The sequence below is a fragment of the Ochlerotatus camptorhynchus genome, unplaced genomic scaffold, assembly GCF_037179485.1.
Source record: "Ochlerotatus camptorhynchus isolate MF236.1 unplaced genomic scaffold, CSIRO-AGI_Acam_v1.1 ptg000114l, whole genome shotgun sequence".
Taxonomy (NCBI): domain Eukaryota; kingdom Metazoa; phylum Arthropoda; class Insecta; order Diptera; family Culicidae; genus Ochlerotatus; species Ochlerotatus camptorhynchus.
The window spans coordinates 1,805,432-1,877,520 of NW_027040604.1; the positions used below are offsets into that span (position 1 = coordinate 1,805,432).

General features: G+C 40.2%; 1 protein-coding gene across 1 annotated transcript; it reads left to right on the top strand.

Moving 5' to 3' along the window:
• Window positions 1–21,125: 21,125 nt before the first annotated feature.
• On the top strand, window positions 21,126–44,008 carry LOC135699668 (uncharacterized). Its single transcript, XM_065219961.1, has 4 exons — window positions 21,126–22,247; window positions 42,782–43,222; window positions 43,278–43,646; window positions 43,711–44,008. The coding sequence occupies exons 1-4, from the start codon at window positions 22,196–22,198 to the stop codon at window positions 43,791–43,793; spliced, it is 945 nt and encodes a 314-aa protein (XP_065076033.1). The 5' UTR covers window positions 21,126–22,195; the 3' UTR covers window positions 43,794–44,008.
• The last annotated feature ends 28,081 nt before the right edge of the window (window positions 44,009–72,089 follow it).

Consider the following 72,089-nt stretch of genomic DNA (forward strand, 5'->3'; position numbering starts at 1 on the left):
CCATGTGACAACTGATACCATTAAATTTATATTTTGTGTATTCTGAATAATTAAGCGATGTGAAATGTGATAAATTGTGATACTATTATGAAATTGAGTTTAAACTTCTAGCTCCAACAACAGTTTAGGCATTAGTTGTTCCTTTATTAGCCGTAGGTGAGCTCCAGTTTTTGGCCCAAGTGATTATTTGAACGAAGCATTCTTCAGTTTGCTAATAGATGCAATGCAATCACACAACATCAACATGTTTCAATTAGAATCAGTCCACTAAGGTAGACCACCTGAAACCCATATGGAAGGTACAATATTCATATCCCAGGAGGTTGAGACATCAATGAAATTTGTTTTTATATGAAATATACGGGAATATCCATATCACACGACTTTCGTCATGCTTCATCCTAAAGGGTGATACGGTCAAAATTTGGTCAAGGGAAAACGCGTGTAAATCGGTGAAATCGTTTATTTAAAAAATCAAATTAAATTTCTTTTTCAAGTTCAATTAGTATAAAATTCAGGAAAAATATTCAGTTAGGCTTCCGCTTTTCCAAATCCGAATTGCCAGGCCTTACGCTTGACCCCTGCCATCAGATTTTGTACAGCCACCTTGTCCACCTTCTTCACCGCAGAAAGCCAGTTTGCCTTGAACTGCTGCTCGCCCTTAGCAGTTTTTTTGGTCTTCTTTAGGTTCCGCTTGACAATAGCCCAGTATTTCTCAATTGGGCGGAGCTCTGGCGTGTTGGGAGGGTTCTTGTCCTTGGGAACCACCTGCACGTTGTTGGCGGCGTACCACTCCATGGCCTTTTTACCGTAATGGCAAGATGCCAAATCCGGCCAAAACAGTACGGAACAACCGTGTTTCTTCAGGAAAGGCAGCAGACGTTTATTCAAACACTCTATCACGTAAATTTCTTGGTTGACATTCCCGGAAGCTATGAAAATGCTGCTTTTCAAGCCACAGGTACAGATGGCTTGCCAAACCAGATATTTCTTTGCGAACTTTGACAGTTTCATGTGCTTGAAAACATCTGCTACCTTTCTCCTTCCTTTTGCCGTATAAAACTCCTGTCCCGGAAGCTGCTTGTAGTCGGCTTTGACGTAGGTTTCGTCGTCCATTACCACGCAGTCAAACTTCGTCAGCATCGTCGTGTACAGCCTCCGGGATCGCACTTTGGCCGTCGTATTTTGTTTATCATCGCGATTTGGAGTCACTACCTTCTTGTAAGTCGATAGTCCGGCTCGTTTTTTGGCTCGATGCACGGTTGTAGACGATACACCCAGCTTATTTGCGGCATCTCGGAGAGAGAGGTTAGGGTTTCGCTTGAAACTACCGGCAACTCTCTTTGTTGTCTCAGCGGCTTCCGGTTTTCGATTTCCCCCCGATCCAGACTTCCTGGCTGTCGACAAACGTTCCCCAAACACTTTAATTACATTTGTAACGGTTGATTTGGCAACTTTTAGCGATTTTGCCAACTTTGCGTGCGAGTAGCTCGGATTTTCGCGATGCGCGAGCAAAATTTTGATACGCTGCTCTTCTTGCTTGGACGGCATTTTGACAACTGAAGAGTGAATTCCAAAATCAAAATAGGAGCAACATTCTACACACACACACACCTTCAAAATGAGGGGTGTTCAGGTTTTTTAAATGCAAAATTGAAAGAAATACGTCAAGTTGAAATTGACCAAATTTTGACCGTATCACCCTTTATATCATATAGTCCAAATCTCCCTATTTTCCCTTAGAGCGGTACGTTATTAATTTGTGGTCCGTAAGTAGTACATTAGTAAAAGATGCAAAGTCCATGGTTGGGTTGAATATTTTGAATTTTCAGGAATCGTCAGAAATTTTCAGGAATGAGTTCGAATGGCAGAATTAAGCAGAAAATCAATATCAATTAATGATCGTTAATTTACTAAAGATCACTCCACACATTTAAATAAGTTTAAAATTATCTACGACACAGAAACTGTCGTTGTTTGTCCCGAGTGTCCTAATGGGAAAATGCGAAACCAAGAACATCATTTTGAAATGGAAAACTTGTATGAAACACACATCCAAGGCGAATTTATTTCTTGCGAGTGGAAATTATGAAAGATTTTGAACGTTAATAACTCAGCTGCCCCTGGACTAATTTCAATATTTTTATCACCAATCAATCAGAAATATTCCTACGCATCTATATTTTATATATATATTATAGATATTTTTTTTCAAAATGTCACTATTGCAAACTGCACGAATGAAACTGTTGCTTTGATAATTAAAATTATCACCAATTGCCTGCGAAAAGCGATTTCCCTAACACAGATTTCAAAGTTGAAATCCATACGGTCTCACCAAACGGTGTTTAATCAATCACCGCGTGGTGAGTAGTGGTTTTTTCCAGTACACAACGAAAGGTTCCCCGCAAGCAGCTAGCTATCAAGGCTGCCCTCAACCGCTGATGGGATTTGTAGTAGGCAAAGATGATTGTAAAAACTAAGTAGGCGTTCGACAATAAATATTCCACTTGGATCGTACCTCTTGAGCAAGACAGTTGTGGTTCCATTAGCACTGTTACATTGGCGACGAGGAAAATCGGAGCGCAAGGAAAAACAACGGAGACGAAACGGAACCGTATCGAGGATATCGGGAATGTCGATGGTAAATATTAAATAAGTTATATAATCAGCCCAGCCAATGTTGGAAACGGTTCGGCCTAAACGAAGGGAAAATTTTCAGACCGTTTGGGTATTAAATCAAAAGCAAACGAAGGGAACAATGTTCTAGTCTGCTGTGCTTACAGCAAAACCCAGGATGACGCAGGGAATCTTTATTTCAGTCCGTGCACCTGGTCACTAAGCGAAGAGAACTAGCAGTTCTAGCCAGTTCTAGGGCATGAAATCCCAGCCCATTTTCAATGGCGTAGGGGGTGCAGAAATGGCCCTAGTCCGTCAGAAGCAGTGGGCAAAACAATCAGGTTCAATGAGTCATTTTCGTCCGCCTCATCATTCACTGCCTCGTGAGAGTCTGAATGATTGGGAAGTCACGAGTCACTGACAGCCGAGCACTCAGTCAGTAGCTCAGTTAGCACGTTTATTCTTCCGTGATGGTGCCCAATCCTTGTTTTGAATTACTGAGCGTACATTTTCTATAGAAAAATGCCTCAATTACATGCTGTGTGAGCGAAGGCAAGTGGTGTGCGTTGCCTGCTCGTGAGTGACTGAATGTTTTTGTAGGCACTTTCATTGTCTCGTCCTTTACCGTTTGGTACAAACGGCCTGGACAGAGCGATGAATTGAATAGTGCAGTGCTGTCACACTCAGCACAAGCAGTCAATAATTTTACGCTCTGGTCAGAACTTCATTTTGACCAAATGTAGGAGATAAGTTCTCAGTCCATTTGGTAGCGGAAAAATTAGAAATATCAAAGGTGTTTGGAAATTTTCACCAGTTACCATGGTAACACGTTTTCAAGGCAATAAGCCGCGGGATGGACCAACTTATGGTCTTAGCTTGTTAAGAAGACAAATCCAAAAGAAAAAAAAGAAGGCAACTTGGTGTGATTATTTGAAATCAGCTACGAACAAAGCAGGTTCGAAGGCGCCTTAAGGAGAAAAATGTCCTTCTGAATGAACTATAGACTATAGAAAATGCAAACCAGATAGATTTTCTTGGTTATCATCTACCATCTGAAGGGGTAAAGGCATCGAATGAAAAGCTACAAGCTATCAATACCGTTGCCTCCGAATCGACGCATTAGATAAGCCTCGAAGTACTCGCGGATGTAATCCCACTGACAGATCGTTTCGCGGAACTGTCCTTCCGGTTTCTTATCCGTTGTGAAGTAATGAACCCATTGGTAATAGAAAACTTTGAGAAGCTGCTCGACAGAAATCCTCAAAGAAAATTCATGAGTTTCTATTACGAGTACATGACGCTCACTCGTGTTTGCCTCCAAGACTTTTATAGTTCCTCTGTAAATTTTGATCTGACAATGTTGCAAGAAATTCCTGGAATACCAGATCACCATCGGTCGATGGTTGTCCCCTTATTTTTTGCAAACAAGTACCACCATCTCAGTAACAATAAGAGTTGGGTCAACTTCCACTGGATTTGGAGGTTTTCATAGCGCCTCATATCAACTTCAAAAACCCTGTTCCGTATACGTTGCGGAAATAGCAGCCATATTCTACGCAGTAGAGCAAATTTCCTCACTACCATCTGATCACTATTTTATTTTTACTGATAACCTTAGCTCGTTGGCGGCTATTCGATCAATGAGGCCGATGAAGCACTCCTCGTATTTCCTAACCAAAATCCGAGCTAAATTGAGTACTTTATCTAACTGCTCCTATACTATCACCTTAGTTTGGGTCCCATCTCATTGTTCAATTCCGGGTAATGAGAAAGCGGACTCGCTAGCTAAGGTGGGCGCTATGGAAGGCGATAGTTTTGATCGACAAATCGCCTTTGCAGAATTTTTCTCAATTACCCGTCAGCAAGTCCTCACCAACTGGCAACAAAAATTGAATGAGGGTGATCTGGGTAGATGGTTACATTCTATTCTCCCACAGGTATCGAACAAGCCGTGGTTTAAAGGATTGGACATGAGCCGTGACTTTATACGTGTCATGTCAAGGCTCATGTCCAATCACTACTCGTTAGACTCGCATTTCTTCCGAATCGGGCTCGCAGGCAGCAATTTGTGCGCTTGTGGTAGTGGCTATTGCGACCACGTGCTTTGGCACCCTCCATTGTGTTGCTAGATCCGAGTTATCCGCATCCCTCAGGGCCCGAGAAAAACAACCCATGCGGCCCGTTAGAGACATCTTGGCGAGCCGAGATCTCGACTATTGCAATTTAATTTATGTGTTTTTAAAAGGGAAAGATCTGAGGATTTAGTAGTTAGTGTCATCTTGTGTTCCTCCAAGTTGTTAGCTGCCCATCGGGGTACCCCCATGTTTGTCTTTTTCATCAGTTGGTCGCTTAGTTCGAGATCAAGAGCGCATTGCTCTCCAAACCTTGTGTTCTCAATCCCTACCCTGCCATCCATTTGTTACAATTTGTTACCCCTAACCTCGAGATAGCCGCGAGTAATCGGCCCCGCTTTACTAACGTTAGTTTTAAGAAATTTTGTATCAAAGCACTGAATATCAGCTCCGCAAAGCTACGGCAAATGAGCCTGGAAAAATAAAAGCATTATAGAAAAAAAACACTTCAATATTCGTGTTTTCGTCGAAATTGACGCTCTCTCCAGAGGAAGTAGATGACAACAGTGTTGCAGAACCGACCGATTTTCAAGATTTGACGACCTCTCAGGACCAAGAAGAAGAGGTAATTAATTTTAATAGTTTTAAGTGTTCAGGGAATACAACATCGCAATGTACAAATGAAAGCAAGGAGCTACTCGTCTATTGCCAAAATTTTAACAGAATGAAAAGTGCTTTCAAAGTGAACGAAATTTATAAACAAGTATCAGCATGCAATTTTCATGCAATTTTAGCAACGGAAACCAGCTAGGATGCTGGAGTAAAGAACGAAGAAGTTTTCGGTGATCGATTCAATGTTTTTAGGGATGATCGTGATAAAATGTTATCCAACAAAAAAAGTGGTGGTGGTGTCATAGTAGCAGTTAGTGTTGACTATGAATCTGAACAAATATCATCTTGTAAGTGTAAGGAGTTTGATCACGTTTGGGTCAAATGTTTCATTGGAGATCAAGTTCATATTTTTGCGACAGTATATTTTCCTCCAGAATATGCAAAGCAAGATTCATACGAAAAAAAAATTAAACTAGCTGAAAATATTATTTCGAAATGTGAGGCGGAAGCAAATGTTCACATATACGGAGATTTTAACCAACGCTCAGTGAATTTTATTGTTGATGACGACAACGAATCTTTGTTGATACCGATTATAGGAGAAAATGAAACACTTCGTACTCTGTTCGACAAAAGTGCAGAAATTGGACTCAACCAAATAAATCACATAAAAAATCAAAATAACTGCTACTTAGATTTGTTATTCACTAATATGACTGATGATTTCTGGGTATCAGAGTCACCCACCCCTCTTTGGAAAAACGAAGTGTTCCACACTGCTATTGAATACTCCATATTCATACATGAAAAAACGGTAACGTTGGATAACAATTTATCTGAAACATACTTCGACTTTCATAAAGCAAACTAAATATGTACTTCTCAAAGAAAAATTAGCCTGTATTGACTGGCAAACTACAATACGTAATCTTGACATAGAACAGGCAGTGGACACATTTTATAAAATTATTTATAAAATTCTGCAACAGACGGTACCCTTGAAGCAGAGGAAACCCACAAAGTCCAAGACACCAGTTTGGTACAATAAAAAGGTTATCAATCTTAAAAATAGGAAACAGAAAGCACATAAGATTTATAAAAGAAATCATAGTGAAGAAAATCTTACATTTTATCTAGAAGTCTGCGATCAACTGAATGAAGAAATGAAAAATGCATATGAAGAACATAATACCAAGGTAGAAAATAATATTAAAACAGATCCAAAATCATTTTTTAACATCTGGTGAGATCAGTAATTTATTTGCGGGCTTTTTTCAGAACATTTACACAACTCATGACGAGAATGATCGCGATTATGAATATTTTTCATACCTTCCGGAGCCAATGACGGATATTACAGTTAACAATTTATCCCTCAAAGAAATCTTGCATGCTCTTGAGTCCTTGGATACGTCAAAAGGCGCTGGTCCAGATGGTTTACCACCTATTCTTCTAAAAACACTTTCAAATGAATTAGTAAAGCCTTTATTTTGGTTGTTTAATTCATCGTTAAACGCCAGTATGCTGCCTCCAATTTGGAAGGAATCTTTTTTAATCCCTATTTTTAAAAACGGGAAAAAATCGGATATCACAAACTATCGCAGGATTGCTATATTATCTACTATTCCTAAACTTTTCGAGTCCATCATTAATGCCAACATATTTTCCCAAGTTAAATCTCTCATTACTAGTAAACAACATGGATTTGTTAAAGGTCGATCTACAGCCACTAATTTGATACATTTTGTAACATATGCTTTAAATGTAATGGATAAGGGAAATTACGTAGAAACATTATATACTGATTTTAGTAAAGCATTCGATAGAGTGGATATAACACTGTTGATTTTCAAGTTGTCCAAGTTAGGTTTTAATACCAGGCTACTGCAATGGATCGAGTCATACTTGTCAAGGAGAACGCAAAGAGTAAGATTTGAAGGAAAATTGTCGTCTGTCGTTCATGTAACATCTGGTGTACCACAAGGTTCGCATCTTGGTCCACTACTATTCATCTTATTTGTCAATGATATAGAATACATTTTGAAGCTGCTTCATGTTTCAATATATGCAGACGACATGAAACTTTTCATGGAAATATCTAAAGCATCTGATATGCAACTATTTCAGCAAGAAGTTGACATTTTTTACACTTGGTGTAAGAAGAATTTGTTAGAGATTAACGTTAGTAAATGTAATTCTATATCGTTTACAAGAAAGCATGCCATAGTAAATGACACAATTTCCCTTGGTGAGAAAACAGTTGAAAGGTGTAATCAAGTAAGGGACTTAGGCATTATTCTCGACTCTAAGTTGTCATTTGTTGATTACTACAATAACATTATATATAAAGCAAGTAACATGCTAGGGTTTATCAAAAGATTTAGTCTGCACTTCAATGATCCTTACACTATTAAAACATTGTATGTGGCCTATGTGAGACCTCTTCTTGAATACTGTAGCGTAGTGTGGGCTCCGTATCAGGATACATATATAAACCGCATTGAGTCTGTTCAAAAACAGTTTTTGTTGATTGCCCTTCGAAAATTAGGTTGGACGAGATTACCACTTCCATCTTATGAATCGCGATGTTTGTTAATAAGTTTAGATGGACTGAAAAAACGAAGAGACTTTGCCATGGTAACATTTATAAACGATGTTATTGCTCAAAGAGTTAATGTTCCAGAAATTTTAGAAAATATAAATTTTTATGCTCCCACTCGCTCTCTGAGGATTAGGAATTTGTTTTACATTAACAATCAAAGAACAAACTATGCTAAAAATGGGCCTTTGAATAGAATTATGACCTGCTATAACGCATATTCCCAATAAATTGATGTAACAATGAATAAAATAACACTAAAAAAAGCATTATTTTCAAGGTTAGCCAGGCAATAATATTTAAGACATAGTTAATAAACATTCATTGTAATTGGTCTACGATTGATTGACGACATAAATAAATCAATAAATAAATACCATAAACGTACGCTTGCATCTCACGCTTAACTCCACTAATTCAGATTTGACCTCCTTGGGATGCTTCCATAGTACCTGCTTCATAATAGCCCAGTATTTTTCTATGGGCGTTAGTTCCGGTGCGTTGGGGGGGGGGGGGAGGGGGTTCATGTCCTGGGGTACGAAACTGACCCCGTTGGCTTCGTACCACTTCAGGACAACATTTGAATAGTGGCACGAAGCTAGACCCGGCCCTCGGCCCTTAGATCCTAGGGCCAAGCAACACCTTCAACAAAGGAAGCAGACGCTTCTGTAGACACTCCTTGAGGTAGATCTCCCATTTACAGTCCCGATAGTCACGAACGGCGCACTCCGTTTGCCACACGAGCAGATCGCTTGCCAAATCATTATTATTATTATTTAACTTTATTAAGGAGGCTTTCAGCCTTGGGCTGGCTATATTGCCAAATCATGTATTTCTTGGCAAACTTTAAAAGTGTCTGCTTCCTTACTTCCTCCGGAACATCAAACTTGTGCTGGGCGGTGAAGAACAGTAGCCCTGGAAGCTGCCGGCAGTCCGCCTTGACGTACACACTTAGTTTTTTCTACCGAGCTCGGCTGTGCAAATCTCGGCAAAAGATTTTTTACTGAAATCTCAGCAAACATTTCATTTGTTTGCTGAGATTCAGCTAAACATTATCCAAGACTCAGCAATCAAATGTCACTTTTGCTGAGCTCTCAGTGAAACTTATTTTGCCGAGATTTGCACAGCCGAGCTCGGTAGAAAAAACTAAGTGTGTAAGTCTCATCATCCATGATCAATCTGGGTGTACAGTTTCCGGACCCGTGACTTTCCCACCGTATTTTTTTTTCGTTCGTCACGATTTGGAGCCTCCTGCACCTTGAACGTAGACTTGGACAGATTTAAATTTAAAGGCCACATCCCTGACCGAAGCATTGGGGTTCCGCTTAAACGCTTTCACGACACGCTTGTGATCCTGATCACTAGTAGAACATCCATTCTGATCGCATTTCTCCTTCCGTTCAATGCTCAGAGTTTCGTAGTAACGTGTAATCACACGACTCACCGTTGACTGCACGATTCCGAGTTGTTTTCCGATGTCTCGATGAGAGAGTCGAGGATTTTCCAGGTGCTTGCGCAAAATCAATTCGCGACGTTGTTGTTCGGGTGACGCCATTTTTCCAACTTTTGAAAAATTGACAGCGATAAAAATACAGTGTAAACAATACACTCTAAACTACTACTACCCATATTTTCTAGAGAAAATACCCAATGGGTAATTTTCTACCGCGTTTTTACCGTGATGCAATTTGATGTGGGACACCCTTTGGGTCCAACATCAATACAAAAGATTTCTCGGAATCTTCAGTATTTTTAAAAATATAAAATTTAAGCTAAAAAATTTTTGATTTTGCCAACGTGTAACACCCGGAATTCAAAGACCCTTTAACAATGTCCAAAGCCATTTTAAAAAATGTCTTAGTCCACAATCATAAAAAGTAAGAGGTTGTATCCAAGACACGGCCGTAGATTTGACGTAGGATTACGAAAGGAAGTTTTGATGTCACAACTAAAGTATAGTAAATATTAAACTGATTTCTTAACCGGTTATCAGCAAAAATGGTCGATAGATTTAAATTCAGAAGCAGTATGGGAGTTCTGTTATTAAGATGCTCTGTCGGTGTCCATGTAGCCAACCCTGGATGTGTCTTGGATACAACCTCATACTTAAAGTCTTTAGTTAACCTGTTGTGATGGGTTGAAATCTTGGAATCCAGTTTAGAACAAAGCTGTGGAATTCAGAGATGAACTAACCTAGGGCTAAAAATCTCTTAAATAAAGTTTAAAAAAAAGCTCTGGAATTCTTTCTAAGCCTCTCTTATTAAGATAATTCGGGAAGAATTTTATTACATCAAAAAGGCAATCGATGATACTTTGACTATATGTTTTTAGTATTACTTCTACGTGAAGTCAACGATTTACATAGTTGAAGATGCTAATTTCAAATAACAGACTGTAGTGGTAATTTTTATACGATAGATGGAGTAGATGAAAGCAAAGAGTTTATAGTTCCGTTAGAGTACGGCAGTGTGAAGATTGCATATAGATATTAGAATAGAGAGCTAGGACAACTTTTAAGGAAGGTACAAATCGGTTTTTTCATCTCTCTTTACCAAACTCCCCCTTTGGAGAGGGATGGTGAGGGGTGTCCCCCCCCCCCGCCACCACTGGCAAAAAGAGATGAAAACCGACCCGCTCAAGTACCAACTGTGTGTTTGAAACAGTTCTACCGATTTTTTACCGCACTTCAGTTGTTATTTGAAGGAAGGCATCCAGTCGTAGGTTTGGAAATTGCAACTATTGTTTACCCCTACCACGATATGTGCTCCTGTCATCGTCGACTTGACGATCTCGAGGGGACACGGGGGGTAGGTGCTGCTACTGTACCTTTCGACCATTGACAGTAATTGATGGTATGCTCCCATCCAGAGTTATGTACTTTGACTATATGTTTTTAGTATTACTTCTACGTGAAGTCAACGATTTACGATTTGCTATTCTAATATCTATATACAATCTTCACACTGCCGTACTCTAACGGAACTATCAACTCTATGCTTTCATCTACTCCATCTATCGTATAAAAATTACCACTACAGTCTGTTATTTGAAATTAGCATCTTCAACTAATCGATGATAATTTTAATTATAATAGCAAAAGTGCAATTTTCAATAGTGACCTATTCAAAATTGATAGTCAAAATTTTAACAGATTTGTAGCAAAATTTCCTATCGATTGGCGTACTAATAATTGAAAACCAGCATCTCTGGAACAAAATCAGACCACTTTCAAGCCGCGAGCGACTTTGCTTTTTGAAATTGCACCTCCCCAATGTTGCCTTAAAAATACATGGTATTCTAAATTTATACTTATGGAAACTGACATCCGATTGATGACCTTGACAAGTCAAATAACCAATCTACATTGATCGATTCTCTTCATCGACTCTCCCTTTCGTTGATAACTTGGCTGCAATCATATTTCGGGCTAAATTTTCTGCATAGTCTATTAAGCGTATTAGACGATAATAACAGCGGAACATGTTTTAGGAGCCGAGCTATTAACGAAAGAGAATCGATCAATGTAGATTGGTACATTTGAAAGGTAACGCCAGAAGTGTCCAGGAAATACTGTTTAACAAAATTATGGTGATCGTTTTGTCGTGATGATTGAGTAATACTGAGCTATTAGGTGTTCGACACAGATGATGCTGTCGAGCTGTATGTTGTTTGGAAGGGTGACGCGCTTGGTATAGATGGCCCACATCGGCTAACGACAAGCAACTGAAATCCAATTAGTGGACTGCAGAACGCGCTAGTGGGCATTAGAGTGATGCAAAATTTGAAATTTTCGCTCCACAATACTTAAACGATTCCAAATCGGACCCTGACTAACATCTCAAAATTTGAACCCATTTGGTGAGAAACTGAGATGGCACAAACCATTTGAAGTTTGTATGGGAATTACTATGATAAAACCAAGATTTTTGTTCATGTCTATCTAATAATTGACCTTATCGGTCTGCTTCAAAAGCTTTCAACTGTACTTGTAGGAAATTTTCCCAGCTACAACTTTGCTTTGATTAAATGCAAGAATCGAAAGTTATCAATGGTTCAATGCGCTGATGTCTTATGATCATGCTCAATCAACTGCTCAGCAGGCAACATTGGTGTTTCTGGGGCGTTGAATAGGACACAAAAATCATGGCTACTATGTCACACTGCAAAATACAGTGTGGCCTACAGAGCAGCTGCTTGATCATGTCATAAGTTTACCAATCTCTTAAATGATTAATAACTTTTTCCTGTCTCGTTTTACATAGAAACAAGCAAAACGAGCAAAGTTGCAGCTGAGAAAATTTTCTTTAAGAATGGCTATCGAACTGTTTCGCAGCTCAATATGGAAAAATACTAAAAGGCAATGAACAAAAAGTTAAGATTTTTCATAGTAATTTACATGTAAACTTCACACCAAATGAGTTGTAACTTTGGGAGGCTAATCAGGACCCGATTTGAAACCATTTAAGCACTGTGGAGCCAAAAAGTCAAACTTTGTATCAGTCTTGTGGGCATCCTTTCGTCGTGTACTGGAGAACAATCTACAACGCCACGCGCCGAAAGCACTGCTGCTGATGATGATGACCACTGGACGCCACCACTCACCACACGCGGTGATTGAATAAACCCCGTTCGGTGAGACCGGAGTGTATTCGATTCTTAAATCTGTGTTAGGAAAAGCGCTTTTCGCAGTCAATCGGTGAGAGTTTTCATTATTATAGCAACAGTTGCACATTCTTGCAATTTTCAATAGTGACCTGTTGAAAATCGATAATGTGTTCATTTAAGCAGATTTGTAGATGACATTCCAATCGATTGGCTTGTTTAGAATTAAAATCCATCCTTTATTGACAGAGTTATAAGTGGTCAATTCCTGACCACTTTTTGTAACGCAGTCGATTTTGGTTTTTTTTTTTTAATTGCACCCTCAATATGTTGCCGAAAGACGTAATCCTACGTCAAAATTACCAAGGTATAAAACCTTAAATATTATCATAACATGTTGAAAATTTGATTGAGTGTGGATTCTTCAAAAGGATTGGTAAACTTATGATCTATTCATTATTTTTTTTAGGATAATATCTCGCAAATCCGTTGATGTTCAAAAATATTAAAATACTTCATAGAATATGCATGTCCAGAATTAAAACAAACATTAAATATTAGAAAATTCTGGCTCTTTCACTGCTTATTGTGTTCATTGAATGAGGAAGCTTGGTAGTCATTTTTCTAATGAAATAAGAGAGAAAAAAACTATGTGGAAACTCTCGAATGATGCTAAGAAGACTCTTGAGAAAATGCAAAAGAAATCTTATGAAGGTTTTCACGAAGCGGTCCCGATGGTCTAGAAGTAAGCGTCATTGCTTCTCATCCCAAAAGGCTTGGGTTCAATCTCAGTCACCGCCGGTGGGATTTTCTGAGGCATAAAATCTCTGATCACGTTTTCCTTCGGAAGGAAACTAAAGCCGTTGGTCCCCGGCCCATGAAATGATGGGTCGATAAGTTGGGTCCAGGTGTGGAAGCTGCTTCGGTGAGCATTGGTACCGAAAGGGTTTCCCTAATAATAAGGAAAATCAGTTCAAAAAAATAATACTGTTAGATTTGTGGCTACTGAACATCTCCAAGTTTAGTTCATTGAGCTTCTCTAAATTTCTCTTCTTCTTTTTTTTCTCTCTCTAGTTGGGTGCTGCTCGAGTGATTTTTTTAGGATATCAAGACTTTGACTCTACAACTAGAAGTCAAGCAAATAGAGACCTGAAGTTTTTGAAGTGTGAATCTAAACCATGAAGTCTGAGCAGTGATACTCAAATTGGATGGATTAGCTGTGATTTTTGTCTAGGCTGGTTCCACATTTCCTTTGTGGTTCGTCTTCATTAGGGCTGTACTGCAATGGCTACTTCTGATCGGTTGCTGATTTGATTAAAACCAGGCCCAGGAGATGATTTCTAGTTTGTCAGTGAGTTCATTAAGACAGAAGAAGTCCTGCGAGAGTTGCATCTCATTGTATCTAGTTCTACCTCTCTGTTATTTCCCGCTGAGAAGCTGTTCCCAAGACAAGTAGAACCTCCATAAGGCGTCCCATCATTCGTCCCATCATTAGTTCCATCATCATTTGAAACGCGATAAAAATTCCTGGCAGCGTAAACTTCGCCGACATCGAACTTCTGAAACGAAACGCAACTTTCATCGCGCTTGCAACGCCTATCGTAAGCTTAATTCAACCCTATACAAGTCATATGTCTTGCGTGTCCAGACCAATTTACGTAGAAATCCCAAGAGCTTCTGGAAGTTTGTGAACTCCAAGCGAAAATCGTCGAATAGGGGGAGGTAGCTCATCGATTCTTCCGGTTCGCCTCCTAGCATCGTGCTATAAGGTACCAGGCGATAACCAGGGTAGTTGATCGATAGCTTGATGACGTCATTTCGTTGGCGTCTACTATGGGAAATTCTCATAGCAGGCGTTGACGATGGGACGTTGTCGAGTTGTTGAATAGCAACTATCGTGGTAACTCACCGATTACCTGTCGATCTGCCAAATTTGGAAAGACGTCTGCATTGAATTGTCTCATATAATAATATTCCGCCCACTATATCACACCAAATTGCGAGTAGTTGAGTGGAATGGAGATAAGTTAAGCATTGGGTACAGGACCAAGTCTCCCCTGGGTGGTGCCAGAAGATGAGCGCAATAGAATCATCAAGTTGCCATAAGGCACGGAATGAGACTATTGCATGGCTGGGTAGTCAAAGTCTTCCATTCGTTAGTCATTTCAGGTGGATTAGAACAGGTTTAGGTTTAGGGCGGGCGTTGGCCAGATTTGGTTTCCTAAATAGGACCTAGATTATTTAATACACTAGTAACCTCAACTTCTGTCACAATGTTTCATTGTGACTAATCAACACTCAATGGGTAAAATATCAAATTTGCGGTAAATTTGAAAAAAAAGGGAACTTGGAGTGTAGAGTGCACTGTCCACTGGACGATTCTGAAGCCTGACCAAGTGAGTGGGTTACGGGTTTATTTGATTGTACGTCATTTCCAAGTTATATATAGATACATTCATACCATTGGCATTTTGTATTTGAGATAAGACAGAGACAGGATGCGGAGGGCCCGCTTAGGGGGAGCGTAACCCATGTTATGGCTTCCATTTATTAAATAGTTCAGATAGGCTGGAAATGATAGGTTCATGGTGAGAAAATGTACCATATGGTGCCCGTTCACTGATCAAAATTAGATTCAAATCGTCAGGCCCTGCCCTGGAATAAGGGAATTGACGATGATTTGTCAAGTTTCATTTTGCATTTGCATATAATTGTAAGTTTAGGTTTGCTTTTGTAATTGTAAGATAGATAGTTTGCCTCAATTGAAACATTGAGTTAAACATGACGAATCATTCCTCTAAAATAGTAGTAGTTACAGTGCCGCATTATCTAACTTTTGTTTTGTTTGTTTACATATAACTAATACTAATACCTCCTTGTTTTCTCTCTAATTTGTCTACTATGTCCCACCATTACCGTACATGGTACACGCTCATATACACTCCCAAAATAGTATGCCGCAAGTAAGTATATCACAGAGGCAACTAAAGATCCAGAAACAAAAACCGAAAACGCTGAACGGCAGATTGGTTTACAGTGGTCGACCAGGGTGTGTGCTGATAAATTAAAAAATTACAATTACATCATTATTCCATACATCAGCTTGAATTACGTTGATCGATATTACATTTTTTTTTTTTTTGCTGTGCACCACACCACCGGAGCCAGCAAAGTTCAACAATCCATCGTTGCTTATGCCTTTGTTGTCGTTTGGAACCAGTTTTGCGAGGTAGGTGACGATTGTGCGTATTTCTCGCGTACATTTTGAAAAGGGCCTAGCCTGAACAATACGTAAAGAGCAAATTGAAACATTGTACGTCGCGTGAAAGTGGAACTTAATGAAGGCCTAAGTACTTTTTCGTAGTTTTTAGTTTTTGGATTTGAAAGATCGTCGGTTACAGTGGCCTGCTTACTGAGCAGAAAAACGCGGTCCCAGGTCCTTACATATCAAAGAGATTTATGGTAAAATCGCTTGTGTATCGTGTATTTTGCGAAACTCGTTGTTGTCGTTGGTTCCGGGTTTGAATGGATACAAAAATTTGAGCAACGGTATTATGTGATATGAGGGGCTCGGTGGCCTTAGAGCAACCGTTTTTGCTTACTGAGCAGAACATCATGAGTCTAATCTCAGGCCCATCCACATTCAAGATTCGTCAATCGTTTTATTTGTTAATATGACTACATGGTAATAACAGCAACTAGGTGATTAAAAAGGTGCTCGTCTGCCTAGTGGCAAACGTTTTTGCTTACTGAGCAGAAGACCGTGGGTTTAGTCCCAAGCTCCTTCGCGTTATATGATCGTTAGGACATTAATTCAGCTTATCGTTTACCAAAACGAACCCTGCTGCAAACCCAACCCTCTTATCGATTTGCGTACATTTGTGGTTAGCAATATGTATGTCGTTAAAACTGTTAGGAAGTTGAAGAAATCTGTTTCACCGGGTCCTGATGGTGTACCTGCAATCATTTTTTGCCGCTGTGTTGCTGTTTTAGCTGATCCCCTAGCTCGCATCTTTACCGCTTCGTTGCACCAAGGAGTTTTCCCCGAAATATGGAGACATTCCTTTATGTTCCCTGTCCATAAGAAGGGCGACAAACGTGACGTGACAAATTATCGTGGCATAACAAGTCTATCTGCAGCTTCAAAATTATTCGAGATCATTGTGAACGATGCTATCTTCTTTCATGTCAAGAGCTACATTTCAGCAACGCAACACGGATTTATGCCAGGACGCTCAGTTACATCAAATTTGCTGGAGTTCACCTCAACATGTATAAATCACTTGGAAAATAGGGCTCAAGTAGATACCGTTTATACCGATCTGAAAGCGGCATTCGATTGCATCGATCATGGTATTCTTCTTCGGAAAATGTCTCGCCTGGGAATTTCGGATGGTTTGGTTGATTGGCTGAAATCATATCTTTCCAACAGAACACTTCGTGTCAAGCTGGGTTCGTGCACTTCATCACCATTTGCTGCAACCTCCGGTGTTCCCCAGGGCAGCAATTTAGGACCATTGCTGTTCACAATCTTCTTCAACGATGTGACGCTCCTCTTGCCGAGTGGTTGTGTGCTCATATACGCCGATGATCTCAAACTATACATTGTTGTCAAGAACGTCAAGGGTTGCCGTCAGCTCCAAGCAATGTTAGACCAATATGTTGATTGGTGCCGCTTAAACAAGCTTTCCGTCAGTATATCAAAATGTGTGGTCATGACATTTAATTGCACAAGAACGCCAATCGTATTCGATTACTCAATTGATGGATTTGTACTAGAAAGAGTAGAACAAGTAAGCGACCTAGGTGTAATGCTGGACCCTAAACTTACGTTTGACTTACACCGTTCAATGGTAATCACTAAGGCTAATCGTCAGCTTGGTTTTATATCAAGAATCTCAAGAGATTTTTCGGATCCGTACTGTTTAAAAGCACTGTACTGTTCACTCGTTCGTCCGATTATCGAGACTGCATCTGTTGTTCGGACTCCCTACCAACTTTCCTGGAACATCAGAATAGAACGTATCCAAAAAAACATTCATTCGTCGAGCATTAAGACAACTTCCTTGGAGAGATCCACTAAACTTACCTCCGTATGCTGAGAGATGTCGCTTGCTAAGCATGGACACGTTACAGCGACGGCGACAAATTCAACAGGCAACATTCGTCGCGAAGTTATGAAGTGGTGAAATTGACTCTACCCACTTACTCTCTTGCTTGAACTTTCGTGCGCCAAGCAGATTTCTATGCTCAAGGTTCCTATTGCGTCAAAACTCACACCGCTCTTCTTTTGGACAACATGACCTGTTACGAGTATGATTCGCACGTTTTCTACAGTTCAAGAGTTGTTCGAGTTTGGGGAACCTGCTGCTCAATTCCAGAGACGTATTATTAACTCCAGATACATTTAGTATTTGTTATGGCTTCTGGTTCATTAAGACTTATTGTCAGATGGATGTATTAAATAAAAATAAAATAAAATAAAATAAAATAAAATTCGTTTCAGCGTGGAGTCGCAGCGCTGAACCTGACAATTGGCCTTAAATTTGAGTCATAACAGACGTGAAATATAGCTCAATCAAACGTACTTTTCGTCGAGCAACGAAGTTTTCAGTTTCGGAGTACGTAATATTACATGACATGTTTGTTTACGTCTCATCTTTTATGTCAAAGATGGATTCCGTCATGTGTAAAATTAGTTATTTCTAAGTGTGTATCAAAAATCGACTACATACATCCGATCATCAAATCGAGGGAAGACATTCCTCTCAACTACCATAAACCGGACTAGTTCATGTTGATCTTCGTCAAGCTTCGTCAAGCTTCGTCTACAATTTGGACTTCTACATCAACACATGTCAAGCTGCCTTCAGGTTGGTGAGTTCGTTCTTTTTTGTAAATTTTTATCTTTTCAACCAGTAACGTTGGGAGATCACCTTTTGGTGTTGGTAACTAGTATAAGATCAATCACCGAACCCTAGTCGTGACAACTTCAATCTGGGGAATCAAGATTTTCCAGTAATCAAAGGATCACATTTTAGTTCTTGTTACTTTTTATGACTTGATAATAGTGACAAGACTCGGGTAGTGACCACCGCCGTTATGCATTTCTATATTGTATATTTCAATTCAAAAATATTTTTTTTTTTTTTTGAAATGATGAAAAAACCGATTTGTACCTTCCTTAAAAGTTGTCCTAGTTCGCTATTCTAATATCTATATACAATCTTCACACTGCCGTACTCTAACGGAACTATCAACTCTATGCTTTCATCTACTCCATCTATCGTATTAAAATTACCACTACAGTCTGTTATTTGAAATTAGCATCTTCAACTATCAAAAATATTGTTAATGTTCATAGAGTTTAAATAATCCTTTTCCCTTTTGTCCTTCGCCTATTCTTTTGCCCTCTTCTGTTTGCAGAAAACGAGTAATGGCGCTATAGCCATATGCCTTAAACGGCTAGGACAAGAGTTAGTGCTCTTGGCCCAACCTTCAGGAGAAAATGGAGCATCACTTAACATTTCTAGCTTGGATGCTTCCAACGACCAACCAATCATATAATTACCAAAATCGGAACATACGGTACGAGATGTTCAAGTTTCTTCCATTTATTGAATTCTGAAGCATCGTGTTTAAATCTTTGATTTAAACAAGCCCGATGTTTTCTGAATCATCTTGCCCCTTAAATGCTGCACAGTAAGCCTGGCCGTTTTGATATGTGTGACGCATCTTCAATGTGAAACAAACTTCAAATAGACAAGAAAAATGATGGAGATATATCCATCATTTTCCAGGATGCTTTCAAGAACTGGCTGTGTAAGTGTTAGATTAGATTAGATTGAGCTTCTCTAAATTTCGCTAAATTTCACTGTAGGTAATTGAGCTGACAGTAAACTATTTGTGTAGGAAATTTCTCTTGAAACATAAAAAAAAACTTTTTTTTAAATGCTGGCGTCGTGGATAAAACTGATGCATTTATTTAAAAAATTCCAACAGACCAGTGACCAGAACATAGCAGACTCGGGTAAAACCAGGTAAAGCTTGTAAATTTCGATAACTAATTCATTCTCTCTACAGATAATAAAATAAGTCTCTGGATCTTGAACAAATTTAAAGACCCTTAGACAAGACTCAATTTTCAGAATACAGTCACTTTTAAGGAATTTAAAAAATCTATGAAAATTCCAATGGACTTCTGAAGCGATTTTAAAAAGTTCTAAAAAAAAACACCATAATATTTCAGACAAAAATTTCCATGGAGTTATGGAAAGAACTCAAAGAAAGTATTGATTAGTATTCGAAGTCAGTTGAACGAAAGAGTCGCTGCTTTCTTTCAATTTGCGATTTTGATATAAAGTTCGTAGAAACCTTGCAAGTGAAAAACTTAATTTAAGTTTTTTTCTATTTGCCCCAGAACTGCTCCATAGGGACCACCTTAATTTCACTGAAAGCTATAGATTGACTAAAAAATATGTAAAAACTTTCACGAGAGCATCATTCTCCTAAAACTACCGATTTAGACACAAACATTTTTGCCTTCGTACATACGGCTTTGAGACAATTGAGGGAGTTAGAAGGAAAGAGGTCTAAGTGACTTTGATCGATTCACTTCATCGACATTCTCTTTTGATAGCCACAGCTTTATAAACAGAGCGCCGGAGACGAACCAGCGTTCGGCTGAAAGTCTCCTTAATAAAGATAACAAACTAACTTATAAACAGATTTTGCGCTATTTCTACCACATAGTTTGATAAACGAGGTTCTCATCTAGCATCCAGAATGGCACACGAATCAAGGAATGTGTTTGCAGCTGAATTATTAACGAAAGAGAAAGTCGATGAAGAGAATCTATCAAAGTCACTTACACCCATTTCCTTCTAACCCACTCAATTGTGCAATGGTTCTATTGTTCGTAATGGAATTCATAGGATCAACGATTCTGGACACAGGTAAGTCAAGATCAATTTGAGAACAAGGTGTGATTTATGCGGGTTGTGTAAGTACCGGTTATAGTTTAACCCTGTTGCAAATCTGTAAGCGAATGAAGCATTTGAATTTGAACAAGGGAGATTATGGAATGGAGTTGTCCATATACCGTGTGGACAGTTTAAGGGAAGATACGAGATAGGTTGACACACGTCCAATTCATTAACAGTTTTCACTATACAAATGACTCAAAGACAGTTCACGCGAAATGTGGACATCTCCCTATAACAATTTGAAACATCTGGAAATCAGCGCCAGTAAAGCGAACGGCACTCACCAAAAATTCACCACACCCTTTCACTGCTCGAGTGGTGAGTTTTCTCCGTTCGTTCTCACTAGCATCTCCCATGCATTATCACTTCTCACATCGCATTCTCACTGCATGGCATCCCTCTCTCAACAACAACACGCTCAATCGCATTTTCCAGGGGAGAGTGCTTCAAGCTCAAGCACTTTTGAGCACTTTTCCGAGCCAGCTGAGTTTCCCGAACTCTCCATATCGACGGGTTGGAATGCATTTTTAACGAACTTCAGTCCCATTCGTATTCCGTTCGCCATCGGACGTGTCTTTTGGTTCCTTCCGGTCGGTCGCGGCGTCCGTCCGCTGTTCTCAACGACAACAACAACAATCTCGCTGTTCCTATTAATACATATGTCCTAGCTTCGATAGATTCCGTCAATGTCTTCGGAAGGAAAATAATCATGTTGATCTTTCCCATTTCGCACGGAGACAGTCAAGAGGACATTTAATTAAAGCTAATTAAGGACCATCTTTGAATATACGGTCCAGGCTACTAAATAGGCTGGCAGTGCTCAATGGCAAAGGATGCGAACCGCGCCAGTCCAGTCGTTCTGTGTTTGGCTTCGTGATTTGTGATAGGATAGTGGGTGGTCATTATTCTCAAAGGGACGTTGGCGGGTTTGTTTGTGCTGGTGATTAGAGTTGGCTGGCTGTGCAGATGCTGATGAAAACATATCTCCTCGATTATATTTACGCTGAAGAATTCATCACCCCCTACCCCATGAAGACCGGGTCCATCGCAGGCTTGTTCGGATTATGGAGTGGGTCGTCGTCGTCGTTGGTAGTCTCGAGAGGAAGAAGTGAATAAAGAAGAGTGGTGCTCTCGGAGAACACAGAAAGAAGTGTATTAAGCAGCTTTCAACGACAAGGCTCCTTGAAACAAGTCTCCTGCGTTCGGTCTGTTTGTGTGTGAATAAGGCGAACTTTCCCTTGCATCAAAGCGGCAGAGACGGAGCGTGGGAGGAGGACAAACCAGGGGAAATCCGACCCCAACAAGGCCGGAAAGTTTGTGCTCGAAGTTTGCATGTATCCGAGTGGTTCGAGTTAGGGACGACGTACCTGCTTCGGAGTGACTTTGGGAAAAGTGAGGGCGGGTTAGGAATACGATTTATTTCAATACCCCCTCACCTCGCTCAGCACCATTGTGGTGCCGTGGATGAAGAAAAAAGTTGATCAGTCCAAGGCAGCCAAGTGGGCGAAATGTGGCTTCCGGAAATTAAAGAACGACATCGACAGCAGCCTGCTTGAAATGACTAGCGAGCCAAATTGAAAGCACACTCTTGAGCTGGACTCTGAAGGCGGCGGGAAGAAGGTGGATAAAGGAGCGGTGGTGATTGTGCTCTATTTTGTGAAAGGATTTGCTGACAGTTTTGGAGGAGGACCGTGCAGGGAAGAAGAATGCTGGTGAAAATTGTCGTGGGAGTTCTCAGCCGGCTACTGATCCTGACAGGTGGGTGCCAAAGTGCTTCGTAATGGTAGATGGGGGAGCGAGTTCAGGAGGGAACGGAGATTATTTGTTTGGTGAGCTGACAAGCTCTCATGCCTAATCTATTGTTGTTCAGAGGGAGCCGGATGAAAGGGTGGATGAGTACTAATTTTATTTTTATCATGGACTTTTTCTGATGATGATTATGAAGAATGGCTGAGAGGTTTTCGTCCGAACTAATCAATAATATTTGTTGGAAGGGAGGTTTCCGAATAACTGAAACCGTTATTTGTAGATGGCGCAAAATTGATATGCTACTACCTCGCCTGTCTATGAACCACGTGAATAGGATGACCTAGCAGGCAAAGATATTGACGAATTTATTGAATTAGTCAATTCAATAAATTTGTCAATATCTTTGCCTGCTAAGTCATCCTATTTATGTGGTCCATAGACAGGCGAGCTATTAGCAAATCAATTTTGCGCCATCTACAAATATGGTATCAGTCGATTGTTTGGTATGGTGCATTTAAGACCTTTAAGGAAGTATTTTCGAAGAGTTGAAATCCATGGACCATGTTAAATGATTGAACAAGATATTTATGGTGAAATTAAGATGAAATTTCATTACATCCGTAATGGTTTTAACCAAATTGTCATAGGGGCTTTAAATTCGTTTTGATGATCTGCTTTCTCTTTTTTACGGATAACACATATTGGGTTATTTGTATCAAATCAAAGTTCTACACAACTGGAGCTACTGTGCTGCCGCTCATCGCAAGTCGGTCCCATTTGCGTTTTGGTTAAAACCGAGATTTTCAATGGAAGTGATAGCTATACAGCCATAGTTTAATAATAATGGATAAACTCAACAACTTTGTTCTGGAAAAGCTTTGAAAACAGCCAAACGGGTTGTACCATTGCTGAAGAAGCAATGGTACGAAGTTAACTTAAAACGCGTTTTTCTCAAGTTGCTGATTTGTGCTATGGGACGGACTTCCCAAGCAATATTGCTAGTTTTATCGAGTAGCAAAGCATTCTACAAGTCTAAATTATTGTCTACAGAACCCTCATAAAACCATAAATGTTACTTGGGTTGCCATGAGCGGCAGTGTGTGCTTGTATCTAAAATTTAATTACCTCTGTCTGGCAGTGGAAATATGGATAAAATTTATCTGCAATCATTTCTTATGAATGCTAGAAATTTGCACCCAGTAGTTAGAAGGTAACCGTTCTATCGTAGTTCCAATAACCCATTTCAAGAAAGCGGACATTTTGAAGCTTTTTTCATACACGATAAGCCCCGTTTCAATACATTATCGATGCTTACATACAGCATTGATGATGTACTGAAACTTTCAACCAATATATTTGATTGACTTATGATTAGTAACCCTTAAAATTATCGCTTTAATTTAGATGGATAAAACCTATAGAGGACCGAAACGGCAAATGTTAGTTGGGACAAACAACATCTGATGCAACGGGAAGGGAGGTATTTGATAGCTATCACTTACGGCACTTGTCAATTCCACTTCAGTACTTTCAATTAAAACTTTTAAAACCAGAAGTTGTAAATTTTTATCATTTTCACAAGAACGAAAACGACGCAGCAAAACTAAAACAGGTAATTTTTCCAGAGCGGCTTACTTCGATCTCCCTCAACTGTAGCTGCTGGATGTTAAATTAACAGCTACAATTTTGACATGAACATTTTAACTATCCAATAGAAATAAATGAATATTTGATCATTATTAAATTTTACATGTAGTATTGCTTTTTATAATTACTGAGCTTAAAATAATATCAAATTCAGTAACTTAGCTTAAAAAAATCAAAAATATCAGTTTTGATGGCAATCTTATCAATTAAGCTTTTTTAGGGGTATTGAGGTAATGGGTTGTTTAATTTTGAAAAATATTTCGGTTCTTATGTATCATCTCAAAGGGTTTCGTTTTCTGAGCACAACGACATTTTTTTCAATCCCTTTCACTTCCATCTCGACTTTGAAATCAAGATTTAAATCAAAATAACCACTTCATTGTTTGATACAACACTAACAAATTGACAGCTCGCTCAACAAATTTCAATCGATTGTACCTGTGTCTCCTCGAGATCGTCAAGTTGACGATGACAGGAGCACACATCCACATATCGTAGGTACACGAGCAAATAGGTGATCATCTCTTTTTGCCAGTGATGGCATCATTCCTCTCCAACTGGGGAGTTTGGTAAAAAGCGATGATCAACCAGATTCGTACCTTCCTCAGAGTTGTCCTTGCTAGCTTTCTTCTCTCTTTCTACATTTTTCAAACTGCTGTACTCTAACGGAACTATCTACTTTATACTCTCATCTCCTCCATCTATCGTATAAAATTACCACTTTACGTCTGTTATTTGAAACTTAGAATCTTTAACTAAGTACACAATGTTTTCCTGAAAAATGAAGGACAACTTTTTGAAAAGGTTTACATTTATAGTTTTTTTTATCTAATAAATTTATAATGACAAGGTCTAGTATGTTTTATTTTCTAAAAAAAAGTAATCCAGTTCCCTACAGCTTAGAAAAATATCGAATAAGTTATTTTGAAAAATTAAACGTAAGTTTGGGCGGAGTAGAATTCTAGCACAAACATAATTATTTGCCCCTAGCGAATAATTATGCGAAGAAATTCTTAGACATAAAATCTAATTACTAACTAGACAAACTTTTTTTTTTTATTATTATAGTCACTTTAACACTCTTGGGTCATTCGTGACTTGTCCGGGGGTGAGATTTGAACTCGTGACTTTGGCGTGAGAGGTATGGATGCTAACCACTACGCCGGGGTCGCCCCAACTAGACAAACTAAACTGATCTAGAAAAAATGAACTAAGCCTCCGGCGAAGCAACTGGCGAGTCTTGTCAAAGTCAAACAGTGCGAAGACCCTATTGAAGAGTCTCTGTAAACCACCGATTGCACCGAACATGCCATAATTAGTTCGCTGTATAAGCAGGCGCAGCATTGAATTATTCCGTAGGGCTCGGGGTTGAACATTGCTGTCCACAGGGCAATCGGTGCGTCCTTGCAAAATATCCGCAATTAGAAATACTCTTACTGTATCTCTTCGAACCGACAGAGACTCCAGATTAATCAGTTGCAAACGACTTTCGTAGCTAAGCAATCGGAACGGATCCGTCCACGACGGTTTACGTAGCGCATATCTCGGGAACTGTCGCTGAATAGGCTCAACGCTTTCGACACCGTTTTTGTAGTGAGGAATCCAGACAACCGAGCAGTATTATAATATGTACCGAGACAAGGAGCATTACAACGATTTAAGGCAGTAGATATCCGTGAAGTCTTTGGCAATCCTGAAGATAAACTCCAGAATTACGACAGATTTAGAGATGTAGGAAGTAAGGTACAACAAGTTAGAGGCAGTGGAGCGACCAGCCATGAAATCATGCTGGTCTATGCTAATATACGGCTTACAGTGTGCGGCTCCGGTTCCATAACAACGAGTTCAAACAATTTAGCAACAGCGCTATGCAAAGTGATGCCACGGTAGTTGCCAACGTTCTATTTGTTAACCTTCTTGTGTACTGGAAACATATGCGCTAGCTTCAACAGTATAAGAAAACGCCGACGTCCACGGACCGTTGAAAAACGTGCAGCAGACAACAGGCTGTCAAAGTGCGTTTTGAGGAATGCCGATGGAATTATGTCAGGACCCGACGAAAACATCTCGGGATTGGTGTCAATTCTGCTCATGGTTTGGCCAGAGAGTGAAGACACTAGCAAATTTTTCAGTTAACAGCTCATAGATATCTTGCGTGGATGAGGCCACGTTACCATCATGCATCATAGGCGACGGAAGACCAGCTTCATGCCGTTATTCGTAGACAAACTTCAAAAACTGCTTGGGACGTGACTTAAGCTTTCTGTGCAATTCACGTCGATACTGAATAAAGCATTGTTTCGCAACTCGTTTGTATTCGTGATTGATCCTGACATAGTGATGTTGAAGGGATAGTGTGCCGTGCTTGATGAATTTCTTAAACTGCCTAATCCTTTAGAACCGTAGAATCAGGACCGATTGAATTTTACCTCAAAGCCGTGTGTAAATCAGCCCGTGATCGCACCGTGCCATCCTGCACTGATACCACTGTCCGTGGCAACCGTACCAAGCTCGATCTAGTTGCTGCAAAAGAGGCTGGAGAATAGCCCACCCCATCTGGTCCCCGTGGTTTTAGACCAGGGACCTGGGGCATTGTAGTATTATAGTGACCCTCAGCCCACATCTAGACTCAGGGCCAGGACGACTTGAATGAACGCAGGCAGCAATAGGCGCGACTGAGCTAGAGGAGCTAGGGACTCCAAAATTGCTTTCTACGGTGCGTCCTGGTGCAGCATTATTCTTGGAGATCGTGGAAACATCTACGGTGTGTTTCGGATGAGCAGATGGACCATTCGAGAATAACTAAGACGTATCGTTTAGACTCGAGGGATTCGGGAGCACCTGGAAACTAATCACACGAATAATTGAGATACTTGCCTGAGCAAGCGTGGTGGAAGGTTCCCTTTTCACCGCCGAAACGACTATGATGACCGAAGGCGACATTACGCAGGACTCAATTGGGGTTATTGGGAGCTTTCATCAGGCTTTCTACGGCGTGTCTCGGATGCTGCGAGTATGTTAGGCTAAGATTTCGTCGTTCATTTAATTTATAGGTCTAAAGATAGTCTATTTCCAGATCAGAAGCTGGAGGAAAGTAAATTCGAGAAAAAACACAACTAATAGTTCCATTTTATAATTTAAAAAAAGTTATTCGGAATCCCTCGGTGGACTATTTTCAAACAGGTGTCAAATGAAAGGTAAAAAGATATAATTTCAAATGGTGAACGATTCAACGATGCTAATATTTTTGATATAAATCTTCGCCATTGACACACCGCGAAGCCACCGTAATGAGCAGTAATTGTTTTGTCTTTGAAATTAAATTTAACTTTATATGGGATCAAGGCTATAGACAGATTCTGCCCATTTCCACGATATGATGTAATGTGACAAATATAATATATAATTTGGAGCATGATGAGTTTTGACTCGAGACTATTTCCGGTCAATCGAATATTGTGATCTCAACGAATATTGTATTAGTGGTTTATCGCATGATCAGTTTTGGAACAAGTCAGAATCTGACCACTTCTCTAAGGATACCAAAACATATCCACTGTGGCCAATGTAGTTTTGGGCACTCGATATGACTGCCATTGAACTTTGAACGATGTTGGTCCTAGTCAGAAACTGATTACTTCCTTGGGGGCACTCGGAACATGACTGGGCATGACCAATTTTGGCACTTAATATGATCTTGTTTTTAAATTCTCATGAGTTTTGATATGTCGCATGATATGTTTGGTACGTTTCAGGACACTTCAAATCCATAAGACCACACGGCTGTTGTTGTGGTTGTTGTTTTGAGTGTCATTGATCATATTTCGTCAAGTTTTAATATGTCGCTTGATATGGTTATGAGAGATATCAAATATGACCATAGGGACCATGACCTGATGGATGGTAGATATGATTTGCCATGACCTGATGGTAGATAGAATGACCATGATCTAATGGATTTGGAGAAGAAATATTGAAATAGTTAGACCTGATGGATGGTAGATAAGAACTGCCATGACTTTGATTAACCCCAACCAAGCTAAAGTTTCGCCAAAATTCCAACAGTCGAGTAGTTCTGCAATTAATATAGATGAAATCCAGTAAAACAATTGCTGAGACACAGCAAACAAATAACATTTTACAGAGAAATCAGCAAAAGAAAATGCCGAGGTAATCGGCTGTTGGAGATTTAACCGAGGTAGATTAAGTGTGAACATCTTGTAGAACGAATGGCGTCCAAAATCGCCAGCTACTTCTTCCGGGTCCCGTCCAGCTGCAGCAGCTTCCAGTTGATCCTTGATCTTCGACATCGATACCAGCGAGTGGAGCACGTTCAGAATAGACAGGATATTCCAGACCTTGCTATTGTTGTTCAACAGCATGTCCATTTCCTCTTTGGACATTCATTTATTTATTGATCGTACTTTTATTTATTTATTGTTTCAACGATTCATCTGACATATGGTTGTCTTAATGAATTGTATAATTGTATAATAAAAAGTTTGATTAAAACAAAACAGGGTACATTCTAATTAAAGCCAAACAATGCATAGACGTCATTAAACACATTACCAACGGCACGGATACGTTCATTCATCCCATATTGCCGATTACAAGCTGCGAGATGTACAAAATTACGCTTTCTAATCACCTTCTCAGGTGCGTAAAAGAAAAGCTGCCGAAGTAATTCGGGGGATTCAATCACGCTGGTAATGATCTTAGCAGCAAACACAGCTTGAGCGTTCCGTCTTCTTTGTTCCATGGTGTCAATTCCAAGCAGAAGGCAGCGATCCACGTAAGACGGCAAGTTAGTCGTGTCACGCCAAGTCAGATGACGAAGCGCGTAGCGAACAAACTTGCTCTGTACACTCTGAAATCTGGATATCCAGCATGCTTGGTATGGGCACCAGACGACAGCACTATACTCTAAGATTGATCGTACTAACGAACAATACAGCGCCCGCAGGCAAAGCTGATCGCGAAAGTCTTCAGATATTTTGAACATAAAGCCAAGCTGCCTGTTAGCTTTAGTCAGGATGTCATTGTAGTGCAGTTGGAAGGTCAATTCACAGTCCAGTGCTACTCCCAAATCTTCGATCTGGCTAATCCTCTCTATTTTTTTCCTTTGGTGCTGACCACCAATGCTACCGATGCCAAGGAGGCAGCTCCGACACCTGGACCCTACACCTATTGACCCATCAACTCATGAACCGGCGACCAACGGCTTTACTACCCTACCTACCTACTGATCAGAGATGTCATGGCCTCAGAACATACCGGCGGTGCCAACTGGGATTGAACCCATGCCACTACACCACCGGCGCGGTGAAATGATATCACATTGCACTTGTTGATGCTGAGCGTCAAGAAATAACGGGAGCACCAACTCTGCATACGATCCACAAACAGCTGCAACTTCTCACAATCAGCGATGCAATTGCTAACCACATACATTTTGACATCGTCAGCGTAGAATAGCCGACATTCAGGTGGCAGTAGACACGAAGGCTCCTCGGGGAACGCCAGATACGTTCGTGAACACTTCAGAACAAGAAGCTCAAATCTTAACGCAAAGGAACCGTTCGCGTAAGGTAAGATTTGAACCACGAGATGAAGGATCCAGACACTCCGAGTTTCTCAAGCTTGCTCAAAAGAATGTTGAGGTTTACTCGATGAAATGCAGCCTTGAGGACAGTGTAAACAGCCTTGACTTGTCCGCCAGAGTGCAGAACGACACGAATTCGGTCAAATTGGTTGTAACTGACCGTTTTGGGTAGAATCCATGCTGAGCCATGGAGATGTAATTTTTACAAGAGCTGAAGAGCGCTTCATTGATGATGATCTCTAATACTTTGGAGCAGTAACATAGTGAAAATATCCACGCCTCAGAAAATTTCCTCTCCTGTAGTGACAGATTAAATAACTTCACCAAGGGAGTGAGCAACGACTACGAACACAGCTTCAGAACGGACGCAGGAATGCCGTCTGGCCCGGCAGCAAACGAGAGTTTCAACCTTTGAAGAGCTAGATTGACGGTATGTTCACTGATGTGAAACGGGCGGAGCTCAATGCTGTTGGAGAATCCATTATAGCAATCGTGACTTGATTTGGTGAGGCCGAAGATTCATTGAACGAACTCATGAAATGTTGAACAAAAAGGCGGCATTTCTCCGGTTCAGATTTAGCGGTTTGCTTACCGAGATGAACTGACAATGGCAAACCGATTTCGTTCTTTTAAGAGGTTACAAACGACCAGAAACGCTTTGGATTTCTGCGAATAGATGATTGCGTACGGAAGACATATCGTCGATACAAGAATCTGTTGTATTTCCTATAGTCGTTACTTGTGCGGTTGAACTCCTGCTTCGTAATGTACGAACGATTTTGGCAGTATCTTGGTAGCGATTTAGCCCCTCAGTGCCCGTTAGACCACGGTGGCTTTGGTGCGGGTGGGCTATAGGTACAAATTCTGCCATTATATCCCAAATCATTTGAAAGAAATATTCAACGGCATCGTCAACACATCCAGCTAATTCTAATGGTCGCCAGAAATAGCAGCACTAATCGCAACATAGTCGGCTCGTCGAAAATCCAGTGTACGATTATTTTCGGAACAATCCTCAAAAACGATTGGCGCTGTGAGGTTCATCGCCTCTCCGAGTCATATGATAGCAAAAGAGTACCGGCTGAAACATGGACACAGCTGGGTGGCGTAGCCTGGGCAATGTTGCCAGTCCGGAAATAGCAAAGTGAAGAGGTGCGACGCGAACACTGGCGCGGTAACCGTAGTACGGTGATAGAGGAAATGCAGGCGGAATTCATGGATGCCCACACTACCACGGACCACATTTTCGCGATTCGGCAGGTTCTGCAGAAATGCCGCAAATACAACGAGCCCACACATCATTTGTTCATCGATTTCAAATCCGCATACGACACAATCGATCGGAAGGTGTTGCGTACCATCTACGGTGGAGTGCAGATGGATGACGGAACGTGGAGGAGGCAAATGAACCACGAATTGCACCAGCTGCTGGGAGAACCATCCATCGTCCACATTGCAAAAATTGGGCGACTACGGTGGGCTGGGCACGTCGTAAGAATGCCGCACGACGACCCAGTGAAAATGGTTCTAGAAAGCGACCCAACAGGAACAAGAAGAAGAGGCGCGCAGCGGGCAAGGTGGATCGACCAAGTAGAAGGCGACCTGCGGACCCTTCACAGACTACGAGGCTGGCAAAGTGTGGCCATGGACCGAACAGAGTGGAGACGAATTCTTCGGATAGCAGAGGACAACAAGGCCTTAGCCTGATTGGTAAGTTTGCACCGATAGAGTTCACATGGGCCTGAATACTAATGACATCGTTGCGGCGATCAGGAGGTAAATAGATCACGCCTACACTAATAACTCGACTTGGCGTAGTAATTCTAACCCACAGCTGTTCTAGAGTATCGGAAGCAGGTGGGAAAAATTCGGAAAATATCACCCAAAAAAAAAAACAGACACGCAGCAAAAAAATCTTTACGTGCTGTTCGGAATATTCAAAACCATTTCTACGGTGGCCATATGGTTCTGTGGTTGTCGTTTTGAGTATCATTGCTCATATTTCTTCGAGTATATATGATTTGATACGTCACATGATATGGTTATGGTAGATAATAAATATGACCATCAGATGATAGAAGCACTCACCGGAATGATGTTAAAACAAATTAAATTTAATCGGCCATGGCATCCCTGGAATACGGTTTTTTGAAAATGAAAAGCTAGTCCCGGGCTTTTCCGGGATAATTAATTTAAAAAAAAATGTTTCTTTTTCCCAAAAAGACAATATTTTTCTCTACTACTTTGTGTCAGATGTCATTTCGATCGGAAATTCCGTATCCGTGCTACATTTTTTATTAATATCATGGACGCCATTTTTAAAATTTTACAAGATTTAAAATTGTCGATTTATTAGCAAAAATGTAAATCATTGCCCATAACAAAACAATCACACAAAATTTCACATAAATCGGAGATGGTAGATTCAAAAATTCATTTTTCGCTATTTTGCATGGAACTGCTCATGAGACTCACGGTCCTCCGGATCTCGATTCGAAAGTCGTCTATCTTTGTAAGAAAAACACATCGCTAGATGACCTGCCATAGACTCTTGTACTTCAACTCGTTATCGTGACTTGATACCGGAGCTGAAGTGAGGGTTAAATATTATACATACATTTAATTTAGTCTTATTTTGCATATTCACCAACCGTTACTCGCATATTATAACTGAACTTGTCCCCATTCAATCACATTCACTCTCTGTTGAATATGCATGCGCAGTACCGAAATCCCAGCACAGCGTCCCCGAGGGTCACATAAACAATCCCGTTTCAACAACTACCGGTAATGCGGACTTCGAAAACTAAAATGCATCTCCATTAAAATGCAACTCCTCCGCCTATCATCCTCCGACCCGAATGCGGAGGATTGGCCGTGCGCATCCCAAGCGGGTGACAAAATCCAACAAATTGCTGCAGATTGCACTTTATCAATCCTCGTGCTGCTGTTGGCACCCAGAAATCCACCCGCGAGACGGAACGGAAATGGACAAAGGATTCAAATTTAATTAAATAAAATTGTTTAGCAATTGAAATTCCGAACTAACGCTGCTGTGCTATTGAGCTCCGGATGCTGGGAATGTTTTTTTATGCATTTCAATCGGTTTTCGAAATCGATTTCAAAATGGCATTCGATTTCCAATTCCGGGAATTATCGGATCGGACTAGCCGCAGGGCCACCCTAAAGCTGCTCACAGTTTTTGGATTGGCAAAATGGAGGGTCACTCGGTCAGTGTGGCACTTGATGCCCAGCCACTCATTCGGCAAGTTGAACTGAATTAAACGAACTTAGAGCATAGTAGGAGTGAATGCCATTCGGTCCGGCAAGCTATCGTCCGGAGTTCCATTCATTCACCGCTGGATGGGACGTCCCACCGTTCCCGTTGGCAGTTGTTGATGCTTGATGGTGTTAAACTCGCACGGAGGCAGCCGAAAGTTGTCGAGTGCAGTTCCGGGTGACAATCTGAATTAATTTTTCAGTTGAATGGTGAAAAGTCCGCCGGCCAAGTGTGGGATTTAAAAACTGAAAACATGACAATTGCATACATTCGGCTTTCCGGCTTAAAGGATTCCACGGAAGTTGATCGTCGGGTGGTAGTATTACCAATTCAGTGAAAAAATGCATAGCATTGCAACTGACAACCGCAGCTTGCTTTTAAAGCTGCTGATGTCAAATAATCTGACGCCGGATGCTAATTTTCTCTGCACTGACGATATTCCGTTGGCTGGAAGTGACGATGAAGTTGAGGCTGGTGTTGGATAGTGTCGTTGCCATGGTGGAATTTATTGCAGTAGAAGCAGATGAACTGGCAATTCCGGTGAAATCACATGTAAAAAACTGTAGCAGAAAGTTTCAAGGTGCACACTGATGGTTATCTGAAAGATTTATAATACCCGTAAAATTGATTGCCATTTTTGTCAGTTCCTTTTAGATCATTTTTCGAAACGACAGGATTTAGTTTGCCAGCCAGATATAGCTGGTATTGATGTTGCACTTACAGCTATTAGTCAGCTGCCTCCTGTCAAAAATATTTCGTGGGTTGAACAATTAGCTGATCAGAAACCTCTCGTAAAATGTTTCATTGGATTCGTTTTTGGATCCAGTATGTAACTGAGAAAGAGAGAATCGCTAATATAAAACTCATTAATCATCTCACGCTGAAGGTCGCGAGTTCACATCGAATCCTGAGACAAGTATGACCTAGTGAAAGACCTAAAAAGTTTTTAAGTTCATAATTTTAAAGAAAAACATAAATATAAAAACTATTTGTAGCAACTGGATTAGCTCCATACTGTTGTAAAAATTTCAGTAGGTTACACCATGGCTCTTAATAAATGAATTAAAAACGAAAATCTTCATACATAGCTTCGTGTTTTTTGACGTAGGATTACGTTTTTCGGCAACATATAGGGGGTACGATTTAAAAAGGACGAGGCTCGGTAGCTCAGTGGTTACCGTTTCTGCTTACTGAGCAGAAGGTCAGGAGTTCAATACCACTTTGCCTTATTCTATACCCACTAGATTTTAATGAAAACAAATTCTTCTTTAACACCGATCGCATCACTTACCACAGTGTGGGTCCTGATCTAAAAATAGAAATTGGATGAGTGCTCGCGTGTGTGTGTGTGTGTGTGTGTGTGTGTGTGTGTGTGTGTGTGTGTGTGTGTGTGTGTGTGTGTGTGTGTTTGTGTATTATAATCGCTCTACTAAAAAACGATCCCTGCGTATGCGTGCAACCTTTCCCCACATCCAACATCCCAGTGATTTCTCGTGGAAGCGCAGAGGATTTCTCGGTTTCCTTCACAGCGAGTACCACGTCAACACATTCCTTTCCATTCCCTAGTTGACCTGCATTCGGACACGGCCGGCGCTGGTATTGCTAAATATTAGATCTCCAATTCTTACACATTGAGGATGAATGTTAGTCCCAAATATCATCTGTTGGTTCTCTGTGTAATTGCAGCTTATCTGGTAATAACAGAGCAGCAACCGTGGGCGGTCAATCTGATTTTTTTTTATAGGGGGTACGATTTAAAAAAAAACCAAAATCGACCGCGTTACGAAAAGTGGTCAGGTTTTAAACACTTATAACTCTGTCAACAGCGGATGGTTTTTAATTCTCAATAAGCCAATCGATTGGATTTGTTTTTACAAAGCTGCTAAAATGAATACTTTATCAATTTTCAATAGGTCATATTGAAAACTACACAAATGTCCAACTGTAGCAATAGTGGTTAAAATTATCACCAATTGCCTGTAAAAAGTGGTTTCCCTAACACATTCGTCAAATATTGATACAAGAGCACGTTATCCTACGTCAAATCGACGGTCGTGTCTTGGATACAACGTCTTACTTTTTTCGAAACCGATGGCCATCGATCAATCCTCCGGAAGATTCGGAACCTCCACAAAAGTGGTCAATGTATAAAACTGATCCTGATCCAAGAACTGTGATATCCAAAAGAATTTGAGGTCATGACTTAAACAATGACCCGAATGACCTTGGGACTGTCCTCCGGAAGATCCATAAAAGTAGTCCATCCATGAAGCTGACCCTAGAGCTCCGCAGTTTTTTTTTTTTTTAATATTAGGAACTGTGATATAAGAATGATTATAGGGTCATGACATAAACATGGCCCAGATGGCTATGGGCATCAGTCAATCAACGATCTTGTTTATATGAAATTCCTCGAAGTTTTTGTAAACAAAGTGTTGGCTGAAGCTTAGCCAAAAACCTTGAATTGAACCAGCTTACTTTAACTGCGTATGTGTGTCCATGCACATTTAGCAATACAGTTGAATTCGTGCAACCTGGTGGTGTGGAGATCTAGCTCTTATGTGTTGAGCAATCTAAGCATATCATTCTTATATTCCAGTTTCATGTGTTTTCGAAAAAAAAAAATGCAGAGCTCTAGGATCACTTTCATAGATGGACCACTTTTACGGATGTTTCAGATTTTTCGGAGGATATCCTCATGACCATCCAGGACCATGCTTATGTCACGACCGCAATTTCTTTCTTATATCACAGTTCCACGTGTTTTCGCAAGAACTGTGGAGCTCTAGGATCAGTTTCATGGATGGACCACTTTTAGGGATGTTCCGGATCATCCGGAGGACGGTCCCATGGCCATGTTTATGTTTACGACCCCAAATTCTATCTTATATCACAGTTCCAAATTTTAAAAATCGTGTAGCTCTAGGATCAGTTTCATAGATTGACCACTTTTACGAATGTTCTGGATCTTCCGGAGGACCGTTCCGTTGTCTCCAGGATCCATATGAAGGAAACCATGACTGTATTCTGGCTAATTAAGAACATTTGTTAATCAAAATTATAGATCTTGCAAAGCCCATAAACACACCTTTAAAAAAAACGTGTAACGACTTTTATCGCTTTTTAAAAAAGTAGACGACCCTATTTTCAATCTTTTTTAAGATCAAAATAATCTAGGAATTATGGAGGTACCGACCGTAATTTTTAAAATTCATCAAGCAATGGCTAAGTTATGCTATTGAAAACTTGCCGTTACACGCTTTTCGGAGGCATCGTATTCGGAGTGTTAATATCGAAAGAGAGTTTTCGCTCGTCTTGAAGTATATAGCTAGAAAAATAAATTAATTTAATTAAAAATGTGAATGATCAATGAACAAATCAAGCATTATTGGTTGTGCTACCACCAACTTATGACCATAAAAGAATCTATTTGAAATACCAATTTTTATACATAACTTCTTCCAGTGGCTGAAATCTGTATATTTAGTGTTAACCCTTTCTTTTTCATAGTTGCTCAAGAGAATCAACATGTTAGTGAATCTAAATATATTTTTATTTTACAAACTCATGCTTTAATATGCATCTCATGTTCATCCCTCCCTTAGCTCAGTCGGTAAAGGCGCAGCTACAAAGCAAGACCATGCTGGAGGTGGCTGGGTTCAATTTCCCGGTCCGGTCTAGGAATTTTTCGGGTTGGAAAATTTCTCGACTTCCCTGGGCATAGAAGTATGATTGGACTTGCCACACAATTATACCAATGCAAAAATGGCATAAGCTTGAAATGCAATAAGCTTGAAATGCGAAGAAGAAGAAGAAGAATGTTCATCTAATTATAGATAAACATTTCAAAAGGTCCTATCTGCATTGTTCGATTCTCTTCATCGACTTTCTCTTCCGTTAATAACTCAGCTGCAAAACCTTTCCCTGTTGTATTTGACGTTTTGAATGCTAGATATGAATCTTCTTTATCAAACTATGTTTGTAAAATTAGTGCGAAATCTGTTTGCATAGCAGTGGTTATCAAAAGAGAATGTCGATGAAGAGAGTCGATCAAAGCAGATAGGACCATTTGAAATGTGCATCGAGAATTCTAGCATTTCAAAACAGCGAAATATCTTGTGATAAGTATAGGGTTTAAAATGTTCTAGACCGCCCCGGGAATTGAGTCCGCCGCCTCCAGATAGGCTACTGTCTTAGACCCCAAAAGTTTGAACGCATTTTCCTACGGGCCATCTGGTTACCACTCAGAGCCAATGACCAACTAATGTATCGAAAATTACCATTTTACTTACTTACCTTCTGCTGCCCGAAGAAGTCGTCTCCACTCTACTCGATCCATGGCCAGCATCGTAGTCTGCGAAGGGTCCACTGGTCGCCTTCTACTTGGTCGATCCACCTTGTCCGCTGCGCGCCTCTTCTTCTTATTCCTGTTGGGTCACTTTCGATACCCATTTTCACTGGGTCGTCGACCGGAATTCTTACGACGTACCCTGGTGCAATTCGTGGTTCATTCACCTCCTCCTCGTTCCGTCATCCATCTGCACTCCACCGTAAATGGCACGCAACACCTTCCGTTCGAAAGCAGCAATTGGTGCTCCACAAGCATAGTTCAGGTCTCGTGGCCGTAGAGAACCACCGATCTAATCAGCGTCTTGTAGATGGTCAACTTAGTGCGGCAGCGAATTTCATTCTACCGGAGCGTCCTCATGAGTCCAAAGTAGGCATGATTCCCTGCCATAATGCGCGTTTGAATTTCTCTGCTGACTTCGTGTTCGGCGGTCACCAGTGAGCCCAAATACACGAATTCATCGACCACCTCGATTTCGTCACCGTCAATCTGAACTCGGGGTGGGAGGCTAACATTATCTTCCCTAGAACCACTTCCTTATCACACCTTCTAACGCGATGTTAAATAGCAGACACGACAGTCCATCACCCCTTTCTAAATTCAAAGGGACTCGAGAGTGTCCCCGATATTCGAACAACGCACATCACTCGAGCCATCGTCGCCTTGACCAATCGCGTCAGTTTATCCGGAAATCCGTACTCGTGCATAATCTGCCATAGCAGATCTCGATCGATTGTGTCGAATGCGGATTTGAAATCGATGAACAAATGATGCGTGGGCACGTTGTATTTGCAGCATTTCCGCAGAACATGTCGAATCACGAAAATGTGGGCAGTAACAATTTTGGTTTTATGAGGGTTCTGTAGACCATGATTTAGCCTTGTAGCATCACCATGATTTAGCCATTGTAAAATCACCATTTTACTAATTTGATGCAGATAAAAAACAAGGCCTACTAGATCAAATTTACACAGTAATTAATTTTATGGATTTTCCAAATTTTTATGACACTCGATTTGTGATTTTCCTTTCACAGATAGAGTACCTGACACTACAAAACATGTATGGTACCTCTATATATATATATAATATATCCGAAGTCGCTCCTTTTTTAAATATTCTGCACAAAATATACTTTTTTCTCCGCCCCATTCATAAAAATCGGTGGGGAATTATGTGAGGGGTGAGCTATTTTGTGTGTTGAATGTTTAAAAGAGGAGGGACTTCGAATATTAATCTAAATGCAGATATAGAGGTACCAGACATGTTTTGCACTGCACTGTCTTCTGTGAACAATTAGAAAACAGATTGCGCGTAGTTTTCGATAGACGTCACATGAATGCAGAAGCTTGATCAAATTTTTAATTGATCGATCATAATTATCTTAACACTTTCCAGTTTTTTTTTTAAATTTTAGTCGTTCCAAATTTGTAGTTTTTTTTTTTTTCAAAGTGAAAGTTGATGATGAGAATTGATCACAATCATTTGTACCCCTGCTTTCAAGTTTGGTTACAAGAGCATTTCATGTGGTTGTAGTGGGCGTGTGATTCAGAATATCGACAAACAGGTAGATAAATTTAATTCCTACTCTTTACTGTAATAAGCTTGGTGGCCCTGAAAAGGGCCGTTTTGTTGCCAAAGTTGGTGATAATTCAACCTCCGAAACGGTAAAGAGTGCGTCTCTGTCGCTTCAAAGCGTAGATGACACATCTATGGGTGCTTACGCTTGGCGTGTTCAGTGTAGGTGGCAGCATCATGGATCTTATTTTACAGGAACACCTTCAGCACACCTCGTAGACCTGCTTTTGCTGCTTCTTCTGCCTGCTCACCATGGTGTCCGAAGCGAAAATGAGTTGAAGCTAGAGAGCAGCGTTGTTTTTTTTTTATCTTTTCAGGTTAAGCAGAATGATGTGCGACCAAGTGGTACTCGATTATGAGGACTAGGTTTGGGAAGAACGTTTATTTCATGAAAACAGTGATAAAATTATCGTTTTTTATTTGTACATAGCGCAATGCCTGACATTACCACTTTTTCAATAGTTTATTGTTGAAAATCATCAGTTGGAAGCATTGCGTAGAAATATTTCAAATCTATTGGTGATAAAATTATTGAAATTAGTCCAGGGGCAGCTGAGTTATTAATGTTCAAAATCTTTCAAAATTTTGTTTCATGTTCCATTTTCGGTTTTCACAGTATAGAAATTAAAGACGTATCCAGTTAAGAAATTAAAAACGTAGTCCTAAGTCAAAAAATTTAAAAAATTCACTCAACTTTTTCTTTACAAAAGAGCAATAAACGTACTAAATTTGTCCTAACCATATGCAATTCATTAACGGATTACAATTTCACATCAGATGCGACACTAGTTTTTCATTACTATTCTATATTATTGCTCAATAAATTAGTTATTGCTTGATAGGCTGAAGTGAGGGACTGGGCTGACATTACATTTTGTAGCCCTACTACATTTCGTAAAGTTGCAGAGAAAAATCAAGGCCTACTTTAATCAAATTTACACAGCAATCAATCTTACGGATGTTCCAAATCTCCCGGTGGGTTATCTGGGGACCACTTAGAAGCAATGAATGGCTAAAAGATCTCAAATCACAATTTAACTACATTCCATATAGTAACAGAACAAATCAAAGCCTTCTTTGATCAAATTTACACAGCAATCAATTTTACAGATGTTCCGAATCTTTTGCGACCACAGAGAGCCTTCTTTTCATATAGTTGCAGGGAATAATCAAGGCATACTTTGATCAAAAATTCATACTTATCAAGATTGTGGTTGATCCGGGTCACCAAAATTTGGCTGGGTGCTTCTGACCCCCCAAAATACCATTCCAGGGGATAGCGTTTGACATTCCAGGGTTGACATATTTTAAAACACTCTAGTGTTTAAAAGAGGAGGGGGCAATACATACACTCAAACTATATCACAATTATGATTTGAGGTGCGCAGATGGAGCACATTTGAAAAATCAGTTAGTAATCAGCTCTATGAGATCTACGATTATTTGGACTGAAACTTTAATCGAAGATTAAATGACAAAATTATTATTGTTATGAGGCTAGACGCATTTTTTACATTCTCATTCGTTACTTCAAATATTTCATATATTAAAGAATTCAAATTTAGCTCTTAGATTTGGATAAATTTTTAAAATAAGTAAATAAGGATGAAAACAGTTTTGTGGATAGCTTAAGAGGGAATCTAGGTATAATGCAAAAGGAACACTGGGGAGAATTTCAATGGAATTTACCTTGAAATATCAGGTAATTTTTATAAGTATCTCATGAAGTTTGTAAGGAGAAGTGAATGTGTAGTTCTGAAGAGACTTGTATGGGGTTTATTATAAGAATTCCAAGAAACACAAAAAAAAATCAGGGCGCATTCAGAGGTGACTCGGAGCCTCTTTCCTTCAAAGTGAATTAACTGAACTACATGACTACAATCATCTACCTTTGCTACAAACTTCTAGATGTTTAAAGGAGAACTGCATGGAATTATGGATAATAATTCAATGAAAATCTATTTCATACAATGCTCAGTAAAATTTTTGCAGAGTTTCATGCTAATTTAATGATAGTTTAAAGAGAATTAATAAGGATTTCGAGAGAATTTCAAGAAGCTCCCGGAAGGGTGTGGCAATAAATTTTGAACATATTTCCGAAACAACTGTGAGTAGTACTCCAAGAGGGTCTGAAGAAATTTTCAAGGGAATACTGAGGATAATTTCAAGAGAATTCTAAGATAATGCCTAGAGATCCTGTCAAGGACATTTTGCGAATAATTTTGCGATGGAGATAAATTTAGAGTTAATTCCAAGAGTTTTCTGGAAGAAATTCCTAAAGTGTTCTGTACAGAATACCAAAATTGTTATGGAGAATATTTCCAGGGAATACCAGACAGAATTATAAAAATACTGAGTGTAATGTTGAAAGTAAAAGTAATTCTGAAGACATTTTGAACTGCTCTCAGTTCATAAGAAACAATTTAATAAATTCAAACATTGAGAAATTGTCACGATTCCGTGCACAGAAATACATGATCCAGGATTACCAAAAAAATAACATTTTGAGACTTCGATTGAGAACAGATTTCAAGACCCTGGTCTGAGATTATGTAGCTAGAAATTGCAGAAAAGTGTAAGGGTGAGGTATGTGAGGAGAATCCGCTAAAAATATGTGACTTGAAAAGTAATGTTGCTATTGCGATTTGCTTGGTTTAGATCTCAGACTTAACTTGTGTTCTCCAGTACTTTGGAAAAGAAAAATAATTTGGTGGGTTTACTGGATCAAAATATATAGCAAGTCAAATAATATCATCAATATCAAATACTGTCGAGAAGGAAGACAAAAAGCAACAATAGATTAAGTAACAACCAAAAGTTTTTAGAAATCATTAATACTATATTCGCATGATAAAAATCCCTCCCTGATTTACTGTCAAGTGAATTGGGAACCTATTCAAGGCACAAAACCTAATTCAATTCCAATCCATTCAGGACCCCTATCGCAATTAATCTGATTTTTCGTGCCATAAAATCCCATCATAACCGTCGAGTTCTCTCCTGATAGCAGAAAGAACTCCATTGAAGTCTGCCAGTAATTACTTTTCACATAACTAAGAAAAACGTAGTACCTACGCTCCACTCACACAAGCTCCAAGCACACAGTCCATAAGCCGTGTCATTTTTCACAAACTCGCTCCACGCGCGTGAATCTCGAACCAACTATTTTGCTGAGAGGGGAGCAAAAGTTTTAATAGTCTTTCTTGGTACTGTTTTTTCGCCCGTGTGGACCCAGCGAATGTACTTACGTACGAGCAATGGAGCTTCTGCTGATGTGCGGTGGTTGTGGAAACCGTGAAAGTTGGAGCAAAAAAAAAAGAAGAAAATCAACCATCACGAGTGAACGCTCAATGAAACGACGTGCAAGTAATGTGCGAGAAAGTGGCTCCGTCTAAAGAGCAAACCAGAGAGTGAATGACGTCACGTTTTTTTTTTTCGTGGAAAGTCGGCTGCACGGTGGTGGGGAGTTTTCGAATAATTGTGATTTTCAACCCTGAGGAAAATTTCAGCTACCGATCGTAAATGGTGCCTAATTGACAAATTAGATTTTTTTTAACCAAGAAACCGGTTGAACGAACCCACCGTGCACTATATTGCATCCCAAACTAGCGGAAGTAATTTTTTTTTAATCATCTTCGTGCCGTTGCGAGTTTTCCCGCAGTGAAATGGAGCAACAGAACAAAGTAAACTTTTTCCACGTGTGCAGTGCTACTATGTAAGACTAGGAAGGTGCGGGGAAAGTTAGATTTCAAGAGGTTTCAAATGGGACGTGATATGAGCAGATGAGCTATTCGTCGTACTAGCAAGAGTTACAAGTTCTAAATCATGTTCCACCGCGGTAGGGAACTTGTAGTGGGTGATACCTTCTTTGGGAGAAACTTTTGAAGAGGACTCAGGAGGGCGTGTCGAGAAGGATTTAAACGAAATCGTTTTCAATGTTGATGCTTGGGATCCATAGGCGCAAAATACGATTGAGATGTTTGAAAATGTTCCAATATCTAAGATCTGTAGCCAAAGATTGCACCAATTTAGCTCGAACGATCGATTGACTTGAATTCCTCTCTGTCTTTTCTATTGTTCCCCAGGTGTTTTCCCGCTGCACCTGAAGCGCATCCACATCCCAGCATACAAGTTCCGCGGTGAGTCCGCCCTTTTGGAATGTGAATACGAGCTTGCTGGTGCCCGGGATCGGTCCGAGTCCCGTCGCGGAGCGGCGAACTACCCGCGAAATCGATACGACATCTATGATTACTACAACGACGGTGGTGAAGGCGAAGGCGAGAAGATCTACTCGGTCAAGTGGTATAAGGACAATGAGGAGTTCTATCGATACGTCCCGTCGGCTAACCCTCCGATCAAGAGCTACAAGATCGACGGGATCTGGGTGGATGCGATGCACTCGAACCACTCGAAGGTATTGATAAAGAGGCTGACGCTCAAGTCATCGGGAGTGTATCGGTGCGAGATTTCCGCAGAGGCTCCGAGCTTCGACTCGGTGCAAGCCGAGGGGCGAATGGATGTGATATGTAAGTTAAATGGTTTCTTTGAAAGGATTGGTTGGCTTTATATTTTCCACAACAGTTATCCCAAAGGATGGACCGCATATCAGCAGTGACGGCGACCGGCAGTCGTACCACATGGGCGAAACACTGGAGCTGAACTGCACCTCCGGTAGGTCCTATCCGGCTTCCACCCTGCAGTGGTACATCAACGAAAAGCTCGTGACGGAGCCGAGTATGCTGGTTCCCTTTCCACGCTTCCAAAACCAGTACGGGCTCATCACCAGCTACCTCGGACTCAGCGTAGTCGTCGGACCCCATTACTACTTCAACGGTGTGATGCGGATCAAGTGCATGGCCAGTCTGTCGCCGGTGCTGTGGAGCGGAGACCAAGAAAGTATACTACACTGGGAACATCCCGCCTTCGACAACCGGGAAGCGATGCTGCTGGGTAAGATTCTGATTCTGATTCCAATGATTGATTATTTGAGTAAATGCAACTTTATTTCATACAGTGAGAAGTCACAGTCGGCAGATTCGCAGCAGTCAACACGTAGTCAGTACGGTTCTAGCAATACTTTTGTTGATAAATTTGTGATAAAACAAGAGTCAATCGAATTTTCAAATTCATGTGGTAGCTAATTAAGTTTGAAAGAGTGTTTTCGGTTTAGTTACAAAGGAAAGAGTGTAATCGATTGTTGCTTCGTATCAATTAAAATTAGAGCAATTCCCGTATAATGTAAATAGTAGTGCAATCAATAGAGAAGATAATCTTTGTAAATAACAAAAAGTGATCAAAACCGATTAAAACGATCAAAGCCACAATTTTGTAATAAAAATCAAACCACTTGTAGTTCAACGGCTGTGGAAAGAACCTCCCTTAATATGATTGACCCTCAATGGAAAGCTCGATATCACTTCACACACAGTTTCATCGCCATATTATCCACCCAACATCGCATTCCCTTCTATCACATACACGCCAGGAGCCAGTTCGAAGCTGATAAGAAGCCAACTTCGCCTGTTGAAGTCGTTTATCGCTTTTTTCCATGCTTTCCTTTCCATCGTGCATTCATTCGTTCGCCCTCCTGGGTTCACTGGGAGCAGCCTCTAATCCGGAACGACGTCTATGCATGGTCTTCTGGTGAAAGTGAGATATGAACGATTCAACGGGTGAGTGCCCACTGCCATTCAGGATGTTCATATGAAAAGAGCATGTCTAGTGGATGCGCGGGCGGAGGTATTCGTTACTTTGTCACATGTCGGATTTGTGACTTCCTTCTCCTGCGTTCGCTCTGTTCGTGATACGGGGATTAATCCCTTATCGCTAGATGACCGTTTGCTGCCGTGTTGCTTTTTAGCTAGGTTCAGTGGGGGTGGAGGATTAGCGAAGGTGGTCTGGATGGAGGTAGTCAACTCAAGTGGATTCTGGTTTCGTGATATCGACTATTCATATCTGATTTTATGAGCGGATGTGATAAAATGAACAAGTGCAGATTGGAACATGTTACTAAAATAATGACATATTTTAAGTCAGTTAAAGGTGAGTTTAACTCTTTATTGAATGACTTGGAACGGGTCAGACCATTTAAGTGATTTGACCACATAAAAGTGAATCGCAAAGCCGCTACGATTTTCCAGTGGTAAACTTAACTCCAAGCTACACATAAGTTACCTTGAGTTGACAGATGACATTTATGTCAACATGACATCTGGTAAATCCATAAGATGTACACTACCCGTCAAAAATAATCGCTTGGAAAAATATTGCAACACCTTTTTGCATAGTACATTTCCTAAAAAAGTGAAGCATCATTTCAAGGAAAATGCTGTATTAAATACCTATTCACTTTAAAATTTTCCGGATTGACATCAGAAGGCACTGAACAGTTTATAGAAAAGTTTGTTTTCTCTTCAGAAAGTACTGAGTTACACAAGTTCGAAAGAATTTCGGTACTGAACTGAATAGCTCCATAAAACTTTGAAATCAGTTTGGAACGTACTGAATCACTTCAGAAATTTCCGGAATCACTTAGGAACATTCTGGATCGCTCACTTAAGATAGTACTGAAGAAAAGTTTGTTGTATTTTCAGAAAGTATTGAATCAGTTCAGAAAAGTTAGAAATCAATGCGGAAAGTACTGAATCACTTTACAAATCTTTTCGATCACTTCGGAATTTTTTAGAATCCCTTCAGAAATGATCGGAGTTTATTTTGAAAGTACTGATTACTTAGTGTTTCTTCAAACGGTATTAAAGAAAATACCCAAAAATTAGGTTGAAACTACTCAAAATTGAGTATACTATACATATTACTTAAAGTCTCCCGTTGGGTAAAAGTTGATCTGACAGGTAAATACTTTTTCTCATAGGTTGAGTATATATAAGCTTTGAGTAAAAACAAACTTGTAATTAAGCCCTTATCATAATCATGGTGATACCAAAATATTGCGTACAAAATACATAAGTCTAGATTCTCCTCGATATTCTTTAAAATGCTTTTATATTTTTCAAAATAAGCAACAGTACAAAACTACCCGTTCTGCTAGCGAATGAGCAACATCAGGGTCTGTTGTCTCGTCACACGGCAGAGCTTCGAAAGTGTTTTTTCGCGGAAAAGTTTTTGTTTTTTCGCAAATAGTTTTTGTACCTCAGGGGACTCACGCATTTCTGACTTTCCACCTTAAAATCCGCTTCGACGATAACGAAATTCATCTTGCCTGCCTTATGGGGTGTTTACATCTGTGCGGATTTTCTAGCGCTTGTGGACTAGCCAACTAGCACGAATTTCAGTTGCTCTTGAAATCTCACGCTGGTAGATACTGTTGCCCTGTTAACATTATGCTGGTGAGCTTTTTTGCTAGCAGCTGGCTCATTAGCGCTACTGAAATAATATAAGTGTAGCCACCCCATTACCCATAGCCAGCAGCAAGAGCTGTGCAATTTACCATACAGCAAAACACACGGTATGACTGGCACAGTCTTGTAAGTGGTCACCGTAGTCGACATATTTTCTGTGAAAATCGACTGCCTTGGCTTCCGACACTTGCAAAACAAATTATCAAATTACAGTACCAAACTAAAATGTCATATGACATGCTCTGTCAAACGACACTGAATTCAACTGACTTGATCAATTGACTTCTTCTTCTTCTTCTTCTTTGCATTTCAAGCTTATTGCATATCGTATATTAGCTTTGTGCGTGGTCTCAACTAAGTGTTCTAGATGCACTACTACAGTTATCAATTGAGAGCTTTCGATGCCTGTACCATTTTTGCATTGGTATAATTGTGTGACAAGTTTCTCACTCCTCTAACTGTTTTTCTGTGCATCGTCTCTCTCTCTCTCTCTCTCTCTCTCTCTCTCTCTCTCTCTCTCTCTCTCATACCCTTTCATTACCTCGCGTGATATTGGAATACAATATCACGTTTGATATTGATTATACAAGCTCCTTTAATATTGCGAGACTATTCACAAACCGCGAAAATCATACTGACACATACATTATTTGGTTGCACATCGTTTTCTTAGGAAGAGAAAGTATTATTTGCTGTCTGTTATTGAAAGACAAATTTGCCATTTTCAGTCAATCCCTCCCATATACATTTACAAGCAAATCATTCTTGGTCTTTGATCATCCTTCTTCTTATTTGGAGCAAGAAGTATGTATGCAGCTTAACTTGTTAGTTGGGTGCTCTTTAATCCTTTGTGATTATTTCAATGAAAACATGAATGATACCGCCAGTATTATTCAATATTACTCGGCTCCGAAGAAACGGAAAAATGTTTTTACTCCTCGAAGATCAACCATGGAGAACCATCGACAGCACGAGATTCTTTCAGAACCGAAAACGGAACATACATGTGAGCACCAACTCTGTTTCAACTGTAGTGCATTGACGTAAATACCGGGGGCTGAACCCCCGGGCACCCAGGCCCCCCAGAGAATCGAAGACATAATAATAATATAATTATATATTCGATACTTTTCCTGATTCATCAAAATTAACTCTGCTGCTACTTAAAATTTCTTAATGTATTACCTATTTACGGCTGATAATTGGCCTTCATATTCTATTTATGATTTTGCTACACGTTAACGTATCATACGACTCAAAATTGAGTTTTTTTTTTCTTCTCAAAATCGTAAAAACGTAGACTGAGTAAATTTTCTCCCGGTTTTCCTCCCAAATCTGTTCGAATATAAGGAAATTGCAAGGGGTAATAAACTCTGCAAACTGTTCCAAAACACACCATGGCACACTATTCGCCAACACAAGTCTAGATAGAGCTTATTTCGATGATTTCTAGAAAGTTAAGGCTTGCCATCAATCATCATCGAGAGAAATCATTGTTTACAAAAGCTGTTACGCCCTAATTCCAGATCTATCTAGAAATATACTATATGAATTAGCATCACTGTCAAGTGTGGACGTTTTGCCAATCATTGCTACACGGAAAGACGAAACAACTCAAAACCGAGATATACACTCTGAAAAATCTTCACGTCCGATCTACCTGAAAACATAGGTGGTTCTCGTTCACCCTACTTTTCACGTAACTTTGACTGGAATAGTATGTAGCCGAAAAAAAAAATTCATTTTCAATTATCTACGTGATCAGTGAAGTATATAAGGCATGATTTCCACGTACTACTAAAATTGGGTAAACAATACAGGAAACATTGGTAATTTTTACGTGATATTCCGTTTCATTTGAAATGCGTTTCACGTCATTTGTACGTGATTTTGGAATGATAGTAATTGATAGTCAATATTTTGCAATTTTATCGGGCAGCTATAAAGGTTGTGTGTTGCATTTGATATTTATATCTGCTCATAAAATTGCATATTATTGACTGTTTAACAAAATATTTAAAAATCTGTTTCAAACATTTATTTCAATTATCATTATAATTATTTTTAACTCTAAAAATGTACGAATTTCCAACGCGATGTAGTGGCTGACTGTCAAAATAATCTACGCTAATTATATTTATTAAACTTAAACGATTCATCGCTTCGTATGCTAAAAAGTGTTCTTGGTATTAGCCTACAACCCAAATTTGTACTATTAAGTACAATGAATTTTCAAAATACGTTATTTCAAGAATCTCATATAAATGTGTGGTACCGTTTCTGAACATTGTCATGAAAATTCCTGTTCGATAATTAGGTCCTTTGTTATTCACACTGCTTGAAAGCCTCACTTCATAATCTGTCTGTAGACGTAGAGGCTGAACAAGCTCGGAGAAGTATTTTCGTAATCGAATATCGCCCATCTTTTATTGAAAACATTATACGTAAATTGTAATGATGCTTTTACGGATAGTGTATAACCAATGTTTTTACGTGAAGGCATTACATTAGCATGCTGTTTGAAACCGCGATGCTTGGCTTCATTACGAAAGCACATCATTTTATAAGCAGGACCTGAATCTTGAATGACGGTAGGAAAATGAACTAAGAAGTGATGCTTGGGTTTTAAATCATCGTTAAACAGCTGAATATACATAGTATGGTGTACTTCAGCTTGAGCTTGAGCTTGAGCTTGATTGACCGCCCACGGTTGCTACTCTGTTATTGCCAGATCAGCTGTAATTACACAGAGAACCAATAGACGATGCTTGGGACTAGCAATCATCCTCAATGTGTAAAAACTGGTGATCTGAAATTAGGCAATACCAGCGCTGGCCGCGCCCGAACACAGGTCAAGAAAGGAATGGGAAGGATTGTGTTGACATGACACTCGCTTTGATGGAAGCCGAGAACACCTCTGCACTTCCACGAGGAATCACTGGGATGTTGGATAAGAGGGTTGGGTTTGCAGCAGGGTTCGTTTTGGTAAACGATAAGCTGAATTGATGTCCTAACGATCATATAACGCGAAGGAGCTTGGGACTAAACCCACGGTCTTCTGCTCAGTAAGCAAAAACGTTTGCCACTAGGCAGACGAGCACCTTTTTAATCACCAAGTTGCTGTTATTACCATGTAGTCATATTAACAAATAAAACGATTGACGAATCTTGAATGTGGATGGGCCTGATATTAGACTCATGATGTTCTGCTCAGTAAGCAAAAACGGTTGCTCTAAGGCCACCGAGCCCCTCATATCACATAATACCGTTGCTCAAATTTTTGTATAATTTTCAAACCCGGAACGAACGACAACAACGAGTTTCGCAAAATACACGATACACAAGCAATTTTACCATAATCTTTTTGATATGTAAGGACCTGGGACCGCGTTTTTCTGCTCAGTAAGCAGGCCACTGTAACCGACGATCTTTCAAATCCGAAAACTAAAAACTACGAAAAAGTACTTAGGCCTTCATTAAGTTCTACTTTCACGCGACGTTCAATGTTTCAATTAGCTCTTTACGTATTGTTCAGGCTATAAATAGGCTCTTTTCAAAAGTTACGCGAGAAATACGCACAATCGTCGCCTACCTCACAAAACTGGTTCCAAACGACAACAAAGGCATAAGCAACGATGGATTGTTGAACTTTGCTGGCTGGTGTAGTGCTGCTGAAAAAAGATAAGTCTATTATTTTGGTTAGTGATCGTTTGGATTTGGGTCACCCCACGTTGTGTTTAGGTTAGTATAAATAAATAATACTATTTAGTCATATAAATCACCACAGCTCATTATCTTCAGCGTTATCGGTTTTCGTTTCTGGATCTTTAGTTGCCTCTGTGATATACTTACTTGCGGCATACTATTTTGGGAGTGTATATGAGCGTGTACCATGTGCGGTAGCTCATCTCTCATCGTGATGGTGGGACATAGTAGACAAATTAGAGAGAAAACAAATTAGACAGAAAACAAGGAGGTATTAGTATTAGTTATATGTAAACAAACAAAACAAAAGAAGAGAAGAGGAAAGAAGAGCAGACAAATAAAAAAGGGATGAAGTAGATAACAAATAAAAGAAACGTAGGCAGATTATTAGAAAAGGCATTATCCGAGACTCGACAATCAAATGTCACTCCCGCCGAGATCTCAGCGAAACCCCCTCCCCGCTGAGACCTACACAGCCGAGCTCGGTAGAAAAAACTAAGTGTGTAGATAGATTAGTAGGAAAATAAATAAAACTACTTTATGACTCAAAGTGCAATGATTTTTTTTTTATATCTTTATTAAGGAGACTTTCAGCAAAAAAGTGCAATGAATGAGCGTTAGTTTTGGGATCATTTCAGTGTTAGAGTTATGTTAGTTTTGATCCGTAATCAGCCCTGCTGACCCCTCCAACATTAGTTGCAGGCAGTGGTTGTTAGATAATGCGGCACTGTAACTACTACTATTTTAGAGGTATGATTCGTCAAGTTTATACAACTCAATGTTTCAATTGAGCCAAACTATCTATCTTACAATTACAAAAGCAAACCGAAACTTACAATTATATGCAAATGCAAAATGAAACTTGACAAATCATCGTCAATCCCCTTATTACAGGGCAGGGCCTGACGATTTGAATCTAATTTAATTTTGATCAGTGAACGGGCACCATATGGTACATTTTCTCAACATGAGCCTATCATTTCCAGCCTATCTGAACTATTTAATAAATGGAAGCCATAACATGGGTTACGCTCCCCCTAAGCGGGCCCTCCGCATCCTGTCTCTGTCTTATCTCAAATACAAAATGCCAATGGTATGAATGTATCTATATATATTGGTCAGGCTTCAGAATCGTCCAGTGGGCAGTGCGCTCTACACTCCAAGCTACCTTTTTTTTCAAGTTTACCGCTAATTTGATATTTTACCCATTGAGTGTTGATTAGTCACAATGAAACATTGTGACAGAAGTTGAGGTTACTAGTGTATTAAATAATCTAGGTCCTATTTAGGTTTATATCTGAAAAATTAAAATCTGGCCAACGCCCACCCTAAACCTAAACCTGTTCTAATCCACCTGAAATGACTAACGTATGGAAGACTTTGACTACCCAGCCATGCAATAGTCTCATTCCGTGCCTTATGGCAACTTGATGATTCTATTGCGCTCATCTTCTGGCACCACCCAGAGGAGACTTGGTCCTGTACCCAATGCTTAACTTATCTCCTTTCCACTCAGCTACTCGCAATTTCTTGTGATATAGTGGGCGGAATATTATTATATGAGACAATTCAATGCAGACGTCTTTCCAAATTTGGCAGATCGACAGGTAATCGGTGAGTTACCACGATAGTTGCTATTCAACAACTCGACAACGTCCCATCGTCAACGCCTGCTATGAGAATTTCCCATTGCAGACGCCAACGAAATGACGTCATCGAGCTATCGATCAACTACCCTGGTTATCGCCTGGTACCTTATAGCACGATGCTAGGAGGCGAACCGGAAGAATCGATGAGCTACCTCCCCCTACATAGTATGGTGTACTTCAGTAAGATGCTTAAGTCGAGCAAGATCGTCCAGTGAAAACGCAGATTTCAAACATAGTTCAACCAGTCGTATCATTATGGTGCAAAATTTCCAGACTAAATCATCTGTAGGAACATACTTAGCTAAGATCAAAGTAAAGTAATGTGTGAAATTGAGCATTTCACTTGACGTCATTCTGAGAGATTTAGTTTTTTGCTTATTGCGACTCATGAAGTATTCTGATACATCGGGCATACGTCCCAAGTAGCATTGCAAGTTTTATCGTGGCTTTATAGCATTCTATAAGTCTAAATAAAGGTCTTCAGAACCCTAATAAAACTCAAATTGTTACATGGGGTCTGAGCTTATCGTTGGGACATGTTTTACTAATTTCTCTACGTTTTTCATTTGATTGCTTCAAAGTAAAATATTTTTTTTTACATAAATACAGTGATTCAAAACTTTTGTTAGGGAGGTCCAGGGCTAAAAGTCTCCTTAATAAAGATATAAATAAAAAAAACTTTTGGTAGACCATACTTGCATACTCCTGAGCTAAAAAGATCGTGCATAGGATCAACACTTCTGATCTGCACGACATGGAAAGATGGTAATACTGAGTAACCAGCAATTCCTGTTTCACTTAAAGAATTTGTTCTAACATCATCATCATAATCTAGCATCCGTCTAAGACAGTCAGCATGCTCCAAAGTGTCCTTTTTAAGAAGATCTTTTGGCCTTCTGTAAAATCTACGGTAAAAGGTGGCATTGAACCCGCTTGACAAAGATTATATTGTATGAATGCCTAAGTTGTCTCCTGTCAGTAAACATAGCACAAATCTAACAGTTTTAATTTCACCATCAATACAGACATTTATACCACAGACATAACACAGACATTATAACAGACATAACTCTCGCAAGTTTTTCATCGAACAAGCATTTAACAGTCAATTTGAAAGTATTGTAGTTGGTAGTACCGCCACGCATAGTCAATTCCCTTGCGTTTTACCTTTACGCATTACCGCCATCTGTTCAGCGTGCTACCCACCACAGTGTACTCAACAGATGGCGGTAATGTTTTAGTGACGATGTTTTACAGTGAGAAATATTCAATGAGTTATGTCTGTTTGTCTGTGTTTATACCATTCTCTTCAGGATCTCTAAATATAGAAATCAAAGGTTCAACCAATTTGTTAATGTCCTTTTCTTTCATGTCAAGGCTTATTCAACATTCCAGTAACAAATATGTTTTTCAGCTTTGACGAGAATTTATTTGGTAAAGTGAGAAGATTATAATAAAGACCAAATACGCTATTTCTATTAATGTGCGATCCTTGAGCATCGTTAGCCTCAAATTCATCAGCATATAGAGAAATCGGGACAACTATGTCGTATTCATATTTTTGCCTGATTTGTTTCCAATTACTTCCATTAACGTATTTTTTTATGAGTGTGCTTTTTTCATTTCATTAGCGTTTAACAATATTAGTTTCAGGGCCTCATTACATTCTAGAAAACTTTTAATTGGCATCATTACAAGGAAATTTTTTTTTCTCTTCGATAGAGTCGGTGCCGAAATTCATTAGCTCTAACGTAATATTCTCGTCACTTTGTATTGTAACTATCTGAGGTAGCACTAGTTTATCTATTTTCTTCAAATATTAAAAAAAAACTTATAATCGGTATTGATTGGACCAAACATGTTTTTTATCTCAGTTATGTACTGCCGTTCTACGCATATCTGTCCCATGTTACTTTTGGACGTTTTTAACTTTTGTTCATAAAACAGTACATTTTTAGGTAAACTTTCGAATGAAAATAGAAAAACATGTTATTTGGGCTTATTTAAAAACAACATCAAGTCTAATTGTCCCATGTTGAAATTCTACGCATAACTGTCCCACAAAGAATTTTTTTCTGAATCTTTTATTAACGAATCGATTTGAGTGCACGAATGATTGAAACAGGATTTATATGATCAAAAGAAACTCAATGAGTCATTTCGGGAAGAAGAACCTTTATTGAATTCATATGAAAACACCAGATTATAGTTCAGATTTCAAACTGTGCATTATTAGAGCAATGATAATCAATTGATAAGAAGCAGTGTAATGATCTTACAATAAACCAAAGACAAAATAACACGATTTAAATTCAATTGTTTGTAGCAACGATGTATAAACATCTTCCAATATTGACATGATTGAAAAAGTACATATTATTGTCTAAAACAACTCAAAGCAACGCAGTTAACAATGATGGCACTTTCTGTTTGATGTGTTCATTCATCTAGTTGATAGCTGCTACCATATTTTGGAGTTAAAATAAGGTTCCTGTTGACTGATTCAGAATATCCGTTGTCGTATAGTCCTTTCGTAAATTTAGTCGTTAGAATATTCTCAATATACTGCCGTGGATGCATTTGGTTGAATATAATGAAATCCTTACTTAACTTCCTTAGTTAACTTTTCCAAAGTCTTTCTTGAAATCATCGATCGACAATCTTATTGTGTTCTGCACAGAGCATTCATATTATTTGTTTCTCAGGATGCCCATACTTATAGGCTTTATATATGTAGCAAACGACAATTTCAGCAATGTCAACTCACTTATTGTTGGTTCCAGTTAATCCAGTCCAGTTAAAAACCTATGCAAACTATCCACTTTCAAACTTCACGGAGAACTCAAGCACGCTCATGTAAACACAACTACAACCACAAGAGTTAAGATGTCAAACGCAACGTGGCCATCAAAGCAACACGGAAAGTAATAGTTCTTAGTGGGACTGATATGCGTAGAATTTTCTACTTCATGGCAAATTTCTCGGCATAACAGTCCCACTGAATTGTTTTCGTATGAAAATAGGCTTGACTAATTTCATAGAAGATAATTTCTGTAGTTTTCACTTAAACAAATTGATTCTGTTGAAATGTGAACAATACACTAACATATTTTAACTTATATTTCTTCCAATGAGGATTCTCGGCACAAGTCCATTGCAGCGTCAAAGGTTGTGAGTTTCCACGTGTACCTAGCTCACGTACAATGCTCTCTTCGACGAGCGTCATGGAAGATCCTACGTCGAGATAAGCAAAAGTGGTGATCGATCGACGTCTACTATATAGTTGGTTGAGGGGATTGACTTGAGGGCCAGCAGCAGCCTCACGATGTACCAACCAATGGTGTTGTTGACGACAATTTCCGACGTTGCATGTGATCTTGAAACGACACCAACCCGTATGCTTGTTTAAACATCACTTGCATAGTTTCCATCGTTCTTTAATTTTAACCCTTTCTTCCGGACTCAATCTACGAAACTCTTCGCCATTCCGTGTACGATGACAAGCCGTCTTGCACTATGCGCATGTATGAAGCCTTTATCCATCCCCTTTGGCTTATCAGATTTGGCTGAACCTCGACACAATGCCTGACGCAAAATCCTCGATCCAGTACGTTTGTAGTGAACACCCATTCCCGTGTTGTTGCAGCCGGAAGTTTGTCGACCAACTCTTGAATCAAAACGGGATTCACTAAATGGTGCCTCCAAATGCTCGCATAACTCCTGCACTGCCATTCCGCATGGTATGAACGTCTCGAAACGATCAGCTCGCGGTGGTCCGTTCGTCTTACCTTGTTCAACAACGTATGAATGAGCTGTTCTGAACGTCCGTACAGCATGAGTAAAGTCTCGGCTTTCGAAAACAGGTACCGGCTTCTTACTGAATCCAGGGCAGGACCTTTGAGGCATTCCTGAAGCCGCACCAGATTCTCCACATGCCTCCGTAGAGTTGACGTAGCTACTGAAGAAAAGCGGCCATTCCTCCACCTTACCGCTGAATATCGGGAATTACTTTGACAATACCTGACGGGCAGCCACCTGAGCTTTGGTTGGCCCAGACCCGTTGGACGTATGGGATTCAATCTTCAGCTTGCTCAGGTACAGGAAGCAAGCAATGTAAATAGGAACCTGAACAATCGGCATAGACCCAGGCAACGAAAACGGACTAACAATTAGAACCTTGGAACATGGAACTGCAAGTCTCTGAATGTCTTGGGAAGTACCCGCATTCTTTCAGATTTATTGATGGTCCGCAAGCTCGACATTGTAGCGCTGCAGGTGGTTTGCTGGAAAGGATCGTCCGTACATACGTATAAGGATGGTTATACCATCTACCAAAGCTGCGGCAATACACAGAGTTGGGTACAGCTTTCATCGCGATGGGTGAAATTCAGAAACGCGTGATTGGGTGGTGGCCAATCGATAGCAGAATGTGCAAGTTGAGAATCAAAGGCCGTTTCTTCAATGTCAGCATAATCAACGTGCACAGCCCTCACTTAGCAAATGACGATGACGATTAAGGCGCTTTTTACGCGCAGTTGGAACGGGAATACGACAGCTTCCCAAGCCTTGACGTCAAAATCGTTATCGGAGATCTTAACGCTCAGGTCGACCAGGAGTAGGAATTCAGACCGGTTATAGGAAAGTTTAGCGCTCACATGGCCATACGTAGTACCTACTTCCAGCATAGCCTCCCATATCGGCTCCCCTGAAGATCACCGCAGCAGACAGAATCGCAAATCGACTATCCACTCTATAGGAAACATCCCGATCCCGAATGACAGCGACAACCTTGACATCAATCGACACAGTTAATAATAAACGGGATTTCATAACTGATTTACATAATTTTATGCCACTTATATTTACTTAATAATAACTAATCTTAGTTTGAAAATACAGCGGATTGAATGAAACATTAACGTACTCTAGGAATATATTACAGTTTGCTTCCCATCGCTTTCAACTTCAGGACTCCCAATTAAGCTGATAGCTTTTTGATTCAAATTAATCACCGTATTTGACCGCTTTCCGGATGCAAAACTTATTATCTCCTGATCGAACCTGTATCCATCGTCTGGTTTCGCATCTCTGGTAACTCTGGGTTGAATTCGTGAATAAACTGCCAGCGTATTGCGAAACCATCCCGTAGACGAATCTCCTCCCGAAATGGGAACGCTCGGTCGGGGCGTACTGTATCGATTATTGTGGATCAGAAAACGTTGAGCACTGACATCGGCGCTAGGAGATGGAGTAGGATCCACTGGAGCTGCGGATACATCCCGAGTCGATCGAACTGCGTGAAATGGGATCGCATTGAATTGCACTGAAGGTTATCGGAACCGGGAATGGTGCACTTTGATTACTTACCGTTCGTTGTGTTGATACTACTGAGCACGGCTAGTAGAATAGCTTCACCGATAAGCTGCATGGTGGAATACTTGTCCGGTAGTGACTTGCAAGCGAAGAATGGAATACTGAACTTGATCGCGGCAATGAGTGCATGTAATATTTATACGATTGTGATCGATTTAATTACTCAGCAAACAATGACATGCTTCCTACTAGGCGAGTTGAAAAGAGATTCGATCTGGTAAACATAGTTTCATAATCATAATGGCGTATGGCTAGTTGATGGCTGCAATTGATATTCACGAGAAGATAAGGATGATGCAATCAATTCTTACCTCGTTCTTAGCTCACCGAATTTGTTTTTTTTTTTTATAAATCTGATCATAACATAAATGTTCCTCTAAAAATCGCACATACATATACCATTAACATGCAATTCAAGCAAACATTTGCATTTCAATCTCTTCAGCGAGCACGCGATTTTAGCATGAAATTCTCATAAAGATAACCTCTTCTTAAAACATAAAATGTATAAATTTTGCCAAACCTCCCACTGGGTGAGCTTTGCTGGAAACGTTAGAGCTGAGAGGTGAAATAAGAGCTCATTCCTTCACTCCCTTTCACGTCAGACTACTGAGCAAAGAAAAAAAATGACAGAAAGAACCCTTCGCGCTTGCTAAGATCCAACGCCCGCAATGAAACGAAGGCGTGAAGTCCTGACTAAAACGAAAAAATAAAATAGAAGACGAGTGAGAATAAAAGAAAAGCTCCCTGACAGTGTGGTAGGTGCCTACCTCGTGTGAAAGGCGCTCTCCGGCTCAATTTGTTTTCAGGCGATAATTTCTGTTTCACGATTTAAAAATGCAAATACCGCTCGCTGATAGTGAACGGAGTAGGCGACGACGATGAAGGTGACGCTGATGGCGATGACACTGAGAGCGTGAAAGAAACAAGTCGTAGGAATGTGTGACTGGTGAGTGATTCACCTAGTGGTGCGGGTCAGTCTGCAGGGGATACGATTTGCTTTTTGTAGGGGTGGTGGGGCTAAAATGGGCAGCCTATGAAAATCGATGTAGGTTATTGTGAAACTCAGTGTATTTTGAGTAGTTCCATGTGAAATCTTTCTGCAAAAGCTCAAATCTGACGCGATTTTTTTTCCGATTTATTTGGAACTTTGTCTTTGTGTTCATGAGGGATTTTGAATCACGCAAAACTGTTTAGAGCATTTTGACTCACGCGTCATATATTAAAAGGGTAAATGCATTTTCATTGGCACTATGTTTAACAAAAAGTATCTACAAATTATTGATTGATTGATTAATTGATTGATCGAGTTGGACGAGTTGTAGAGAATTTATTTTAAAACGTTAAAAAAATATACCAAATAAATGACAATTTTTTATTCCATTAATAAAACTTCAATAAAACAAAGTTTTTTTTTTTAATTTTGTTGATCTTGTTACGACAAAACTATAAGTTAATTAGGGTTTTTAAAAACAATTCTAATATTTTTGAACAAATTTCGTGGAAAACCAACTTTTTACGGAGTTTGGAAAGCCTATGATTTTAAATACAAAGTACGAATTTTCACCACTTATAACGATTAATTTTTTGATTTTGAACAAAAATGCTCACGGTGATCCTCTTTCTACATGCAGCCATTTTCGAGATGTTTTGAAAATAACATCGAAACATATGTTTTTTGGCTGCGTACATATTGAAAATGTGAAAATTGAACAGAAGTTGAAATTGAGCGAAGGGCCATTGGTTATCTTAACTCTTTCCGTTTTTTATTTGTAAGCGTATCAAATTTGTAGTATTTATTTCAAAGAGAAAGTTGGTGAAGAGAATCCAAGGGACTGTCAAGTTGAGTAGTTTCGATTCATCTACCCGACTTTAAAATGTGTATTTTGAATTTTTTGTTATTTACGAATTTTTAAGTTTTGTGCATTTTGGTATTAAAGTGCATTCAATTCACCCCTCACAGGATTTCCTTCCGGATTATATGAATGGGGTGGGGCGGAAAGTATCGTTTGTGCAGAATATGTAAAAAAGGAGGGACTTCGAGAGATTGAACTCATGAGAGCTAATTTTCTCACAAATTTGATGATATTGGCTGAATATACACTTCTTTCAAATTCTATATGGATTTTTAGCACTTCCTACCAGCGTGTTCTGGAAAATGGTCGGACGATGATTAATCTCGCCAATACATTCGGGCCTACAATTCCACACCTTCTATATAGACCAGGTTGAGCCTTGATAGCTAGCTGCTTGCGGGAACTGATGACCTTGACAAATGTCCAAATAATACTCTTAACAAATTTATGCTGCTGCTGCTGCTGACGCAATCGAATGTGCAGGAAGGCAGCTTCCGGGGCCTCCCTTAGCTCAGTTTGTAAAGGCGCAGCTACAAAGCAAGACCATGCTGGAGGTGGCTGGGTTCGATTCCCGGTCCGGTCTAGGAATTTTTCGGGTAGGAAAATTTCTCGACTTCCCTGGGCATAGAAGTATGATTGGACTTGCCACACAATTATACCAATGCAAAAATGGTACAGGCATCGAAAGCTCTCAATTAATAACTGTGGAAGTGCATCTAGAACACTAAGTTGAGAGCACGCAATAAGCTAATATGCGATATGCAATAAGCTTGAAATGCGAAGAAGAAGAAGAAGAAGGAAGGCAGCTTCCACACCTGCGTAGGATATCGCACCCATTCAAACACACATGGGCCGGGACCAACGGATTTACTTCCCTTCCGAAGGAAGACGTGACCAGAGATTTTTATGCCTCAGAAAAATCCTACCAACCTCGGCTAGGATTGAACCCAGACCCATTGGGGTGTTAGAAAGCAGTCACGCTTACCACTACACCACCGGCGCCGGCCTTAAAAAAAACTAGATGTATGAGTGCTCATAGCAAGACAGCCTATATTACATGATATAAGTCATAGTCTGTACGGGATATAAGGAGAATACGAATTGAATTTCCAATTGAATGCAGGGGAGAAGTCCAAGATTATGCTAAGCAGAAATTTATGAAATTTCGGAGGTTAATTGTATGGAAATTCCAAGCAGAATTCAAATCAATTACAAATGGATTTATGGAAGGAGTTCCTAGAAGAATCAATAAAAAATCGAAAATGATCTACTTTAACTAATCATGTGTTTATTACTTCATGCGTGAATTTAACCATTTACATAGTCGGAGATGCTTAACGTCAAATATCAGACTTAAAGTAGAGATTTTATACGATAGATGAGGAGATTAAATTATAGAGTTGATAGTTCCGTTGTAGTACGGCAGTGTGAAAATTGTATATACAAAGTAGAAAGCGAGCAAAAGACAATTGTGAGGAAGGTACAAATTGGGTAGTTGTTTACGTCATATGGCGACTTGAGTGTGAAACAATCGATAGAACTGTTTCCGCACATCAGAGGTACATGAGCAAATCGGCGATCATTCTTTTGCCAGTCATGGTAGGAGGAAACACCCCTCACCATCCCTCATTAACGGATGAGCTTGGTAAAGGAGATGCTCTACCCGATTCGTACCTTCCTAAAAATTGTCGTTTGTTCACTTCCTACTTTCTATATACAAATTTCACACTGCCGTACTACAACGGAACTATCAACTCTTTACTTTCATCTCGTATCGTATATAATCGTATAAAATGTCCACTGTAATTGTGATAGGGTAAATGACCGCTTCGGCAATACCTTGTTTTATTATCGGCAGGGGGTAAACAACGTCCTTGAGAGCTCAATGTTGGCATGTGGGATACATTGTGTTTCAGAGCATATATTAAACAAATTTGAGTGCTCTTGGACTTTGTTTACTCCCCTGACGATAATAGGTTAAAGTATTACCGAAGACGACATTTACCCCATTTGATGTTAAGCATTTCCAACTACGAAAATAATCTATTTCCAAGAATTTTGTTGATTGTTCTGCAAAGAATTTAAAGAATGCAATATTATTTGTGTAAATGCTTATTTGCCCCTAAGTTTAAGAGAAGGGGAATTATTCTAAAAATGTTCTTGAGATCATTATAAAGAATTTCTGTGAAAATTTCTTAGCAAATTATCAAAGTTATCTACCTAGATATATCAAAATTTTAAAGATTTCGAACGCAGAATCAAATTCAAGATCATAAAAAATGGGAATTACTATTTGCTAGTCATCATGTATAACATAAACAAAAGTAAATTATTCAAATAACTTCAAATGCTCTTCACAGGAGATTTAGTTGTGAGATTCGGTTAAATTAAAGGAATTTATGAAATTTGGTTTTAAGTTCCATGACATAAAAAGTTTATTTCAATATCAAACCGCATTATTAAGTATTATTTAGTATTTACAAGTCACTATTTTGTCACTATTTCCGTAATTTTAGTCACTAAAGTCACTATTATTATATCGCATCATCACTACCAGCCCTGCGATCCATAGCATAGCGGTGCAGCTTCTTCCTTCTTTGATGGTTGCTTATGTGGACTCTACAGCTCGCTGCTTGCAGGCAACTTTTCGTTGTTACTGGAGAACAATTTTCAACGCCGCACGCCGAAAGCACTGCTACTGCTGCTACTGCTGCTACTAATTTCGACGAACGAACACCACCACACAGTGATGAGGTCTCGTTGGGAGCTTGTGGTTCTGAGTATGGTGATGAATGTGCAAAATATTACGCAATTCCATCCTCCCTATTCGCACGCGCCCGAGGATCGGAGGCGAATGCCACTTCAACTTGTTTCGTCTACTTACTACTCTCTGACGACTGTGCTGGGGAAGCAGCATATGCATGTAGGGGAAATGTTTACTTCGGCAGTGCCTTGACCTGTTATCGTCAGGGGGGTGGACAACGTCCTTGAGAGCTCAATTTTGGCATGTGGATACATTGTGTTTCAGAGCATCTATTGACCAAATTTGAGTGCTCCAGGACGTTGTTTACCCCCCTGACGATGATAGGTTAAGGTATTGCCGAGGCCGACATTTCCCCTAGGTAATTGGTGGATTTGTTAGTTAATTCGACGCTTTTGGACAATGCTGAAGCAACAGAAGATTTAACGCTATCTGCGTTGTTTGATTTTTTTCTCCCGGTCCAGAAATTTGTGGCATCGCGAGTGATAATTTAAATTTTAGTTTATTTACGCGGTGATTATGTTGGTTCACTCGCAACTATTTTTGAAAAAATCAAGTGTTTTCGAACAAAAGTGTACCATAAGTGCTTCTGAACGTGTTTCGCAGTTGGGTGTGGTGAAATTCGTGCATTCCCGTTTGATTTTGGAAATCCGTATCACAAAATTGCCCACCGATTCCTTTGTTTGCCGTTCGACGACGACGGGTGTGCTTTCGCAAGAGTGACGTTTATTGGATCCGTTTCTTTGCACGGTTGTTTTTTTTTTTAACTAGCGTAAGTGTGCCTGCGATTTGCATTGAGTGTCGGAGATTGTGAGTTAGCTGAAGGATGTCTCGCTGGATATGCCCAAGACTGGACGGGCGGTAGCAGGTGGCCGTGAACGGTTCCTGCGGAAAGCACTAGATGCGAACCTCCTCCCAGATCACCAGGGCAATACAGGAAGTATCACAACAAAGGTAATTGCTATTAGATATTTTGCAAACAGTGACAGACAGCGGACATGAAGAACCAGTGGAGGTGCCGGGCAAAGGTGTTTATCCTAGACAAATGGTAAGTTCTGGATCAACAGTGGAAGGGGGCCCGTCGGCATTTGTGGACAAGCCGTTCCAGGGCCCATTCCTCACAGGTCGAGGGTCGCTCACGCAAATCAACACCATCATCGTGTAGGTAGAATTTTGCCCTATCTGATGATGGTGTTGGTTTGCGTGGGTGGCCCTCGCTTTGCGGGTAAGGAGCTTTGGAGCGGTTTGTTTGCAGGTGCTGGTGGGCCTTTTTCTATTGTTGATCCAGAGTTACAAATTCTCTGTTGTCGTTGTCGTAGGCGCCGTTGTAGTCGCTGTCGTAATCGCCGTCGTAGTCGTAGGCAGTACCGTTAGTATATTTAAAATTAAACAGCAACCGCTGAAAATATGAATTATCGCGTATTTTTGTTGTTCATTACATTCCAAGTGAAATTCGAGAACGTAATTTCATTTGAATAGCTTGTTTAACCAGGTCTTAAACAATCGTCACGTCGGTCATAGCTTGTTATGATTGTCTGAACCATGCGTAAAGAGAAAATCGAAACATTGAACGTCGCGTGAAAGTGGATCTTAATGAAGGCCTAAGTACTCTTTCGTAGCTTTTAGTTTTAAGATTTCACGTCGGTTGCAGTGGCTTGCTTACTGAGGAAAAAAACGCTGTCCCAGATCCTTTCATATTAAAAATATTAAAATATCGCTTGTTTATCGTGTATTTTGTAAAACTTTTCGTTGTCGTCGGTGCCGGGTTTGAATAGTTATAAAAACTTGAGTAACGCTATAATGTGATATGAGAGGCTCGGTGGCCTTAGAGCAACCGTTTTTGCTTACTGAGCAGAACATCATGAGTCTAATCTCAAGCCCATCCACATTCAAGATTCGTCAATGATTAAAAAAGAGCTCGTCTGCCTAGTGGCAAACGTTTTTGCTTACTGAGCAGAAGACCATGGGTTCAATCCCAAGCTCCTACGCGTTATACGATCGTTAGAACACCAATTCAGCTTATCGTTTACCAAAACGAACCCTGCTGCTAACCCAACCCTCTTACCCAACATCCCTGTGATTCCTCGTGGAAGTGCAGAGGACTCCTCGGCTTCCATCAAAGCGAGTGTCACGTCAACACATTCCTACCCATTCCTTTCTTGACCTGCGTTCAGGCGCGGCTGGCGCTGGTATTGCCTAATTCGAGATCACCAGTTTTTACACATTGAGGATGATTGCTAGTCCCAAGCATCGTCTATTGGTTCTCTGTGTAATTACAGCTGGTCTGGCAATAACAGAGTAGCAACCGTGGGCGGTCAATCATGCTCATGCTAATTCGACGCTTTTGGACAATGCTGGACATTTACCAGTTTTTCAATAGTTTCTTGTTGAAAATCAACATTCGGAAGCATTGTTATCGATGCGTAGCCTTATTTCTGATCGATTGGTGATAACATCATTGAAATTGGACCAGGTTCAGCTGAGTTATTAAGGTTCAAAATCTTTCTTAATTTGTTACAAGTTCCATTTTCGGTTTTCACAAAGTGTACCCCCATATAGAAATCAAAGACGTAGTCCTACGTCAAAATGTAGGGTAAGTGACCGACTCTAAAATCAGCCTACGAAGGCTTGACAAGTTGGCACTGAGGTTTCTTATGAAGCAACCAAGGTAGGTTACCATTCACACGAATATATGTACCTCCTTATGGTTTATAGGCTGCGGGAATTCTCGAATTGATGCTATTTTCGTATCGTCAGCTTTCAATCCTTTGTTGGTGAGCACGTGGCCGTAAAATTTCACCGACTTTTCGCACAGCTTCAGCTTCGATCGATTAAGTTTCACGTGATGTTTATCAAGTCGGCACAGTAGTATCTCCAAACACTCGTTGTGATTCTGAAGTGCTTCTTCCATGGTATCACCCACACCATACACAAGGATATCATCAGCAATACATTCGACACCCTTAAGGTCCTGAATTACTTCCTGCAACTTAAGCTGAAAGATCTCCGGTGCTGGTGCTACCCGAAAAGGAAGACGGGTCCACCGATAGCGACCGAAAGGCGTCCAAAAAATGGTCAATTTGCTGCTAGGTTCATCGAGGTGGTGAAAACTTTTGCCATCCCCTGTTCTGGTAGAATCTCGTCTAGAGTGACGAATTGTAGGTTTGGTCTCTTCAACATCTTGTTCAGAAAGTCTGGATTTAAGCATATGCGCACGCCTGAACCTGGGCTACCACGCTGAACTAATACAATGTTACTCACCCAGTCAGTGTGTGATGTTTCCTTGACGATGATTCCACACTTCTCAAGATTATCCAATTCTGTTTTCAGCTGACTTCGCTTCGCGATGGGTACCCGACGAGGGGGCTGAATCGATGGTGTGATGTTATGGTCGATCTCCAATGATACTACTCCTGGAAGCTTTCCATAGCCTTCGAACAAATCGCGATGATTGTTCACAATCTGCAGCGCCTTCACCCGGTGAACGTTTTGTAGATTCTATTGTTTGTTTTTGTTGGGGTTTTCTTCGATACGTACCACTGCTACCTTGCTGCTGATGCCGACGATCTGACCACGTACTGCAAGAACTAGCTGGTACTACTGTCGATTCTAGAACTAGCTGGTACTACCGTCATTCTGAAAAAAAATGATATTTTTGATAGGCCACCCCCTAGTTCAGTTCATAACACAAAAACAAACATCTGTGCAAAGAATCAGCAAAATTGGTCAACGTTAAGAGGTCGCGCCAACGATTTCAATTTTGTTCGGGATTTTCGTCAAATTAGTATGGGAGAAAATGATGACCCACAAAAATCATTCTAATTTTTTTTTCCTAATCAACCGATTTGCATGAAATTAAAGTATATTATACTTAAAACTATAATGAACAACTTTGTTGAAGACTGAAAGTCGATTTGATACTTCAGAAAACAGAAATTGGCTTTCGGAACTCAGATTGCAGATAAACCTTGATTTGAGCAGAAAAGCAGGTATGCTGATAGGGCATATTTCATAGTATGCTTTGCCAGATTTTTTTTTCCCTCAATAACAATATTGTGCTGTCATCTCTGGATACAATAGTGCCATGGAGCTGAGAAGTGATACGGAGAAGCGGTTGATTGGTCAGCCCATTACCAGGTTCACCGGTGGAAAACTTCCGAGTAACCGAGAAATACAAATTTGTAAACGATTTCACTGTTTATGCCAAGTATAGTTCCAAATTAAACGAAGAGAGAAGACATCAATTCGATGTTTTCCTAATTGCACCATGTGAACGATCCTTCCGGTAAATTTTAACTATAGCGATGAAACCCACTGAGCAGACGATACGGCCATGCTTAACGGCCGATTGTTGAATAAGACGTGCTTGGCCACAACAAAATTGTGACAGAGTCACGCTCGTTGTGATGGAGTGAAGGGTCCTGCGATGCTCAGCGAACGGCCATCAGCTTTTTTAGTGTATATTATTAACGTTTTAATATAAATTCTCACCAACTCGTCCTCAGACACCACTAAGGTACAATCAATAGTTTTTGAGATACGTTTTTTTTTTTTCAAACATAGTGATGATGAAAATACATACGCGCTTTCAAAATATGACGCTTGAGTTTTTTTTTTTTTTTCCTTTATTTGTTTTCCATCGATCTTGTTTTCCGTGCTGAGCACCAATGCTGAGCATCGACGCCAGGGAGGCAGCTCTCACACCTGAACCTTACCTATCGACCCATCGAACCAAGGCCTGCTGGAGTGAGAGGTAATCACACTTACCACTACACCACCGGCACCGCTATATAAGGGTAGGTATCTCTTAACAAATGAGGATACAAAATGGTGGCAACACACTTTCTTTTAGCAGAGAAAAGTAACATCTCACATTTCCTTGATAACCCGGTACGAAACTTGCAGCAGAAGCTCGGGCATATCAGGCAAAAATAATCAGCAGCACTCACGTCTCCATATATAAGGTCGTACGACAACGCGCCGAAAGACTTGGTACCGACCGGTTCTCAAAGAAGCCAAATCTGGTTAACATTAAAAAATAGAAGCCATGAATACGAAATAGCCTGAGAGTGGCTGTTTTGGTTTCGTAGTGTTTCTTTCTTATCCGCTCCTTCTTTCTTGCTCCAGCTCCAGCTAACGTGACACGCGAGTAGCAATTCGTTCGCGTGTTTCCGCCCTTCCCATCTGGGTTTTTTTTTCTTCTTTCTCCTGGCCTACTTGCGTTCCGTTTGCTTGCTGTCGTGGTGGTACTAAATAAGCATAAAAGGATAAACGCACCTAAATCAGATCAACGTCAAGAATGCTCGCGGGCGCCTCAGTTGCTGCACACATCCAGGCGCGCGCTTGCTCACATATCAACATCACTTTTGTGTCAGATTCTCTTTCCGTTGTTGCTTCTTCATTCGTCGGTGTGCGGTTCGGTTCTGCACAACACAACAACAGCCGAGCTGCTAGGCAAGCCGGAAGTGGGACGGCTTTTTAGCCCACCACCGACACCAGCACCGGAGTGTTATCTGTCAAATCAAATCTTTATCGCTAATGAAAATCGGAACTGCCACCACACCATCGCCACCGCAACGCAGCAGCATCAGCCTACTGAGACTGTTGTTGGGGTTGTTTTCTTTTCTTCTGGCGTCTTGTGATTTTTCGCCGGGAATGCCTGGTTTTCTGGTGGGGTAAAATTAAAATCATGTTAAATTTATGCTCTGATTATCGTGGATGCGACGGAGAAGACCCATGGCAGGAGGAGCAGGCGGGAGGTTTTGATTAAATTGCTAAATCTGGTCGTGTCGTTCCCGGCGCTCAAATTTGTTCTCATCTCAGTACTCAATCTGATTGATCTGGATTGGACCGGCATACGTTTGATGGGTTTGATTTAGGACGGTGGTGGTTGCATGGCATAGAGTGGAAAAGGAGTTTGTTTTTACGAAATTTGTATGGCGTCGAGGTAGGAAATTTGATAGGGTTATAATGGTAATCGATTTTGACAGATTTTATATAAGAAAAGTGAGTGGTTGAGAGCATAAATTTACCTTTATTTAATAAGAAATGCAAACTTTCATTAAGTTAGCATTTTTTTTAATCATGAGGAAATCTACAGTAACTGCAAATCTCCATCAATATTTGCATGCACGACGTCGATTGAAAGCTGCATTTTCCCATCCGCACATACACAAACATCCGTCCCACTATGTGAGTGCATTCACTCACGTTCGGATTAGAAATTTAAACATTATCGGTGAAAAGTTTGTTCAGTTCAGTAGTGCTTTGGAAGGGAACGGAGGGTGGCGTAACGGAATGGCAGTAGAGGTTTAGCTTTATCGGTGCCGTTCGTTGGCAGCTCAGGAAGCCATATGTGCACACCGACATTCCGGTAAATGTTTCAATACAGAAAATAGGGTGGGTGGAGGAAAAGTAGAGTTTTAGATCATCTTAATGCGATCATCAATTCGAGAGTGATTTCGAATACGGAAGAGTTGTTTTGCGAGTGTGTTTTGAGACTAGTTCGTGGCGGGAGGAGGAAAATGCGGTGGAATGTTGCGACAGGGATTGGAGCAGTGGTTTAAAGTTGAAGCGTTAGAGAGGAAAATTGAACTCTTTCTGGTACCCTTTACCGCCCTAGAGAGATAGAGATAGAGAGATAAACCGCAGAGTGCAGTGTATCTCTTTGTGGTGAGATGGTAATTTCTGGGGAAAAGTTTTCGATCCAAAAGTGATTCCCAGTTTGTGATACCGGAATTGCCAAAGTTTTGAAAAGGGTTAAAGTTTGGTGCTGAGACGCATTTGAAATGCTGTTGCTAATGATTGCAGATGTGTTTGTTGAACTTACCGTAGAATATTCAGGATTGAACCTTTTGGGCACATAGAAGTGTTTCAATTTAAAAATATATGTCTTGGAAGAAAATGGTAACAGTAGAACGTTGAGCCACAGAGGAAATATTGCTGATTAAAAAGGCTCTGAAGAGAAAAACAATGTCTTCTTGGGAAAAATATGGGTCCTTCCGCGCCAAGCGACCGAGAAAAAATACAAAAGTGTAATTGACTTCTTCCGATTTGGACCAAATTTGTAAATGTTTATTGTGGTCTAACTTTTATGAATCTAAATCCCAAGGCGAACCAGCCAATGGCTGAAAGCCTTGTAAATAAAGGAAAAAAATGAATCCAAATTTTTGTACCGATCAAAGATCATCGGTCCAGGGGGGGTCATTTTTCATTATTCGTGATTTTCATGAAAGCACTACTGAAGCTACAATAACATTCTAGAGTGTTTTATGAGAAAATTAAACAACAAATCTAAACAAGAATTCATAATTTTTAGACGGTGTTACAACCTAAGAGGGAGAATCAGATAGCACACATGCCATTCATTTTATAGCTTTTCTTTATGTCATGAAAATTTGAGCTGTTGAAATCAAATCAAAATTACTTTGAGCGTTTAGTGCTTGTTTGACGTTGTTCAGTGTGCAGTGAGAAAATGTCCTTTTCTGTTTTGTATTTTATCATGCCACCAAAGATTTTGACAAAAACCTTGGTTAATAGTATCTTCCAACATGGATTATGTAACGCAAGATTTCAATACCGCCTTCTGTATTCTTGTTCAATTGTAAGAAAAGCATCGTTAAAATGCTTGGTTCCCAATGACAGTTCCTGACACCTTGGGTCTGGCTCCTTTTGACGTTTATATGTTTCGAGTCTGGGTCTCCCTCCCAGGTTACACCATATTTTATATTTGCGTTTAAAAACATAAAACGGAATTTTCTCACATATTTAGATTTCCAAATTGATAGTGCCATCGTGTTCCCCATCCTTTATTACATAAGAAACACTTATCAGCAAAAAGTGATTTGCGTATTTCTTGAGATTCACTACTTCCTCTATCCGTCAAAACTGCGCTACTAGAGCTGCTCAACAGAGTATGGCATAGTGGTGTTTTTCTGACCAGCTAGTGAACAAGAATAATAGTGCCAATTCTGAATCCGAATTCTACAAAATCTGGCCCTGCCGCTTTCCGACCCATCACACTGACCAACTGTATTGCGAAGGTGTTCGAGCGCATCGTGAACCGAAGTTTAACAACCGAGCTAGAGTCGATCGGACGATTCGACAAAAGGCAACACGCCTTCAGAGCTGGCCGGGGCACCGATACTTACTTGGCGGAGTTGGATAGGTCACTGACAAATAGAGACGAACATTGCTGGATAGCATCTCTCGATCTCTAGAAGGCGTACGACACCACATGGAGAATCGGCATATAGCCTACTCTACGAAAGTGGCAGATTGAGGGGCGGGTGTTCAACGTGCTGAACAGTTTCCTCGCCGACAGAACATTCCGGTTGAACGTGGAAGGACATTCATCGCGTGAAATACCATTGCAGAACGGCGTTCCTCAAGGGTCAGTACTATCTGTGACCCTGTTCTTGGTAGCAGTGCAAACGAGTGGTGGCGCATACAGTAACCGTATTCATGTATGCACATGATGTCTTGCTCGCAATACGGATGAATAAGGAGCAACCTCTGTATCGTGATCTGCAAGCTGCGGTGAGAGCTGTTGACAAGTGGGCTAAAAGCGTCGGTTTCAAAATCTCCACAACAAAATCCAACTTTTTCTATTGTAGTCCACACGCCCGCCGGGAGTCCAGCAACGATATCTGCATCGATCGGGTGGTCTTTGTTGTGTATCGGCTCGGCAATCATAACTTCGTGACTTCTCTACGGCATTGTACTCGCCAGCAGAGCGAAGGACTCCGTGATTCCAAATCTCGCACCCGTCTACAGCCGAATGGTCCGGTTCTCCTACTGGAGCATACGTCACCAGCCCGGTTCCAGCTATTATGACTGACTGACCTTCTGGTTCTTCAGGCTTTGATCTCGTGTTGCCATTCATATGCTGGACAAGGAACACAGAAATGTCAACCTTCCCTGCCGAACGTCTTATGATGGTTGATCAACGACTCCCAAACATCGCTAAGCGGACGCGTTTCACCAACCGGAGGTTGACATGAACCCAAGCCAAGTATTGTATGGGACGGGATACGACGGGTGAAAGCTGGAGATCTCCCGTATACAGTGTTCCGTCACTGTGTAACGTTTTTTTTTCGGCGTAGGCCTTTGCTATCAAATCGGCTCTCAACTCAGGTTATCCTGTCTGACTCGGAAGGGTGCCTTTTGGCATTGAAAGCGGAAAATCACAGCATCCCTGGATCCAAGAGATCGAAGGGCTGTTACGAAACCGAACGATACAACTCTGTTGGATTTCCGGCCACGCCGGCATCCGTTGCAACGAAGAAGCAGATCGCCACTCAACATCGCCATCCCGAGGAGGAAGGATGCCATCAAGGCAATGAACTATGCCATTCGTCTGCTACAGGAAGAAAACTGGCTGCAATTAGCGGAAGTCAAGTTGAAGGAGATTAAACGCGAAACCAAAAAGTGGACCGACCACTCGACTGCGCATCGGTCATACAAGGATTACACACGAGTTGTTGCTGAAAAAATCATCACCGCCGGTTTACGAATGCTGTGGAGCTGTCGTGGATGTCCGCCACGTGATTTTGCACTGCAGGAAGTTTGAAACAGTCAGAGTAAAAAATGATATTGATTCATCCAGCGTTATACAGCGACGATGACAAGGAAAAGCAGTTGCTGAAGTTTCTGCAGGAAGTCAATATGTATCGAAGAATATAAAGGAAAAACAACAAGATGATGAAGAGGAAACAAAAGAAGACGGAACGGATGAAACATGTTGAAGACGATAAAAAAGATAACAGGATGGAAGCTGACGAAAAAGAGGGCAAAAGAAAATGTACAAACTGAGAAGATGATGGAGAAAATACAGAAGAAGACCGAGCAGAATAAGATTAATGGAAATGTAACTGAGCGAAAATAAACGAAAAAAGACGACGATGCGGATGAAGAAGGTGAAGCAGAATAATTTCCGGAGAAGAAAAGAAGAAGACACGGATTCAAGGCGAAGCAAGAAAATTGCGCATAACGTGTAGAGAAGAGTGAAGCAATTGGAGAAAAGCAAGCAAAAGAAGACGAAAATAGGATTATAAGAATGCAGATGAAGCGAAGCGGAACCGCAATCGGAGTAAAAGAAAACATGGTGGATAGTAAGAATCACACGAAGGCTACGGAGAAAATGAAGATGATGAAAAGGTAGAGGAAGTAAAGGTGAAATTAATAGAGAAGAAGACGTGAAAACAAGAGATGAAATGCAATTAGCGAGTAGACGATGATCCAGAACCAGAAGGAGAGGAAACGAGCAAACGAGCATACCCACACACTATTGCTCTCAAACTACTGAAACCGACACGACTGCATCGAACGCTGAATGTTAAATGCCTTAAATAAAGAACTACAACTACAATAATACCTAGTTTAGGTAGTAAAGAATGCCAAACATTATGAAAAACAAAATTCTTTTTTTTTCGCTCGCTTATTTAAGTTTACGAAATCATTTTTGATGCCTGGTGTGTCAAATTTTTATTAAAAAAATAAATAAATAAATAAATAAATTAATTAATTAATTAATAATAAACAACCAAATAAATAAATATATAAGCGACCCGGTGGTATAGTGGTAAGCGTGTTTACCTCTCACCCCAGCAGGCTTGGGTTCAATCCCAGTCGGCGCTGCCGGGATGTTCTGAGGCAATTCTCTGATCACGCCTTCCTTCGGAAGGGAAGTA

Bases quoted from the DNA above. Each gene is read 5' to 3' on its own strand.
- LOC135699668 (XM_065219961.1), top strand. From the start codon at position 22,196: ATGCTGGTGAAAATTGTCGTGGGAGTTCTCAGCCGGCTACTGATCCTG. The intron at 43,223-43,277 runs GTAAGTTAAATG...TTTCCACAACAG, and splicing joins GGGGCGAATGGATGTGATAT to TTATCCCAAAGGATGGACCG. The intron at 43,647-43,710 runs GTAAGATTCTGA...TATTTCATACAG, and splicing joins CCGGGAAGCGATGCTGCTGG to TGAGAAGTCACAGTCGGCAG.